The sequence below is a fragment of the Hypanus sabinus genome, chromosome 11 (genome assembly GCF_030144855.1).
Source record: "Hypanus sabinus isolate sHypSab1 chromosome 11, sHypSab1.hap1, whole genome shotgun sequence".
NCBI classification, from domain to species: domain Eukaryota; kingdom Metazoa; phylum Chordata; class Chondrichthyes; order Myliobatiformes; family Dasyatidae; genus Hypanus; species Hypanus sabinus.
Window position 1 is genome coordinate 6670583 of NC_082716.1, and position 72089 is coordinate 6742671.

The 72089-nt window shown below is 42.7% G+C and overlaps 2 protein-coding genes across 2 annotated transcripts in view; both read right to left on the reverse strand.

Annotated features, from left to right (window-relative positions):
• Nucleotides 1-7711: 7711 nt before the first annotated feature.
• On the reverse strand, nucleotides 7712-49070 carry rpf1 (ribosome production factor 1 homolog). The gene is made up of 9 exons (XM_059983743.1): nucleotides 48833-49070; nucleotides 31287-31343; nucleotides 26251-26331; nucleotides 24789-24884; nucleotides 18476-18629; nucleotides 15784-15866; nucleotides 13211-13392; nucleotides 10270-10396; nucleotides 7712-8075 (listed from the first exon to the last, which is right to left on the reverse strand). Exons 1-9 carry the CDS (start codon nucleotides 49013-49015, stop codon nucleotides 8034-8036), a joined length of 1005 nt encoding a protein of 334 aa, XP_059839726.1. The 5' UTR covers nucleotides 49016-49070; the 3' UTR covers nucleotides 7712-8033.
• Nucleotides 49071-61524: 12454 nt separating this feature from the next.
• Nucleotides 61525-72089, reverse strand: part of dnase2b (deoxyribonuclease II beta) — an 11928-nt gene continuing 1363 nt past the window's right edge. Inside the window, exons 2-6 of the mRNA XM_059985214.1 lie at nucleotides 71572-71749; nucleotides 70212-70290; nucleotides 64646-64807; nucleotides 63563-63760; nucleotides 61525-62911 (exon numbers count right to left, since the gene is read on the reverse strand). Of these exons, the coding sequence (XP_059841197.1) occupies nucleotides 62574-62911; nucleotides 63563-63760; nucleotides 64646-64807; nucleotides 70212-70290; nucleotides 71572-71749 (955 nt within the window). The 3' untranslated portion in view covers nucleotides 61525-62573. The remainder of the gene's footprint in view (nucleotides 62912-63562; nucleotides 63761-64645; nucleotides 64808-70211; nucleotides 70291-71571; nucleotides 71750-72089) is intronic.

Here is a 72089-nt window from a genome sequence, read left to right on the forward strand (position 1 = left end):
CCCTAACTCTCAAATTATGTCCTCTCGTTTGAGTCTCCCCTACTCTCAACGGAAACAGCCTATTTATGTCAACTCTATCTATCCCTCTCAAAATTTTAAATACCTCGATCAAATCCCCCCTCAACCTTCTACGCTCCAATGAATAGAGACCTAACTTGTTCAACCTTTCTCTGTAACTTAAGTGCTGAAACCCAGGTAACATCCTAGTAAATCGTCTCTGCACACTCTCTAATTTATTTATATCTTTCCTATAATTCGGTGACCAGAACTGTACACAATATTCCAAATTTGGCCTTACCAATGCCTTGTACAATTTTAACATTACATCCCAACTTCTGTACTCAGTGCTCTGATTTATAAAGGCCAGCGTTCCAAAAGCCTTCTTCACCACCCTATCTACATGAGACTCCACCTTCAGGGAACTATGCACTGTTATTCCTAGATCTCTTTGTACCACTGCATTCTTCAATGCCCTACCATTTACCCTATATGTATTATTTGGATTATTCCTGCCAAAATGTAGAAGCTCACACTTCTCAGCATTAAATTCCATCTAAGTTGGTTCTCTAGTAGGCATTTAACAAAACTCTGTTCATCATGGACGTGTTCCTGAAGCAACTAAGCAAAACATAAGAATATCATCCAAATAAAGACAAAGTGGTTAAGCATCTCCCAGAGTGTGGTATTAATGAAGTTCTGAAAGATTGCTGGAGCATTAACTAAACTAAATGTCATCACCAGGTACTCAAACAAAAAAAGGTTCAAAGGATAATTTATTATCAAACCATGTACAACTTTGAAGTTCATCTTCTCCAAATAGCCACAAAACAAAGAAAGAACATGAAAGTCATTCAGAGAGAAACATCAAACCCACCCCTCCTATACAAAAAAAGGCATCCCGATCATCAACCCCCAAACCCCCCTTCCCCTGCACATAATATAACAAGAACATTGACCCCAAAAACCCTTCCCCGCACAAAAATACTTACAGAACATCAAACCCCCAAACCCTCTCCCCTCACACAACAGAAAGGAAAAGGAACAGATGATAAAAGCCACAGAATATAAAAACCATAAGTCTAAAAAAGTCCAGTCCATAAATCTATAAACACAAAACCGTGATACCATCCTCCAATATCACTGACATTCATTAAAACAGAGGGACACCACATGAGCACAGAGGCCTACCTGCCTGCTACAGCAAGCCACGCAGCAATAGGCCACTCACAAACTCCTCAGCAGTGATCAAATGGCAGCCTGTTGGCACTGAACTCTCACCTTCTGCATTTGTCTTGATAATTCAATCTGCCTCAACGCTTTAATCAACGATTAATGGATGGTTTAATTAGTGAAATGGAGTTGACCATTGGCTCGTGCCCTGTTTTGCAGTTTCTTCACATCGAGGATGTCTGAGTATGCGTTAGCTTCCTAGAATCTTCTCTGAGACAGCAAAGCGCTGAATCACTCAAATGATCTGGCTCTAACATTCCCAGAAACATATTTTAAATGAAAAACAGACGTAAACGTAAAAAAAATAAAATAGAGATTCTGGAAGATGTCAACTGATGGAGTGTTGTATGCTGGAGCTATCTTGACCAGCAGATATGATTATACTCATAATGTCTGGTGGGAGTGTTGAAGGCCATCTTCAATTCATCTCCCTCCCAGATCCAGATCAGGTTGTAGGCATTCATTAGATCTAGTTTAGTGAAAACCATGGCTCCTTTCAATAATTCAACAGCCATGTTCATTAGAGGAAGTGGGTACTGGTTCCAAATAGTAACTCTATTTAGACCTCTGTAATTGATACATGGTCTCAGTCTGCTATCCTTCTTGAACATGATTAAGAACCCCATTACAGCAGTCAAAGTGGATGGCTGGATAAACCCAGATGTCAAAGCTTCTGTAATGTAATCCTCTATAGCTTGCCTCTCAGGGGTGGACAAGGCGTAAAGCCTTCCCCGGGAGGACATGTACCAGGTAGTAAATTGATGGAAAAGCAATTCACTCTGTCAGCCATTGGCTCATTGTTAAAGCCAATCAGAATCAGATTTATTATCACTGACATACATTGTGGAAGTTTGCTTTATGACAACAGTACGGGGCAAGACAAAAAATTACTAAGTTGCAAAAAGTAAATAGTGCAAAAGAATATTGAGGTAGTGTTCATGGCAGCTCAAAAATCTGATGTTAGAAGGGAAGAAGCTGTTTTCTAAAATAGTGTGTGTTCCTCCTCCCTGCTGGTAGCAATGAGAGGGTGGCATGCCTCTGGCTGCTGAGGGTCCTTGCTGATGGATGTCACCTTTTTGAGGCATTGCCCTTTTGAAGGTTTTTTTGGTGGTGGTAAGACTAATGCCCATATGGAACTGGCTGAGCTTACAACCCTCTGTAGCTTAACCGGAATGAGAAATGGGGAAAAAAGGGCTTGGGAGATAAATTACCATAAGTTAGAAAAGTCAATGTTCATGGCATCAGGCTGGTGGCTTACTTAAGCCCATCACTCCTACTGAGGCAATAGGCCATCAACAGGAGCTCGCCCTAGTCCTCTGTCCTGGGCCAGTCTTTCACATCATCTCCAGGCGTAGCCCAACACATTGATACATCCCTCCTCTCCCAGAAGCTCTTCAGAGCTTCTGTTGGCATTTCTGAGGTTGGAGGCTATCCAGATGGAACATGAGTTGTTGCTCCTCCAACCAGAGTGCGGCCTTGTCATGCCAGTTGAGGAGACCCATGAACAGTTAAATTCACGTACCACTAAAGAAATAGGCCACATTATCTGTACTTCTTTACAGATTGGGTTGAGCTTCATCATCTAACCATCATGAAAGAGTACTATAATGGGCATCAAAGTGTTAATTTCTATGGTAGTTTTAACTGTAATAAATATGCAGGCCCTGGGATTTAAGGGTTCCACACTAGTTCTATGGGTTCAGAGTATATTTATTATCAAAGTATGTATATGCCACAATATATTACCTTGAGATTCATTTTCTTGTAGACATTGTGTGGAACAAAGAAAAACAATTGAATCAAAAACTACAAAGACTGACAAAAAAACCACTGTGGAAAACAAACTGTAAATACACAAAAAAGTAAATGAATAATACCGAGAACATGAGTTGTAGAGTTCTTGAAATTGTGCCCATAGGGTGTGGAATCAGTTTAGTGTTGAGGTGAGTGAAGATATTCACATTTGTTCAAAGGCCTGATTGATGAGCCTGGTGGTGCTCATGAACCTCTTTCCTGATGGCAGCAGGGAGTGTCGTGGTTTCTCATGCCCCACAAACGACCAGGAGATGCAGAAGATTCTTCAAGAAGGGTTAAACTTTAATTTGCAAATCAAAGCTGAGACAGTCAGTGAGCTAATTGCCGATTGCCCACCGATCCTTGTACATATCATTTTTTATAGCAATCTCCTGGTTTAGTTGTATTAGCATATCCAATCGGTCTACAGTTGCGTATCACAAGTACACCCACCACTATTGTTTCTACCCATTGACTTAATCATGTTCTAATCTACATCTCTTAGCTAGCCTCTCATTAATACCCCATTATCTTCTACATTCTTAAGATTTCATATATTCTTAAGATACATGCATAGCAAATAGCAAACTCAAAGCTGACTACATAGTTTTGGTTACACAGCAAACAATGCAACTTTTATACTCCAATAGGAGAAGAGCCTAGATGGTGGGGGCCATCGATGATAGAGGATCCACTGTGGAAAGAAAAGCTGGGCTATATACTCAGTGGCTGCTTTATTAGTTACAATTGATCTAATCAGCAATCATGGGGCAACAACTAAATGCATAAAAGCATGCAGACATAACACAAGTCTAGACATAGGAGCAGAATTGGGCCATTTAGCCCATCAAGTCTTCCCCATCTTTTCACCAGCATCAAGAGGTTCATTTGTTGATCACAGTAGGGAAGAAATGTGATCTAAATGACTTTGATTGTGGAATGATTATTGATGCCAGATGGGTGGTTTGAGTATCTCAAACTGCTGATCTGGGATGTTCATGCTCCAGTCTCTAGAGTTTAGAGAATGGTGCAAGAAACAAAAAAAGCATCAAGTGAGTGGCAGTTCTGTGGGCAAAAACACCTTGTTAATGAGAGAGGTCAGAGGAGAACAACCAGACTGGTTCAAGTTGACAGGAAGGCGACTCAATTAACCACACGTTATAACAATGGTGTACAGAAGAGCATCTCAATGCACAACACATTGAATCTTGAAGTGGATGGGCTACAGCAGCATAAGATCATGAACATACACTCCGTGGCCATATTATTAATAGTGGTACACCAAGAGGAACCTAATAAAGTGGCCACTGAGTGTACCTTGCACCAAATTGTGCGATTCAGTGACACAAGTCCAAATGCTTGGTTCATTTTAACATTGAGTAATGCCTAATTCTGTAATCTGTACAGAAACATGGGACCAAAACAGATAATGTCGGAACTTCAACTGCTTTTGCCTCCAAAGCTACAGGTACTTCACTGCACAACGAACAGTAATGGTAATTTCTTGGGAACGTGGGGGGAGTCCTGGAGGTTACTTGGAGAATATGCAAAGTCCTTATAGACAGCAGCAGGAATTGAACCTGGGTCGCTGAGGCTGTAATAGTTATACGCTAACAGCGGCAGGAATTGAAGCCAGGTCACTGATACTGTAATCGTGTTACAATAACCGCTCCACTTGTTTGAAACAATAGGCATTGGGCAATGGGGCTAAACTTCCTTAAACAGTCATCACTGGTGAAAAGCCTCCTTTCCACTAGCCCCCACATCAAATCATACACTGGAAGATTGTGAAATCACTGCTAACCACAGAGAACCAAGTCTGGAAACAAAGTACCAGAAAATCTGTTGCACAACTTTCATGAGTCAAGTTCATATACAGATCATGGTTATGGAGCTCAACAACATGAAACAGGCTCTTCCACCCATCTAGTCCATGCTGAACATTACTCTGCCTAGACCCATCGACCTGCATCTGGACAATAGCCCATAGCCCCCTCCTCCATGTACTTACCCAAACTTCTCTTAAATGGTGAAATTGAACCCACATCCACCACTTGCACTGGCAGCTCATTCCACACTCTCACCACCCTGAGTGAAGTAGTTCCTGTTCCCCTTAAACATTTCACCTTTTACCATTAACTCACGACCTCTAGTTCTAGTCTCGCCCAACCTCAGTAGAAAAAGCCTGCTTGCATTTACCATATCTATAACCCTCATAATTTCGTATACCTTACTAAATCTCCCCAGAGCAACACACACAAACTGCTGGAGGAACTCAGGATTTATGGAAATGAATAAACAGTCAACGATTCAGGCCAAGACCTTTCTTCAGGACTGAATATTAAAAGGCATGATAGAGTGAATGTGGAGAGTACGTCTCCTACATTAGATGAGTCTAGGACCAGAGGGCACAACCTCAGAATAGAGGGCCGTTGGCAGGTTCTTGATTAGTCAGGGCATCAAAGATTATGGGGAGAAAGCAAGAGAATGGGGTTGAGAGGGATAATAAATCAGCCGTGATGGAATTTTAGAGAAGATTTGATGGGCGGAATGGTCTAATTCTGCAGCTATGTCTTATGGTCTATATCCCTTAACCCTTTTCTTGTTCAAGGACTTCCCTAAGTATCTTTTAAACATTTTAACAGAATCTGCCTCCACCCCAGACTCCATCAACACCACCTCACTTTTTGCTTTTTGTTTTTGCACTACTTATTTATTTTTATATATTTCTTATTGTAACTTTTTACGCTGCATCAGATGTGGAGTAACAATTATTTTCTTCTCCTTTACACTTGTATACTCAAGTGTAAACAATTCTGAATCTTACAGTAATTGTTCATGCCTTGCACAGTATTGTCGCCTACTAAATAGCAAATTTCACAACATACAGTACTGTGCATAAGTTTTATATATCTATCTAGAGTGTCTAACACTTTTGCACAGTACTGTATTTGTCAGCATGAAGAGGAGAGAAAGTTTGTAGATCTGGCGGGAGCAGAAAATGTTGGGAATGGGGAGGGTGGCAGGAGGTGGAGGAGTGCTGGGGTGGGGGCAGCACAGGAGCAGATACATCTAGCAGAACAAATATTGTACCACTCTGTGTGGTAAAACCTATCCCTCAGATATTCTCCCCACTCACCTTAAAGCTGTGTCATCTGGTTCTAGGTCACCTCTCAGTCTTCTAGGTTCCAATGAGAACCATCCCAGCCTCTCCAATAGTTCAAGGTTCCACTTAATATCAGAGGATATATACAGAATTTTCTTTTGTGTTCCATACTCTGCCAGAGCCTCAGCGACCACTTTTTTCCAAGTGGTTGTCTTGGAGGAAAGATTCTGTGAATGGTCCCCCACGTTCTTCTCACAGCGCAGTGTTATTTTTTACGAGGCCGAGTTGCCAGCTCAACACTCAATCTGACACAGATGGAAAGTGTGACTGGGAGCGGCCCGACTGGATTCGAACTCGGGAACCTTTGCTCCAGAGTCCAGCGCTGATGTCACTGCGCCACCAGCCAGCCGATATACAGAATACAACCTGAAATTTTTACACTTGGCAGACATGCACGAAACCGAATAAAACCCCCCAAGAATAGGTGACAGGAAAATATTAAAACCCCACTCTACACACAAGCAGTAAAGCATCTACCCTCCCTCCTACCCCTCCCCCATTTGTTCCAACAGGAATCATCATTCCCCCCCACCACACAAGCAATAGCTAAGCCACTTAAGAAACCATGATCTAGATAAACTCTCTAACACAGCAGTTTGACATCCCACAGGCTCTCTTTCACTAATGATGGAGAGAGATGTATCACTCCTACCAGAGAGGGGAGACCAACAGCTCACTGCTTCAATGTTACGTTCTGTGGGGGAGGGAGGGAAGAGGGAAAGAGGGAGAGAGGGGAGAGGCCTCTGACAGGCACCCGTTTTCTTGATGTTCCAATCTCCGGTGACATTTCAGTTGGTGACACTGATGAGTAATCAATTGCCCACAGAGTGTGTACCATGAAGACGCATGTTATAACCATAGCTCTCCACTCCAGCTCCCACCCTGGTGAATCTCATCTGTACACTCTCTATTGCTACACAACCTCCTGTAGTGTGGCGACAAGAACTGTATACAATGTTCTTTAAGTGCAGACTAACCAACGTTTCATACAACTGCAATGGTAGCATAGCGCTTTACAGCACCAGCAATTGTGTTTTAATTCCCACCACTGTCTGCAAAGAGTTTGTACGTTCTCCCCGTAACCATGTGGGTTTTCTCCAGGTGCCTTGGTTTCACCCTGTCTAGTAAAGACATATAGATTAGTAAGCTCTAGCGAGTTGTGGGCCTGTTACATTGGCACCAGAAGCAAGGCAACACTTGCAGACTGCCCCCAGCTCAGAGTCACAGAACACTACATCACAGAAACAGGCCCTTCAACCCATCCAGTTCATGCCAGACCATTAATCTGCCTCGTCCCATCAAACTGCACCCAGAAAGAAGGGGGAGAGGGGTAAGTCAGAGAAATCAATCTTGCAATCAATTCCACGTCCACCACTTCCACTGGCAGGTCACTCCACGCTCACACCACCCTCTGAATGAAGTTGTTCCCCCTTATTTTGACTTTCACCCATAACCCATGTTCAAGAACAAAGCTGTTTTAAAGTAAATTTGTATTTGCCCAACACACACCAACAATTCTGGTAGTGTATATTCAAATAAATGTTTTAATTGATGTAAACCTAAGGTCCTTCTACAAAACAGTAATTATAAGGTATACTTTATATTTGGAGAACAAGTATACCCCAGTCAGAAACTTCCAAATTTGGGAGTTTACTTCTCTTTAGCAGAAACTTTACAAGGAAGTCAGCATTCCGATTTGTCGTTCTTCCTCAAAGACTGTTATAGCCTCAGTTAATGTCAGTCTTGTGTGAAAATGATGAGACTGTATTGCTGGTCTTCAGATTATCCAAAATACTTAAGGTGTAGCAACAGTTGGTGTATCCAGTCCTGTTTGAGTCCTGCATTACAGGTGGAATTTCCTGCGGCTCGTGTCCATTTCGTGACGCTTAAGAGAAATAGAGAATAAAAGTCAAGAACTGTATTCAGTAAAAGAGCACACACACATTCAGTGATCTATCCATTAACCCCAATCAGCAGTAGAGACTCTGTTTCAGCGAGTGTCAAACGTACCCGCTCACTGAAAGCTGGTCCCCCATGGGAGGTGGGGATTGGCCCGTGTAAGGAGCATTGCATCCTTTCAAGTTCAAGTTTAATTGTCAAACATAAATAGCCATGAACACAGCCAAACAAAACAGCATTACTCTCAGGCCAAGATGCAAAACACAGAACCAACCATCACAGAACACTAGGTACATATAAGATAGCATTAAAAAAAAATCACATATTAGATAGCTGTTGATGTCACAGCATGCTGGAGCTTAAACCTAGTGTGCGGAGACCACATGGCTCCTTTTTGCTCTCTTGGTTGCCGTGAGCTGGGGGTTGACGCCGTGGAAACAGTAAACAGTGGGGGTGTGCTGCAGTAAAGAGCACCCAAGTGCACACTTCAGGTAAGTGTTTGTAATTGAGTGTAGCTTGAATGCTTTGTGTCTGTTTTATCCTGTAAATAAATAGTTAACCCATCTACCATTAACGATTGTCTGCTGTCCCACTCGCAGAATCCGCAAACCTAATTTCACAGAACACACTCATCCTTCCACATCTTTGCTAATAGAATGTTCAAGATCTACACTATTCTAGCCTCAAAGGATCACTGACACACACTGGAACACATAAGCAATGGACAGTATTTTCTTGATCAGTTTTAGACAGTGTGATCTTTACTGTAATGGACAGTCCCATCCACAGAGAGACCTTAGAGAGGACTCTGAGTGGCTGCATCACAGTCTGCTATGGAGGGGTCACAGCACAGTATCAGAAAAGCTGCAGAAATTGTCAACTCAGCCAACTGCATCATGGGTACTTGCTTATCCAATACCGAGAACACCTTCAAAAGGTGATGCCTCATAAAGGGGGGCACCCCCATCACCCATGCCATGTCATGCCCTTTCTCACTGCTATCATCAAGGAGGTTTTGCAGGAGCCTGAAGACAGACATTCAACACTTTAAGAACAGCCTTTTCCCTTCCATCATCAGATTTCTAAATGGACAGTGAACCCATGAATATTACTTACTTATTTTTATTTTTTGTGCCCTTTTGACACTACTCACTATAATATTTAAGTATTTATATTATTATGTATTGCATTGTACTGCTGCTGAAGCAAAACAACACATTTCACGACATATGCTGGTAATATTAAATCTAATTCTGAATTCAAACCTAAATAATGAATTCCTGCTGATAAAATAGAAAACATCAGTAATCCAAAAGAGAAATTGAAAATGCTGGAAATACTGAGCAGGTCAAACAGCATCTGTAGAGACCAGAAACTAAATTACTTGGTCATTTCTGATCAGAAAATGGTATAAATAATACAGCTCTTCTCAATCACTAAGTATGCTTCAATTCTAGGACCAGAGGGCACAGCCTCAGAATACAATGACATCCCTTTAGAACAGGGGTGAGGAGGAATTTCTTTAGCCAGAGGATGGTGAAACTGTGAAATTTACTGCCACATATGACTGTGGAGACCAGATCAATAGGTATTCTTAAAGCCGAAGTTGATAAGTACTTGATTAATCAGGGAATCAAAAGTTACAGGAGAATAGTGTTGAGGTGGAACATCGCCATGGACTGACACAAGCCTGGATTAAAAGGAGGGGCGTTGGGCATGAAGTGGCAACCCCATCCCGCAAAATCCAAAACAGAAGAAATGCCATCAGAAGTTCCTAAGACCTCATCCCTGGGAGAGAAATGATCTTCGATGGGCTACACCTGGGGACAATCTGAAAGACTGACCCAGAACAGAGGTCCCTGGCGAGCTGCTGTTGGCAGCCTATGTGTAAGACAGAATGATGGAGCAGATTCAATGCGCCAAATGGTCCAATTCTGCTCCATCTCTTACGGCATTATTATAAATATGCAATCAGACAATATTTGCCTGACAACAATAACCATTAACTATCATTCTGACAGCATCTGATATTTTGATTTGAAATGCTACATGGAAAATTAGAAGGTCCAATAGATTATAGAAATAGCTATAAAACCGAACAAACTTTTATTAAATTCTTTCAAATGAGTAAAAGTCTATTAATTGCAGGGTAAGACAACTGAAACGTTTTCATGACTGACCTTGTGAACCCATTCGTACTCTCCATACTTTGAATCAAATGTCCCTTTCTGCAAAGAGCGAAGTTTCAGGGTGAATCGTGGCCCAAGTTCCTGAAGACCAACCTTTTTCTCATTCCGAAATACATACCTTGAAGGAAAAAGCACTGTCAACGTCTCCCAATTAACTTGACAAATATCAAGATATTACTTTATTAATCAAAGGATCATGCAGGAATAATTCAAAGTTCAGCCAGAGACTCGTTCCACCAAGATGTAACACTAAGCGTCATAGGAAGTCATTCCTACCTGTGACCAACAAACCTTACAACTCCTCCCTCGGAGTGTCAGACACCCTGAGCCAATAGGCTGGTCCTGGACTTATTTCTACTTGGCATGATTAGCTTATTATTATTTAATTATTTATGGTTTTATATTGCTATATTTCTTCAATATTCTTGGTTGGTGCTGCTGTAACGAAACCCAATTTCCCTCAGGATCAATAAAGTCTGTCAAAGTACATTTATTAAAGCAAGTATACATTATACAACCTCGAGATTAGACTCCTAACAGGCAGCCACAAAACAAAGAAACCCAGAAGAACTCATAAAAGACTGTCAGTGAGAGTTAAACTATACCCAGCCCCGAATCCGAACCAGAATCAGAATTAGGTTTATTATCATAAACACAAGACATTCTGCAGATGCTGAAAATCTTAAGCAACTCGTACAAGATGCTGGAGGAATGCAGCAAGTCAAGCAGCATCTATGGAAGGGAATAAACAGTTGACACAAAATACACTGCAGATGCCGGGGTCAAATCAAAACGTACAACATGCTGGAGGAACTCAGCAGGTCAGGCAGCATCCGTGGAAATGAGCAGTCAATGTTTTGGGCCAGGACCCTTTGTCAGGCCTTAAGAGGGAGGGGGCAGGGGCCCTATAAAGAAGATGGGGGGAGGGTGGGAAGGTGCCAGGTTAAAAACCAATCAGAGGAAAAATCAAGGGGTGGGGGAGGGGAAGCAGGGAGGGGATAGGCAGGAAAGGTTAAGAAGGAATATAAGGGGAAAGCACTATGGGTAGTAGTAGAAGGCAGAATCATGAGAAAGGTGATAGGCAGCTGGAAGAGGAGGCAGAGTGAAAGTGTGATAGCGGAAGGGAGAGGGAGGGAATTACCGGAAGTTGGAGAATTCGATGCCAAGGGGCTGGAGACTACCCGGACGGTAGATGAGGTGTTGCTCCTCCAGCCTGAGTTTGGCCTCATCATGGCAGTAGAGGAGGCCATGTATGGACATATCCGAATGGGAATGTGAAGCAGAGTTGAAGTGGGTACACAGTTGACATTTCGGGCTGAGACCCTTCATCAGGACTAGAAAGTAAGTGGAAGAAGCCAGAATAAGAAGATGGGGGAGGGGAGAGGGGGGGTAAGATTCCAAGTTGGCAGGTCACAGGTAAGACCAGGTGAGGGGGAAAGTAGGTGGGTAAGGGAGGAGGAGATGAAATATGAATCTGGGAGGGGATAGGTGGAAGAGGTAAAGGGCTGAAGAAGAAGGAATCTGACAAGGGAGGAGAGTGGACCATGGAAGAAAGGGAACGAGGAGGAGCAACAAAGGAAGATATGAAATTTGTTTTCTGACAGCAGTACAGTGCAAAACATAAAATTACTGTAAGTTACAAAAAACAAATAAGAGTAAGAGAGGAATAACAAGGTAGTACTGTATTCATGGACCGTTCAGAAACCTAATGGCATCTACACATTATAGGCTGAGCACCCCTTATCCAAAATTCCAAAATCTAAAAGCTTCCAAAATCTGAATTTTTTTGAACGCTGACATGATGTCACGAACAGAAAATCCTACAAGGTCCTGGGAAGGATCCCAGGAGATGTGCAGGTCTCTGCATATCACAGAGAGTTCTGAGAAGTAACTTCACACATGTAATGAAGAGGTCAATGAAAAACAGGAAAACACTGCATGAGGCAAAAAATGAAGATCTCGATTGTGCATTGAAAGAGTGGATTTCCACTCTTTTCTATAAATGTATACCTCAGATAAATACTTTGTGGAGATTTGTGATTTATATGATATATATGTACAATGTCTGAAATACATCTTATGGAAATGTTTGTTTGATGATGAACTTCAATAAAAAAATAAATTACAAAAAAAAAGAAAAAGTGGATTCGTCAGCATTGGAATGAACATACACCGCTTAACAGTATGCAGATCATGAAACACACAGAGATCACAGCAAAGTGAAAACTGAAGGTAATTGCGAATATTCAGCAGGCTGGTTGCAGAAATTTAAGTAAAGTTATGGCATTAAATTTTTAAAGGTTTGTTTTGAAAAAGTGTCTGCTGATCATGAAACAGCAGAAGAATTCATTGATAATTTTGACAAGATCATCATTGATTAAAATCTATAACACTGAATGGCTGCATCAGTACATAGGTGTGATGAAAAAGTGTAAGACAATGACCAGTAGCACATAAATTCACTCAGGAATTAGGACAATCTCACACAGCTACTGACCGTCCACCTGGGCAGTCAAGGTCGTGATAGCTAACCTTTTAGATGGTTCAGTGTACACATTATTGTTTGTTTCATGCACAAGATTATTAAAAATATTATATAAACTACCTTCAGAATGTATAAGCTGTATAGGCAATATAAATGGGTTTCATGTTTAGACTTGGGTCCCAACTCCACAGTACTCCATTATATCAATGCAAATATTCTAAAGTCCAGAACACTTCCAGCCCCCACGCATTTTGGATAAGTGGTGCTCAACCTATACTAGAATAAAAAACAAATCAGGTCCTTCCTGATACAAATATAAAGGTATATACAGATAGATTCAGATGTTTGTCCTGTTTGCCAAGATAGCACAAGAAAAAAAAACGTGCACTCCAAGGGAAGCTGTAGAAATTGCAGCAGTTTAAATTAATGGATGGTATTAACATGTACCTGTGGAATCTGAAGAAGATGTAGTCACGTTGGTTATGAAAAGTCACCACCTGCCGCCCCAGGAACTGTGGATTGTAAGGGAACAGAGAGGCAAACATTCTCCCAATGCTGTGTCCCAGTCGGGTGGAAAAATTATTGAGGATCACCTCAGGGCAGTGTCCTGTTGGTTCCTTTCCTCGCCTCTACCACGAAGACCATAAAAGATATTTAATTTTATTTTAAACTGTGTAACACCTGCAGCCAAAGCTCATTCACCACAACTCCTTATTAATGAGGGGAAAATATACAGTATCACTCAAACTACTCCAGTCACTGGCTCAGGTGAGCTTCTTGCCATTAATTCATTTTGACCCAACAACAATTCATGAACACATGAGATTCTCCTGATGCTGGAAATCCAGAGCAATACACAAAATACTGGAGGAACACAGGTCATGCAGCATCTATGGAGGGGAATTTGCAGGCTGATACACTTCATTTGTATTTTTATTTAGAGATACAATGCGGAACAGACCCAATGCTGTGCTGCCCGGTAACCCACCGATTTACCTAGCCCAATTATGGGACAATTTACAATGACCAATTAGCTTACTAACCCGAATGTCTTTGGACTTGTGCGAGGAAAATGGAGTACCCAGAGGAAACCCAGGCAGTTCAATGGGGAGAACAAAAGAAAACTCCTTACAGATGGTGCCAGAATTGAACTGAGCTCTGGAAGCCCAGGATAGGACTTCATTCATGAAATTATCGGTGGGTTCAAAATCATGAATTGTTGATGGCATAATTAAAGTCAAAGTTGGGTTTACTATCATCTGTACGAGTCCACATGTCTGCACAGGTGTCATAAAAAACTTAGTGCAGCAACATCACGGGCACATTGCATCAGATAAACAGCATTCACAAAAACATAAACTAAGCATAAATTATACACAGAACAGAAATTTCACAAGATCACAATTAGAACGAAAAACCATAAAGTGAATTCTAGTGTAATGTAGTCATAATGTTACTAACCTGCAGTGATTAGGGTTTTGCCAGATGGTTCAAGAACTGAATTTAAGTTGAAAGGAAGTAACTGTTCTTGAACTTGCTAATGTGGGCTTCAGACTTCAATACCTTTTGCCCAATGGGAGCTGTAAGATGGCCGGTACTGGATGGTGGGGATTTTTAATGAGGGACGTTGCCATTTTGTACAATTCCAGTTGACCTCCACACAGCTTTCTCCTTTCAAAGGAAAACAGACCTGACCTCTCTAATCTATACTTGGAAATGTAGTCTCTCAGCTGAGAAAGATTCCTTTTCTGCATCCTCACCGATGCCTTCATAGTTTAACTGCATGAAGATACCACAGTCTGGATGGTGGGGGATCTTTGATGATGGATATTGCCTTCCTGAGGCAGTGCCTCCTGTTGACACTACCAATGGTGTGGAGGGATGTGCCCATGATGTATAGGGCTGAGCCTACTACTCTCTACACCTCTTTACTGGAGAGAGTGGAAATGGAGAGGATGTTACCATTAATAGGAGACTTCAGGATCTGAAGACAGCCTAAAAAAAAAGAGATGCTCCTTTATAACTAAGATTTTCTCAGCCAGAGTGTGGTGAATTTGTGACATTCATTGTCAGAGGACTATGGAGGTCTAGTTATTTAATATATTTAAGGTACAGACTGATTGTCACTTGCTTAATAAAGAGTTAACGGTTACGAGGAGATTGGAGCGTGGGGGGGGAAGACACTAGACACAGTTGCAGAATTGGGCCAGTCGGCCCATCGAGTCTGCTCCATCATTCCATCATGTGTGATTTATTTTCCCTTTCAACCCCATTCTTCTACCTTCTCTTAGTAACCTTTGATGCCCTTACTAACAAGAACCAATCAAGATTTGCTTTAAGTATACCCAATGACTTGGCCTCCACAGCCATCTGTGGCAATGAATTCCACAGATTCACCAAGCTCTGGCTAAAAAAAATTCCCCTTCAACTCTGTTCTAAATGGACATCCCTCTATTCTGAGCTTGTGCCCTCTGGTCCTAGACTCCCCCACTACAATAAACACACTCCCCGCATCTACACTTTTGAGCCCTTTCAATATTTGATAGATTTCAATGAGATCCCCACTCATTCTTCTAAACCCCAGTGAGTACAGGCCCAGAGTTACCATATGTTAACTCCTGGGATCATTCTCATGAACTTCATCTGGACTCTCTCCAATGTGAAAAATCTCCTTTCACTAGTAATCCAATGGTGGAGCAGACTCCATGGGACAAATCTGCTCCTCTATCTTATGGTTTAACATGGGCAATCAAGTAGCAAAGCCCCAACATCATCACTGGGATTGTGGGACATGATCTCTACTGTGAGAGGCCACCAATAGACTCCAGACCCAGAACAATGCTCCAGAAGTCAGTCCTGTTGGAGCGATACTGTTGAGAAGACGACACATAAAACAAATGCACACAAGATGTTATCTACAAACAATTTCTAACATTTATATTCTAGGCAGACTTTGCAATTAAAGCAATATCCACTGACGTTTTCCAGTGCACTCAACCACACTCCATTCCATCTCTCACCTTAAGTTCCTTGGCTAGGCGGGCATTGGACATCTTGAAATGAGCCGTAGGTCCATCTGGAAGGTGACTAATAATTAATCCATCTGACATACTTGGTTAAGAAAATTAGAGGCTCTGTTCAGCTGGGAGGGCAGCAAGGTAGCATGGTGGTTAGCACAACACTTTACAACTCCAGCAATCAGTGATCACAGGACCATAAGACATAGGAGCAGAATGAGGCATTCAGACCATCGGGCCTGCTCCACCATTCTATCATGACTGATTTATTATCCCTCTCCTGCCTCCTCTCAGTAACCTTTGATGCCCTGACTATTCAAGTACTTATCAACCTCTACCTTCAAAATACCCAATGGCTTGGCCTCCACAGCCGTCTGTAGTAATGAATTCTACAGATTCACCACCCTCTGGCTAACGAAATTTCTCCTCATCTTTGTTGTAAAGGGATGTTGCTCTATTCTGAAGCTGTGCCCTCTGGTTCTAGACTACAGGAAGCATCCTTTCAATATCCACTCTATCTAGGCCTTACAATATTCGATAGGTTTCAATGAGATCCCTCCTCATTCTTCTAAACTCCAGCAAATACAGGCCCAGAGCCATCAAACAATCCTGATACATCAACCCTTTCATTTCTGGGATCATTCTCATGAACCTGCTCTGGACCCTCTCCAATGCCAGCACATCCTTCCTTAGATAAGGGGCCCAAAGCTACTCACAATACTCCAATTGTGGTCTGAACTTCTCCAGCATGGAAGACATGATACCTCAGAAAGGGGGCATTCATCGTTAAGGACCCCTGTCACCCAGGACTTGCCCTCTTGTCATTGCTACCATCAAGGAGGAGTGACAGGATCCCAAAGATACAGAGTCAATACTTAAAAAACAGCCTCTTCCCTTCTGCCATCAGATTTCTAAATGGACAATGAACCTAGATACACTACATCAAATATTTTTGCTCTCATTTTGCATTACTCGTTTAATTCATTAAACATTTCTTATTGTAATTTATTTTTATTATTGTTCAATGTATTATTGCAATGTACTGCTGCTGAAAAACAAGAAATTTCATGACATTTCAAGATTTCATGCTGAATCTTGAAAAAGTATTCAGCCCCACAATTAATTTCACATTTTACTGTCTCATTTTCTAAATTTAAAATATATCAAAGTAGGATATTTTGAGCTAATCTACAAAACACTGTGCATTATGTCAAATCAAAAGGAATATTCCAAAACCTGCCAACACTTTAAAACCTAAATTGTGAGGCTGTAAAGTATTCATCTCCTTTATAACAATAACACTAACTTTCCTCAGGTACAATATTATATATTACCTTGCCAACTCACCCAATTTATTGATGTAAAAAATTGGAAGATCACCTGTTTGCAATGAATTCATAAGAAGAAATACCCCCTCTCTCTGTAAGGTCCAACAGTATGGTAGTTTTTCAACAGATCAAACCAAAAAAGACAATGAAACAGCATTCAAGACAAGCCAGGGAAATGGTAAAAGAGAAACACAAATCCGGGGAAGGGTACAAGACCACCTTGAAGGCACTGAACATACGCTGGAACTCAGTGCAGTCCACAGTGAAAAAGTGGGGGAAAAAATGAAACCACAGCCACACTGCCTAGGTCAGACCGCCACTCTAAACTTAGTAGTCACTGGAGAAGAATGGCACTTGTAAGAGAGACTTGTGTGATGCCAACAGAGTGAACTGCAGAAGTCAGTGACTGTAAGTGGAGATGAAGTTCATGGTTCCACAATCTCTAAGACCTTGCATAAAAAGTTTATTTATAGAAGAGTGGCAAGGAAGGCTAAAAAAAAGCATATCCTTGCCCGTAAAGACTCTGCAAAGCATCACTTCAAAAATACTGTAAAGATATGAAAAAAGGTCTTGTGGTCAGAGGAGACTACAGTGGAATTTATTGGCCTCAACTCTAAGCGGTACGTGTGGTGTAAATCTAATACTATGCATCAGCCAGGTAACACCATCCTTACTGTAAAGTACGGTGGAGGCAGCATCATGCTTAAAGGGATGTTTTTCAGCAGGAAATCTGGTCAGGATTGATGGGAAGATGAATGCTGACAAACACAGAGAGATCCTGGAGGAAAACCCACTAGCCTCTGCCAGAAAGCTTAAACTGGGGAGAATGTTCTCTCAGCAGGACAATGACCCAAAACACACAGCCAGAGCACCATGGAGTGGCTTCAAGTGAAGGAAACAGATGTCCTTGAGCGGCCCGGTCAGTCCTGATCTTAACCTGATTGAACATCACTGGCAACCACTGCTCCCCAACTAACCTGGCACAGCTTGAGCAATTTTGAAGGAGGAATGGGAAAATCTTGCTCCATCACATTGTGCAAAGCTAATAGAGACTAATCCAAAAAGATTACTGCTTGTAATAGCTGTGAGAGGTGGTTCAACTAAGTACTGAGCAAAGGAGATGAATACTTCTGAATTTTTAGCTTTTGAATTTTCAGTTTTTCATACTTTACAGTTTTCCCTGTTTCTGGGGTGCTATTGAGTTAAATTGATCAAAGTCCCTGGTTGTAATACTCATTATGAGAACAAAGTATTGGGGGCTGAATACTTTTACAAGGCATCACATGCCAGTGATATTAAACCCATTTCTGATTCTGATGGCCTGCAGGAAACTAGATACAGCTTCCAACAGAAACTATGAAGGATACTTGGTACTTTCCGATCTTCATTGATGACAAGCAGGTCAGTAAAACCTTTCTCAATGCACTGGGGTATAATTTTCTTCAGAGCCAGACCTCTTCTGTAGTAGACATGTGAGTTTGGAATCACCTTTGACAGCTGATCACAAAGCCGGACTGTTCTCTATGAAACAAACACACCAGAGAGTTAAAAAGCATGAAATATGGCTCTGAACCTGTACTCACTGGGTTTAGAAGAATAAGGAGTGATCACATTGAAACCTATCGAATGTTAAAACACCTAGATAGAGTGGATGTGGAGAGGATGTTTCTTATAGTAGTAAAATCTAGGATTGGAGGGCACAGCCTCAAAAGAGGATGTCCCTTTAGAATAGAGATAAGGTGTAATTTCTTTAACCAGAGGATGACAAATCTGTGTAATTTGTTGCCACAAAAGGCAGTGGAGGCTAAGTCATTGGGAATATTTAAAGTGAAGGTTGATCAGTTCTTGATTAAATAAAAGAGCAGAATTAGGCCATTTGGCCCATCAAGTCTGCTTCACCATTTCATCTTGGCTGATCCATTTCCCTCTCAGCCCTAATCTCCTGCCTTCTCCCCGTATCCATTCATTCCCTTCATTCCCTGACTAATCAAACTCTGCCTTAAATATACCCAATGACCTGGCCTCCACAGGTACCAGTGGTAATGGATTCACCACTCTCTAGCTAAAGAAATGCCTCCTTATTTCTGTTATAAATGGATAGCCTTCTGTTTAAAAAGGACACGCCCCCCTCTCTCCCCCCCCCCCCCTTCCCCGTTTTAAGGCTGTGCCCTCTGGTCTTAGACTCCACCACAACAGGAAACATGCTCTCTTTCGAGGCCTTTCAATGAGATCACCTCTCATTCTTCTGAATTCCAGTGAGCACAGGTCCAGAGCCATCAAACCATCCTCATAAAATAAGCCTTCAAACCCAGAATCATTTTCATAAACCACCACAAAGCCATCAATTCCGTCATGCAAATCATATTCATATAACATAAAGTGGTCCCAATTTTCTGTAATATCACAGGCTTCTATCATGTCAAGCAGTCTCATGTGTAGCACCTTGACAAAAGCCTTCTGAAAATCCAAGTACACTGATTCTCCTTTGTCTATCCTGCCTGTTAATTCTTCAAAGAATTTCAACAGATTTGTCAGGCAACATTTTCACTTATGGAAACCATGTCAACTTTGGCCTATTTTATTATGTGCCTCCTAAACCACATCCTTAACAATTGGCTCCAACATCTTCTCAACCACAGAGGTTAGGTTAACTGATCTATAACTTCCTTTCTTCTGTCTCCCTCCCTTCTTAAAGAGTGGAGCGATAATTGCAATTTTTCAGTCCTCTGGAACAATGCCAGAATCTAGTGATTCTTGAAAGATCATTACCAATGCCTTTTTCAAATTAGTCAGGGGTTGAGAGGGATAACATATCAGTCATGATGGAATGGCGGAGCAGACTCAATGGGCCAAATGGCTGAATCCTGCACTGATGTCTTATGATGTTATTTACTGGGTACACTGCTCCAGCCAGAGTTGGAGATAGGACAGAGTAGACGTTACACATCAAAAAAATCTAACGTGACGCAAATGAAGTCTATTTACTCAGGTAAGAATCCATAAAAAGAAGCAGAGGTACAGGGAGTAAAGCAAATGCTTCCAAGAAACACAGGAAAGAGCTTCCAAAAAAAAAAGACAGTGAGTGGAGGAACTTACCACTCATAACTCACAGTATATGATTAAAATCAACCACATCTTCACAAGAAAAATGAGAGAAGTAACAATGGAGACACAAGAGATACTGCAGATAATGGAAATTTGCACCTATATCTTATGGTCTTACTTATAGGCTTTTTATTACAATGTGTTGCAATGTAATGCTAACACAAAACAACACATTTCACAACATATGCCACAGATATTAAACCAGATTCTAATTCTGATTGAAGCAATTAATTAGAACATTCTGATTCTGTCCTGCTGAAATTTCATAGGGGAAAACAATCGATGACTGGTGCTGTTTATTAACATGTTGTTAAAGGTGTATTGCTGCCACTTAATGCACAGTTCATGACAGATCTATTTTGTCACTTAACCTTCTGGTCAGTTGTACATCAATAGATTCATCCTTCAGCACTGTAACAGGGGTACATTTTGGATGTATGCAGTTTGTCTCGACGGCTTTTAGAACAGACACCAATATTGAATATTCAAAGGGGTTCTGCTAAATAGGATGTGCTACCATTGTAAGTAATTCTGTTAATTTATCTGACTACATTCAAAAGGTTAAGGTAAGTGATTATACTATTGTTAATTGTTTATTGTTATAAGACCATAAGATATAGGAGCAGAATTAGGCCATTTGGCCCATTGAGTCTGCTCCACCATTTCATCATGCCTGATCCAATTTTCCTCTCAGCCCCAATCTCCTGCCTTCTCATTGTATCCCTTCTTGCCCTGACCCAACAAGAATCTATCAAACTCTGCCTTAAATATACATAAAGACTTGGCCTCCATAACTGTCTGTGGCGAAGAATTCTAGATTCCCCACCCTCTGGCTAAAGAAGTTCTTCCTAATACCAGGGTCCTGTCAATCAGCCACTGCTTATCCATGCTAGAATCTTTCCTGTAATACCATGGGCACATAGCTTGCTATGCAGCCTCATGTGTAGCACTTTGTCAAAGACCTGCTGGAAATCCAAGCACACAACATCAACTAATTCTCCTTTGTCTATCCTGTTTGACATTTTTTCAGAGAATTCCAACAAGTTTGTCAGGCAAGATTTTCCTTTAAGGAAACCATGCTGACTACTGTCTATTTCTTCATATGTTCCAAGTACCTCATTCTTAATAATTGACTCCAATATCTACACAGCCAGAGGTCAGACTAACTGGCCTATAGTTTCCTTTCTTCTGCCCCTCTCCCTTCTTGAAGAGTGGAATGACATTTGCAATTTTCCAATCATCCAGAACCATTCCAGAACCTAGTGATAACTAAAAGATCATCACTAATGCCTTCAAGATCTCTTCAACCACCCCTTTCAGAACCCAGGGGTGAACACCATCTGGTCCAGGTGATTTATCTACCCTCAGACATTTTAGTTTCCCAAGAACCTTCTCTCTCGTTACAGTAACTTCACACATTCCATAACCCCCGACTCCTGGAACTTCCACCATACTGCCAACGCCTTCCACAGTAAAGACTGCTTATTCAGTTCCTCTGCCATTACCTTGGCCCCCATTACTACCTCTCCAGCATAATTTTCCAGCAGTCTGATATCCACACTCGACCCTCTTTTACACTTTAAATATCTGAAGAAACTTTTGGTATCCTTTTTAAAATTATTGGCTGGCTTGTAATCATCTTTAACTTTGTAAATAACACTACTCTTTGCATTTCTGGTTAGGGGCTAACTGCATTTCATTAGCCTTGTATCTGTACTCAGCACAATAACAATAAAGTTGAATCTAATCTAATCTAATCTTAATGATGTTTTAGTTGCCTTCTGTTGGTTTTTAAAAGCTTCCCAATCCTCTAACTTCCCACTAATTTTTTCTCAATTATACGCCCTCTCTTTGGCTTTGACTTCTCTTTTAGCCACGGACGTGTCATCTTTCTTTTAGAATACTTCTTCTTCTTTGGGACATATATATTCTGTGCCCTCTGAACTGCTTCCAGAAAGTGCAGCATTGCTGCTCTGATGTCATCCCTGCCAGTGTTATTTTCTAATCAATTCTGTCCAATTCCTCCCTCATGCCTCTGTAATTCCTTTTACTCCACTGCAATACTGATACACCTGACTTCAGCTTCTCCTCAAATTTCAGAGTGAATTCGATCATATTATGATCAGTTGCCCCTACAGGTTCTTCTGCCTTGAGCTCTCAAATCAATTCTGTTTCACTCCACAACACCCAATCTAGAATAGCTGATTCCTAGTGTGCTTAACCACGAGCTGGTCTAAAAAGCCATCTCGTTGGCACTCTAGAAATTCGCTCTCTTGGTATCCAGCACCAACCTGATTTTCCCAATCTACCTGCATATTGAATCCCCCATGACTATTGTAACATTGTCTTTAGGCATGCATTTTTTATCTCCCTTTATCATTTGTAGGCCACGTCCTTACTACTATTTGGGGGTCTGTACGCAACTCCCATCGGGGTCTTTTAACCTTTGCAGTTCCTTAGCTCTATCCACATGATTCAACACCTTCTGACCCTATGTCACCTCTCCCTAATGATCTGATTTCATTTTTTACCAACAGAGCATTGCCGCCCTCTCTGCCTTCCTGCCTGTCCTTTCAATACAATGTGTATGCTTGGACATTAAGCTCCCACTTGTAGCCTTCTTTCAGCCATGATCCAGTGATTCCTACATTACACCTGCCAATCTGCAACTGTGTAACAAGTTCACCTGCCTTATTCCGTAAACTGTGCACATTCAAGTGCAACACCTTCAGTCCTGTATTCACCCTTTTCAATTTTGCCACCTTTTACATTGCAACTCATCCTGTTGACTGCTCTATCCACAGCCTCTCCTCACTACGCACTGCCCATCTGTAAACCAGCTACCTCATCCACAGCACTATTATCTGCCTTTCCTATGATACAAAACATCATGTAAGGAGAATGAGATTCACTTGGGTTCTCCTGAACACCCTCTTGCCCAGAGGTGTGCCGTATGAATAAAGACTCTTACATTTTCCGCTTGGCTCTGTAAAACAACACTTGGGCGGGGTGAGACTGGGTGCCACGGTAGTGTAGCAGCTAGCAAGATTCTTTCAGAGTTCAGGGCATTCCGAAGTTCCAAGTAAAATTCCCATGCCATCTGTAAGGAGTTTGTATGTTCTCCCCATGACCATGTGGGTTTCCTCCGGGTCCTCCCACCGAAGAACCGATTAGTAGTCATTGTCATTAGTAGTAGATTGGTCATTGTAAAATGTCCTGTGTTCAGGTTAGGGCAAACAGGTGGATTGCTGGACAACACAGCTCGTTGAGCCACAAAGGCTTGTATCTTTAATTAAATAAGTAATCATGTCAGGAGAATGAGATTCACTTGGGTTCTTCTGGACTCTCTCTGTTCTGGGAATAAAGACTTTTATATTTCCCAGTTACAGCTTCTGCGTGGCCCAGTTTTAGTCAGTCACAACACTGGAAGCGCACATTTCACCCGTGCACCCATGGGAAACCCAAAATGGCCACAGGAAGTACATGCAGACTCCACACAGTCAGCATCAGAGGTCACTATTGAACAATCGATTGTGAGGCAGTGGCTCTATTTTCCTTTCAGTTTCAATCAGGAAAGGACACTCAGTCACCGCAATGGAAGTGAGACTGAAAGCTATTATAAATATTTAGGGTCTTGGCAAGATTTAAGATTAAAGACTGTTTATTTCCATTACACCACTGTAAAGAACAAAATAACTGTTATTCTGCATCTGACGCAACACCGAAAAGCACAATAATATAAAAACACATAATAAATAATAAACACCTGAGATAACTTATACATAGTTTGATTGTACATCCATAAAGTGACGCTAGGCTCAGGAGTGTCTGTACATAAGGTGACTGGCAGGAAATGATGAAGTAGTGATGGCTGTGGATATGGAGGGTGGGTTAGTGGATGGAGGTGTGGATCAGCCTGTTTGGGGAAAGTAACTTTTTGAGTCTGGTGTTCCTGGCATAGAGGCTATGTAGCCTCCTCCCTGATGTGAGTGAGACAAACAGTCCATGAGAAGGGAGGATGATGTTACTGGCCAATGAAAAGATTTGTGGATGCATTCTTGAGTGAAGCCAAGAGTACGTGGGGTATGTGCTCATTATTGTACCAAGATACAGTGAAAAGCTTTAATTTTGTGTGTCATTCGGACAGATCATAAAAGAACCCACATTCTTCCCCAAACCATCTCTTTTCTCCCATTCTGGATCCCCACTCACTCCTTCGCTTCTCCTCACTTGCCCTGTTCCTTCCCTTTCTCTCACGGTCCACTCTCCACTCCCATCAGATTCCTTAATCTTCAAAGCTTTTCCTCTTCCACCTATCACCTCCCAGCTTCTTACTTCCTTCCCCTTCACCTGGTTTCACCTATCATCTTCAAGACTGTGCTCCTTCCTCTCATCCCACCTTATTCTAGCATCATCCCAGCTTCCTTTTCAGGGTCTTGGCCTGAAGCGCCAACTGTTTATTCCTCTCTATGGATGCTGTCTGACCTGCTGAATTCATAGATAATTTTGTGTGTGTTGCTCTGGATTTCCAGCATCTACAGAATCTGGCCTTATCCTGCTGGTGTCATGACATACCCCTCGAGGACGATCTGACGTCGTGATGAGGACCATAGGGGTCACCTCCCGATTGAAGTAGGACGAAAATTCATCTGTTGCCTCATCAAAAGCCACCTGTGGAGGATTCAATTTTATTTTAAACACACATTCTATTTACTTGTACCATAATAACCACCTGAAGGTGAAGAATATATTTTATACACTTCGAAGACCCACAGATTTTTACAGATATACTGTGGGGAGCACTCTAACTGGCTGTATCATCATCTGATATGGACGGGCCACTGCTCTGGATCAGAAAAAGCTGCAGAAAGTTGTAAATTCAGCCAGCAGCATCGTGGGCACTAGCCTCCCCAGCAGAGAAACACAGAAAACCGACAGCACAATACAGGCCCTTCGGCCCACAATGCTGTGCCGAACATGTCCTTACTTTAGAAATTACCTTGGGTTACCCATAGACCTCTAAAGCTCCATGTACCTATCCAGGAGTCTCTTAAAAGACCCTATTGTATCCGCCTCCACCACCGTTCCCAGCAGCCCATTCCACACACTCACCACTCTCTGCATAACAAACTTACCCCTGACATCTCCTCTGTACCTACTTCCAAGCACCTGTGTCCTCTCGTGTTAGCCATTTCGGCCCTGGGAAAAAGCTTCTGACTATCCACACGATCAATGCCTCTCATCATCTTGTACAGCTCTATCAGGTCACCTCTCATCCTCCATCGCTCCAAGGAGAATGGGCTAAGTTCACTCAACCTATTCTCATAAGACATGCTCACCAATTCAGGCAACATCCTTGTAAATCTCCCCTGCACCCTTTCTATAGTTTCTTCACCTTCAGCATTGAGGAGATCTTCAAAAGGCGATGCCCCAAAAAGTGGCATCAAGTCTTAAGGACCCCATCCCTCAGGACACGCCATCTTTTCATTGCTACCACCAAGGAGGTGGTACAGGAGCCTGAAAACACAAACTCAATGATTCAGGAACAACTTCTTCTCCTCTGCTATCAGATTTCTGAATGGACAATGCACCCATGAACACCACCTCACCAGTTGTTTTGTTCTCTTTCTGCACTAATATGCATTTCTTATTGTAATTTATAGCTTTTTTATTATTTTGTATTGTAATTTACTGCTGCCGCAAAACAAAAAAAAATTCACAACCTGCAGTAATAGTAAACATGACCGATACTGAAGTATCTGGCTTGAATTCAAAACGCTTAACAACAAGTGATCTATGAGGCTGAAGTGAGAAAATCAGTGGTTGTGAAAATCAGGGCACCTGACTTTCACAATCACTCTGCACAAAGGAAATGTGTGGTCCCCATCCTCCGTCACAGAAAATTTCAATTCTTTCATCAGAAAAAGACAATGGGCATGGAACTCCACAGTAGAAACATATACTCTGAGTAAAAATGCAGACATGGGCAGCCTTTCACTAAAGTTTACAAGACTTTGGACAATGCTTAGAAAATTACCTCCTCGTCGTTCGGGTCCACAACTGTTTCATCGTACACCCGCTGGTTTTCAATCGTCTTTGGAACTGGTTTTGGTGGAGCCTTAAACCAGAAGTCAGAATTTAAGAGCAAAGTTAGTTACTTCAAAACATCTGAGTGGCAATTTTCTCATTAACATTAAAAATAAATCCACATCCTCAATGGCTACATTCAATGCTATTCTCCCTTCCTCTTTTCCCAACCATGATTCCCCTTCCCACTCTCGGTCCACAATAGGAACCCATATCAGAATCAGGTTTATCATCAAATATGTCACAAAATTTGTTTTTTTTCTTGCGGTAGTAGTACAGTGTAATACATAAAATTGCTACAGAACTGTACAAAAATTTTAGGAACTTATATGTGCTTGAAATGTTTACACACTACTGTATTACACTGCACTGCTGCCACAAAAACACAAATTTTAAGCGTCTGTCAGTGATAATAAACCAAATGCTGAGTAGAGAAGGGGCAATATTGAGCTTTATTAGATTTATTTACAAAGGTATAATATGTTTTCGCGATCTTTTTTCTGAAGGTAGTTTGATGTCTTTTGATCAACTTTCTAACAAATTTAAATTATCTAAATCTAATTTTTTTAGATACTTACAAATTAGAAACTTTTTGTATAAAGTTTTACCATCCTTTCCTAATTCAACTTTGATAGATTTTTCAGATATGATTTTTACTTTAAATCCCTGTCAGAAGAGATTAGTGGCTCTTATTTATAATATGATTATGAAGATACAACCAGAGATATCAGGTAGAATTAAACAGGAATGGGAAAAAGAACTTCAATACAATATTTCAACAGAAAAATGGGAAAAAATTTTACAAATGGTTAATTCTTCTTCTATATGTGCTAAACATGCTTTAATACAATTTAAGGTTGTACATAGAGCTCATATGTCTAAAGATAAGCTTGCTCGGTTTTATTCTCATGTTAATCCTCAATGTGACAGATGTCATTTAGATGTGGCTTCATTGACCCACATGTTTTGGTCATGTCCTACTTTACATAATTACTGGAAGGACATATTTGCTACCATTTCCTCAATTTGGAATATTGATTTACAACCTCATTTTATCACTGCAATTTTTGGTATACCAAATGAAGATGATAGTCGATTCTCCCCTTCAATTAGACGAATGATTGCCTTTGTAACATTAATGGCCAGGAGATCTATATTACAAAATTGGAAAGAAGTAAATCCTCCTACCACATTTCAGTGGTTCTCTCAAACTATTTCTTGTTTAAGTTTAGAAAAAACTAGAAGTACTATTTTTGATTCATCAATTAAATTTGAAGAAACTTGGGGACCATTCATTCGACACTTTCATATGAATTAATTTGACTTCTTCCAGACCTTTACTCTTATTATTCTTGTTCTGGTATGGAGTTCCGGAGTTTTTTGACACTATCATATACTTATAAACTATTATTATTGCCCATGTTAGTTTAGGTTTATTTTTTTTATTATTTCTTTAAATATACGTTTTTTTCTTATATTTTACATTTTTTTTTTGATGATTATTTTTAATCTTTTCATGTATAATCAATATAGATTAGATATTGTATGATCCTTTTTCGCTGATAAGATATTGTTATCTTGTTACCAACTCAATTTCAAATCTATTGCATTCATAACATATGTAATATAATATTATGTTATGTGTTTTTTTTAAATCTAATAAAAAGATTGAAAAAGAAAGAAAGATTTATTTAGCACATTTGCATCAAAAAAGAATGAAGTGTGTTGTTTGAGGATTCAGGACGTGAACCTGAATCCTGGAATCAAAGTGTCATACTATATGGAAACAGACCCTTCGGTCCAACTGGTCATGTCAACGAAGATGTCCATCCAACATCTACATTAGATACAGTTTGTGAACCCTTTCAAATTTTCTCTATTTCTGCATAAATATGACCTAAAATGTAATCAGATCTTTGCACAAGTTCTAAAACTAGGTAAAGAGAACCCAGTTAAATAAGTATTTTTTTTTATTTATTGAGAAAAATGATCCAATATTACATGTATTTGTAGAAAACAGTATGTGAACCTCCAGGATTATCAGTTCATTTACAGGGGAAACTGGAGTCAGGTGTTCCAATCAATGGGATCACAATCAGTTGTGAGTGTTGGAGGCCCTGCCTTTTTAAAGAGCATAAACTTGGGTTTTCACAACCAAAGTCTGATCTTCACCACACAGGTTTCTGGAAGCATGTCATGTCTCAATCAAAGGAGATTTCTGAAGACTTCAGAAAAAATGTTATTGATGCTCACCAGGCTGGGAAAGGATACAAAACCATTTCTAAAGAGTTTTGGGCTCCAGCAATCCACAGTCAGGCAAATGGTGTACAAATGGATGAACCTATGAAACATGGTGGTGGCAGTGTCATGGTTTGGGCCTGCTTTGCTGCCTTGGGACCAGTAAGGCTTGCCATCATTGATGGAACTATGAAACCCAGGAATGTTGAGCTGCCAGCCCTGTCCCTCCAACAACAGAATAATGTTGAAATAAACTCATTTCAGCCCATCAGTCCCAGCATGTTTATTAGCCTGACATTGGCTCTCGTTCTTTTCAGACTGTCTTGTCATGCATACATTCTCCCACTTACTACTCCAGTTCAAACTCTGCCAAGTGACACCATCAAACCTCCTGGTGAGGATGTTGTTTCCCGTCCAGTTCAGATGCAAATGGCCTTGTTTGTCCCGGTCTCCCACCTGCCTGGAAGGGAGCCCATTGATCCATGAATCTGAAGCCCTCACTCCTGCATCAGATCATCATCAACATATTAAAGTGCACGCAATATCGAATTCTCACCACACCAGCACTTGGTTTGGGGGCATAATTCCAAGACTGCAATCCTGGAAGTCCTGCTTTTTACCGAGTTCCCGAAAATCACTTTGTAGGACCTCATACCTGCTCATTTAACCCCTTCTGTGTAGCAGGAAGAAAGCTCCCCTCCTCAGTGTACCCATTCCACTTTCCCTTTGAGAGGCCTTGTCTTAGCCACCACTTTACCTGGGGTTTAAAAGGCACCAGAAGCGCAGTCTATATATCCTTATATCTGCCTATGTATCCTGTTCCTTTATGTGACCAGACTTTCATTTCCCTCGCGACCCAGAGGAACAATTGTTCTAATGAATTAATCCTCTCATCACTGGAAGTGACTGCACCCTCGCCCACCAACTGCTGTGTGTGAGGGCGCTCGCACTGGTCATGGGGCCAGGGAGGGACAGACCGAGGTCCTCACGTATTTGCGGAGTGAAAAAGCACTTCCTATAATTTAAAGTAGGAGAACCAGCAAAAAAAATTCTGAATTGTACCAGCAAATTCTACAGGAAAATGTCAGAGTATTCGTCCATGAACTGAAGCTCAAGAGAAAGTGGGTTGTGCAGTAAGACAATGACCCTAAACACACAAGTCAGTCTACCAAAGAATGGATAAAGCAGAAAAATTTCACGTTTTGGAATAGTCAAGTCAAAATCCTGCACTTAATCCTATAGAAATGTTGTGGAAGGACCTGAAGCAAGCCCATCAATATCCCCAGGATTGAAGAAGTTTTGTAAGCAGGACTGACCTAAATGACCTAAAATTCCTCCAAGTCAATGTGCAGGACTGATCATCAACTACCAGAAATATCTGGCTTAAGTTATTGCTATACAAGTGGATCACACCAGTTACTGAAAATAAAGGTTCACATACTTTTTCCAATACATATAATATTGGATCATTTTTCTCAATAAATACATGAACAAGTATAATTTTTTGTGTTATTTATTTAATTGGATTCTGTTTAACTAGTTTTAGAACTAGTCATATTTATGCAGAAACAGAGAAAATTCGAAAGGGTTCACAAACTAACTTCTTATAACAATTTTTTTCAATGTCCTACCATACTTTTCATGCAAACTTCTGTTATTTCTTGACTTGCATCCTGTGCTGTCAGGAGATCTAAAGGCAACTCCTACCACAACTACTTTCCTTCATTATTTCACACCCCCACCCAAATGTTCCTATATCGTAATGTTTCACGGCAAGCTCACAACAAGATGAGCTATACTGATCATATCCTTTATTATGAGCTACCCCACCTTTTCCTTCCTGACTCTTGCAAATTTCTATAGAAATGCTGTGGAGAGCATTCTAGCTGGTATGGGGTGGGGAGACACTGTAAAGAACTGCAGAAAGTTGTAAACTCAGCCACCTCTGTTGTGACCACTAGCTTCCGCAGCACGGAGAAGACTTTCAAAAGGTGATACCCCAAAAAGGCTCATCCGTCATTAAGGACCCCCACACCCCCACCACCCAATGACATACCCTCTTCTCATTGCTACCATCAAGGAGGTGGCACAGGAGCCTGAAGACACACACTCAATGATTCAGAACCAGCTTCTTCTCTTCCACCATCAGATTTCTGAATGGGCAATGAACCCATAAACACATCCTCACTATATATTTTTTGCTATCTTTTTGCATTACTTACTAAATTTATTTATATACATATTATTTATTGTCATTTATATGTTTTATTATTTAGTACTGTAAGGTACTACTGCTGTAAACAACAAATCTCATGACATATGCTGATGATATCAAAGCTGATTCTGTGATGTCGTACCCTAGCCTCAGTTACCTCATTGTATGTCTGATAGCCAGATCAGGGCCACGTGATAGTGTAACAGTTAGCATAGTTTCAATTCTGACCACCAAGGAGTCTGTACGTTCTCCCCGTGTCCATATTGGTTTCCTCCAGGTGCTCCAGTTTCCTCCCACATTCCAAATTAGGGTTAGTAAGTTGTGGGCATGCTGTGTTGGTCATTGATGTAAATGATGCTTTTCTCTGTATGTTTCAAGGTAAATGTGACAAATAAAAGTTAACCTTCATTCTTCTGAACTCCTACCTCCCCGTGACACAGCACAAAGTGATGATGAAGACCCTCCCTGAAAATTTTAAATATACATTAAGTGTACATTCTCCCTGTGACCAATGTTAATGAATAAATAGCTACCTTATCTCCAAGTGCCTCTCTCTCCTTCTTCCGTTTCTTTCTGGCCTCCAGTTGTTCCTGAAGAATGGGAAAAGATAAAATACAATCAATGTTAAAAGAGGCACAAGCGCTGTTCCTTCACAGAAACCCACCCACGATTCACTGCACCCAATATCAGGCCAGAATGACATTAGTTACTTCTCAAAAGAAGTGCTACAGCATGTTGATAAGCTTGCAGTAAGGGTCAGCATGAAAGCTATACCACAGAGAAAATCAACCACACAGTTGGTGGAGTAAACAAGGCAATGTTGCAGCTCTAAAACGCGCTGGTCAGATAACATTTGAAAAACTGTGTTCAGTTCTATTAGTTAGTTAAGCCCATCACCCCTACAGAGAAATAGGCCGCTGACAACAACTCGCCAGAAGTCCTCCGTCTGGGCCAGCCTGGTGGTGGTCCTGAATAATCGGCTATGCACTTGTAGTTTTCACCACACGGTGAAGATGCAAGTCTTCTGTGTGAAAATCCTTCCTCTCCCAGGGATGAGGACTTTGGAGTTTCTGTTAGCATTTCTGTAGCTGTAGTTTTCACTGTCAGTGGTGGTTGAGACGGGCAGATTAGCAAGATTTAACAGTCATTTAGATAAGAATGTGGACAGGATGGGTTTAGAGGGCTACAAGCAGATGGGATGAGCTTGCAGGGCAACAGTGAGAATGGAGCAGATGGGCCAAAGGTCATGTTTCCATGACATAAGACTCTATGGCCTCCACGGCCCAGGAATAAAGTGGGAGAGCCTCAGAATAGAGGAAGATCCATTTAGAATGGAGATAAGGAGGAATTTCTTTAGCCAGAGGGTGGTGAATCTGTGAAATTCATCGCCACAGGCAACTGTGGAGGCCAAGTCATTGGGTATATTTAAGGCAGAGGCTGATAGATTCTTGATTAGTCAGGACACAAAGGATACGGGGAGAAGGCAGGAGATTGGCGCTTAGAGGGAAATGGATCAGAAATGGCACAGCAGACTCAATGAGCCAAATGGTTTAATTCTGCTCCTACATCTTATGGCCTTATGGAGTTTGATAGGCTCTTAATAAGGATGTCAAAATTTATAGGAAGAAAGCAGGAGAATGAGTTTGAAAAAAAAAAATTAGCCATGATTAAATGGTGAGTAGATTCAATGGGCCAAATGGCCTAATTCTGCTGCTAGGTCCTACAGTCTCATGGATTCCAAAAGCTATAAAGTATGCATGAAGGTAGATTCCACAATGGGAACATGATGGTCTTAATTCTGCTCCTATGGCTTAAGGTGTACATGACAGTTCTTCAAGTGCCTGTGTAGTCTTAGTGGTATTGCCAGGGGCCTTAACAACATCCTCGTTTTTATTATCCACTGGAAATTTGTGTCTCTATCACATGTGAGCAGGAAGGTCATGGTGTATATTGTAAATCAGACAAGCTCCATTCAATTGTTGGCAGGAAGAGGAGATTTCTAAAAACAAATATTACAAATTACCATTACAACTCTTCCAGAACACATGCTCAGATGCTTTCCCTGACCTCTTCCCATGTGAAGACCATTACTCACCGATTCAAACACTGTCAGCCAGACCACATTTTTTAATGTAGATAATGGAACATTTAATAAACATGAGAGTTTTCAACTCTTGTATGGCTGCAGAGATTTCACAATGTCAGTTTGTTGTATTGACAAAGAAAGATAAATCCCTTTTCGAAAATTCCTCACTGTTTCCTCAGAATCCTTATTTCCAAGGTGGAGACACAATTATGTGGGTGAAATTTTTAATTTATATTTTTATTTAGAGATACAGCACAGAACAGGACCTTCGAGCTGTGCCTCCCAGCAACCCACCGGTTTAACCCCGGCCTAAATGCAGCACAATTTACACTGACCAATTCACCCCCTAACTGGTACATCTTTGTACTGTGGGAGCAAACCATGGGAAGAAACGCACAAACCTGCTTACAGATGACGTTTGAATTGAACTCCGACGACCTGAGCTGTAATAGTGTTGCACTAACTGCTACGCTACCGTGGCGTTACCAAAGTAAATGCAGAGTTACAGTTAGCAATGGTCCTCAAAGCCTAAAGGAGAGGAATATCTCATTATTGATCCCCTTCTGGCTTTGATCCTTTGATTGCGTAGCTTCAGCGCTTTACAGCGCCAGCTGTAAGACAGGGTTTTGATACGTGTCACTATTTGTAAGGAGATTGCATCCTCCCCCATGACTCAACCGGGTGCTCCAGTCTCCTTTCACATTCCAAAGAAGTACAGGTTAGTGTTAGTGGGCATGTTATTGTACAATGTACTGTGTATGTAATCAAAATGGCTTCTTTGGTTTGCTAGAGTAGGAATGCTTTTACGTCTAATAAGTGTTTTCTCTCACAGTTGTTTAGCTTTGGACTTGCTGATATGGGATTCTATTCATTTGTTAACCAATGGGGAATGTTATTTTGTCTTGCAAGGCTGGGAGCTTGGGGGGTTTCGCGGTATTTTGAGGGGAGGCGGGAAGGAGTCGCCGAGGAAGGTGGACGTGCGCTGCACTGCTCAGTTGACCACCGGGGGTGGTCCCAAGTGCGAGGACGTGGAGGTCGGAGGCAAGCGAGGAGGGGTCGAATGGTTCGATGGTTGAGCTCCAACGATGTGCACTAAACTGACTGAACTTTTATAAGTTGGCGCCTTTTGCTTTATTTTCTTTTCCTTCATATATACTGTATTGCATAGTACTCTTTTAGTTTTAGTAAAATCTTTAAAGTGTATTCCTTAACAGTATCTGGTGTGAGTCTGATATTGAGTGGTACGTGCAGCATAAACTTGATTCTCACAGCACCTGCGTGTACAGGAGGTGGGGTTGGTGAGTGGCTGGATCTCCTTTTCCCCTAGACATATACCAGCCTTTTGGGTAGTGTTACACTATGTTGCTGTTGGAAGCATGGTGACATCTGAGGGCTTCCCCCCGTATGATCCTATCCTCGCTGCTTTGATTTGACCCAAACGACACATTTCACTGTCGTCTCGATACTAATGACAAATAAGGCTAATTTTAACATCTTTCTTTATTATACACACACACAGAATGCTGGAGGAACTCAGCAGGTCAGGCAGCATTACGGAGAGGAATAATCAGTCAACACTTCAGGCTGAGACATTTTTTCAGGACTCCACCCCGTCCTGATGAAGGGTCTCAGCACAAAACTTCAACAGCTTCTTCATTTCCTCCAGTATTTTGGGTACATTCAACATCGCTCTGGATTTCCAGCATCTGCAGAATCCGTAGTACCCTCCCATCCATTCTGCTCTCCAATGTCCGCTTGCTGAAGGAATCAGGCCTGCAGTCCTCTGAGTCCTCTCATGCCAGTGGCCGGAGGTGGGGACAGCGTAAGCAGCGTGCGAGGAAGCGGAAGTGAGGCGGGTAGGCTGGAGTCCGTGCCAGGAAAAAAAGCAAGCCCTAGCCGGCTGCTCTCCTGTCCATTCTGCTCTCAAATGGACATTAAATTGGCCATATCTCTGGCAACGAAATACTCGGTGGAGTACAGAAATGGACGGAATCCCAGACGCTGCCATTCAGCTGATTATTTATGTAACAGATTCCCCCCCCCCCCCCAAGCCATCGGACTACCGACCTACTGCCCTCTGCTGTGCCTATTGTCTTGTTTATTATTGATTGTAACGCCTGCACTGTTCTGTGTACTTTATGCAGTCCTGGGTAGGTCTGTAGTCTAGTGTAGTTTTTGTGTTGGTTTACGTAGTTCAGTGTAGTTTTTGTACTGTTCATGTAAGCACCATGGTCCAGAAAAACATTGTCTCATTTTTACTGTGTACTGCACAAGCAGATATGGTCAAAAGGACAATAAAAAGCAACTTGAACTTGAACTTGACTTATACTGTCTCATTAAGTATTAGAAGTTGGTAATAAGCCTAGAAAATCCTGCAAATACTCAGCTGGCCAGGCAGCAGCTGTGGAGAGAGAGAAATGGTCAACGTTCCAGCTCAATAACTTACCCCCAGGAACCAGAACCTTTCATTCACTGTTTCCATCTCCAGACACTGCCTGATCTGCTGAATTTCCTCTGCAATTTCACTTTCTCAGCATCTGCAGAATCGTGCCTCTGTATACAAGACCATGTTGGTGGATGGCAAAGGCTGCCCAGGATTCAATATATTTTCACATCCACCACGCATTTGTCACATCTAGGAACAAGGTACCATTGTAGTGTCGCACTCTCTCAGCAACATACATAAAATGCTGGATGAACTCAATAGGAGAGGCTGCATTTGTGAAGAGGAATAAACTGTTGATGTTTCAGGAGGCCCTTCATTAGGTGTGGAAAGGAAGAGTGAAGAAGACAGAATAAGAAAGTGGAGGGAGGTGAGAAGGTGATAGGTGAGACCAGGTGAGTGGATGAGGGAATAGGTAGGACTGAAGAAGTAGGAATCTGATTGGAACAGAGTGGACCATAACAGAACAGGAAGGAGGAAGGGAACCAGAGAGAAGATGGGCAGGAGAGGGGTGAAGGGAACCAGAATGGAGGACGGAGAAATAGAGAAGAGGGGAGGGGAAGTAATTACTGGAAGTTGGGGAAAACAACATTCCTGCCAACAAGTTGGAGGCTATCCAGATGGCATACAAGGAAATGCAGCATGTCCCGATAACCCTCATCAATTTTTGTCGATGCTCAAAACAAAGCATCCTATCCAGATGCATCACAGTTCGGTATAACTGCTCTGCCTGAGACAGTAAGATATCTCAGAAAGTTGCAAAGGCCGTCCAGCCTATCATGGAAACCAGCTTGTGAGAAGCTAGCCATCAGGAGCTTACACCACAGACGACAGGTTGCTGCAGCTACTGTGCTGTACAAAATGCACACCAGCCACAGCCCTCAGACCTTCGTGCCATGCTGCCTTCATCTTATGAGAGACAGCGCGCCACACGATCAAGTTTATCTATGCCTGCTCTTGCTGTTTCTATGCCTGATACAAGAAACAACACACTTCCCTCACTGTGCTACCAGAAATTGGAACAGCCTTCCAGATGCTGTGGTCGGAAACATCTGTGACGATGGGGTCCAAGCCTTCAAGAGTCGAGTGTACAAACACCGATCATCTCTAGGAGGGAAGTCACATCCTTCTTCATAAGCTATCATGAAGGGGACCAGGATGGCAATGCTCGGTTGTTGGCAGGTAGGGTTAATACCTGACTTTCAAGACCACTCGTGAGTTTGTTCTGGCTGGACTTAGTCGTTAAACTGCTGGAGAACAGTGCAGAAAGAACCGGTGCCGTTTTCTCCCAGTAGGGATTAGTTTTTAGTTCCAAGTGCTCCTGTCCTGTTTTGTCACCCTGTAACCTTATCCTTCAAACTCTCTGAATTATGGAGGACAACATGTGTATGTTTCCAGCAGACTTTATCATGACTCCAGTATTTCTACTATTTTTTAATGCTTCTTAATTGTACATATGATTTTTTAAATGTTCTATCGCTGAGCAGTAGTGAACCATCTGATTGGCCTATCAGAATTCTGTTTGGGAACGAGTTGACTTGATCAGCATTTATGATTGGGCTATTGTTCACGATGAGAGCTGGATTAACCTAGCAGCAAAGGTAGCAGATGCTACGGGCCCTGCATTTGAGGGGGGGTGGGGTGGGGTGGGGTGGGGTGGGGTGTGTGTGTGTGTGTGTGTGTGTGTGTGTGTGTGTGTGTGTGTGTGTGTGTGTGTGTGTGTGTGTGTGTGTGTGTGTGTGTGTGTGCGCCCTTGTTGCAGTGAGCCTGCGATAAGGGATGCCCGACCCAGTTCATGATTCCTCTTTTTTCCCCCCGATTTTAGGTAGTCTGAACCAGCTCAGGAACATACAAGATTGGATTAGACCATGAGTTTCAACCTGTATTTCCCAATTGAAATGAGTTTCAATAAGCAACTAAACAGATAATTCTCAGAACACTGTTCCTAGTTGGTTACTGAGTGCATGTGGTCCACACAAACTCATAGCCACAACAGACACATAAATACGTTATTGTTCACTAGTCTTTGTTGATACCACTACTTAGCTTTTGTAACATAAACTATGTGTTTTTAAATGCATACTTCATTAATCTTTTTTCATGGTAGTGATAAAACGGTTGGCTCTTCTCATAATGGAAATTACTTGGGGCTGTTAGATTTACTGGCCAGGTTTGACCCTTTTCTGGCAGAGCATATAAATGCTCATGCAAACAAAGGAAGGGGACAGGAATCATACCTGTCTAAAACAACATGTGAGGAATTCATCAGTCTGATTGGATCCAGCATACCAGATCACATTATCGGTGAAGTGAAGAAATATAAGTATTATTCTATTTCATTGGATTCTGCTCCAGATGTATCTAATGTGGACCAGCTGGCTTTGACTGTGCGCTGTGTTTTGCCATCTGGACCAGTTGAAAGATTTGTGAAGATTTCGGATATGGAAGGTCATAGAGCTGAACAGCTCGCTCAAAGTTTACTTGACTTTTTAAAAGGAAAATGACATTGATATAAAAGACTGCCGTGGTCAAAGTTACGACAATGCCAGCAACATGAGTGGCAAGTATAGTGGCTTACAAACACAAACTAAAGAGCTGAATGAGTTTGCGGATTACATTCCATGTATTGCAGAGTCACTAAATTTGGTTGGAAAATGTGCTGCTGAATGTTGTCAAGAAGCATTAATTTTCTTTCAATTTGTAGACAGCCTGCACACATTTTTTTCTGCTTCTACTTATCAGTGGGATCTCCTTTCTGCTGCATTATCTGATGGTGGTGCTCATTTGCCCATTGTGAAAAGAATGTCAGGTACCAGGTGGTCAGCTCGTGAAGATGCAACAAAAGCACTTTTACACAGCTTTTCTGCAATAAAACAAGTCTTGGATGACATTTCAAATAACAATGATCAGAAGGCACAATATTGATAACAGGCTTGTGGACTACTTTCAACCATGAGGAAGTTGGAAAAAGGAATAATGGTCATATTGTGGGATTAAGTATTACAGCATTTTCAAATGACCAGTGCTTCTTTGCAATCTTCTGGCCAAGACCTGAACACAGCTTGTGCACTCTATGAATCCTTGCATGGATATATTCAAGCTATGCGGTCTCCTTTTTCAGACATTGAGCAAAAAGCCAACAATCTGACTAAGTGTGAAGATTATCAACAGCAAACTCAAAGAAAACACAAGCAAAATCACGCGTATGATAATTTCAGTGGTTCCAGCACTCTTGATCTACTTGTTGAATCTCAAACCCTTTCTCAGAAGTTTAAAAGCCAAACATTTCTTGCCATTATTGACAGCTTGGTTTCTGCCCTGTCAAAAAGGCAGAAAGCTTATCTAAAGGTGAATGGTGTTTTTGGATTCCTTCATCAGTTACAGTCATTTACACCTGAAGAGATCGTAAAGAGGTTATCAAACCTTATTAAATCATATCCGGAAGATCTGGAAGAAAGTCTTGATGAAGAATTTGTGTAGTTTATTGACTGTTGAAAACTGATCTTGCTTCTCATATTGGCGCCAAACAAGACTTTGTGGAGTTACAGTTGTACCGTTTGATAACTGACAATTCTTTGGAGTCATGTTTTCCAAATGTAGAAAATGCCTTGCGCATCTATTTGTCACTCATGGTTACCAACTGCAGTGGAGGACGCTCATTTTCAAAACTGAAAAGGATTAAAAATGAACTAAGGAGCACCATGAGTCAAAATAGATTGAACAAACTCACGCTAATGAGCATTGAACATGAACTTCTGCGTGAAATAGACATTTCCAGTATCAACAAATTTGCTCATGCTAAATCTAGAAAATGTAACTTTTAATTTGTACTTTTGTTACTTCTGACACCTGAAATTGATACCTACATGTAAGTAATACTATTACTGAAGTGTCGGACATTTGTTGTATTATCTGTCTGTGTAGCAAATGAAAAAATTGAATTACTTTACTATGCAAGTAAATAATTTATGTTTTAATACTTATGTGCATTTTTAAATTTAGGGCCCCTTTATAACATATGCTACAGGCCCTGCACTAGCTTAATCTGGCCCAGTTCACGTTTGCACTTACTTAAAAAAAAGCCTCCTTCTTCACTGACTCCATCTACACTTCCCACTACCTTGAAAGGGTCCTGACCCAAAACAGCAACAGTTTATTCCCCTTAACTCAGCCTGACCTGCTGAGCTCCTCCACCATTTTCTGTGTGTTGTTCTGTATTTCCAGCATCTACAGATTGCTTGTTTATGACTGAACAATCTAATCAGGTAACCTAATCTAAATAAGGGGCTTTCCAGTTGTTTTTCCTGTATAGAGAGGACGTGGAGATGTTTCTAGTTAAAGTTTTCTTTTCCTTCCCTTCTTTACATCTCCATAGCTAGGACAGTAGAGATGCCAGGCAGGATAGATGAATGCGGGATGTTCGAAGGCAGGGAGACCTCCAGTGTCCTTAATGACCTCAACTGCGAGGTGCATCAGGCTGCAGTTTCTAACAATCCGCATTAAGGAGTTGGAGCTGGAACTGGATGAACTCTAGATCATTCAGGAGGCTGATAGATAGGACATATAGAGAGGCAGTTACACCCAAGGTGCAGGACACAGGAAACTAGTTTAGTCAGGAAGGGGAAAGGGTTTAGGGAACCAAATGCAGAGTACCCCTGTGACATCCTCCTCAACAACAGGTATATCATTTTGGATACTGAGGGGGTGAAGTCATGAAGTTGCTCCATCAAATAATGAGGAGAATCCTAATGAATTCTATAGATATGTTAAGATTAAAAGGATTGCAAGGGACAAAATTGGTCCTCTGGAAGACCAGAATGATAATCTGTGTGTGTAGTCAAAATAGATGGGGGAGATCTTAAATGAATTATTTACTCAGGAGATGGACAGAGTCCACAGAAGTAAGGCAAAGAATCATCAACTTCACGGATCTGTACACATTACAGAGGAGGAGGTGTTTGCTACCCTGAGGCAAATCAGGGTGGATAAATCCCCAGGGCCTGACAAAGTATTCTCTCAAACTCTATAGGAGGCAAGTGCAGAAATTGTTGGGGCCCTAGCAGAGATATTTAAACCATCCTTAGCGATGGGAGGTACCAGAGGATTAGAGGATAGCCAATGTTTTTCCGCTATTTAAAAAAGGATCGAAGCAGAAACCAGTAAATTATAGGCTGGTGAGTCTGACATCAGTCGTAGGAAAGTTATTGAAAAGTATTCTATGAGACTGGAAATATAAGTATTTGGCTAGACAGCAATGGTAGGTCATGTCTAACCAATCTTATATAGTTTTTCGAGGAAGTTACCAGGAAAGTGGATAAAGGCAGTGGATGTTGTCTACATGGATATGACAAGGTCCCGCATGGAAAGCCGGTCAAGAAATTTCAGTCGCTTGGCATTCAGGATAAGGTAGTAAATTGGATTAGACAGTGGCTTTGTGGAGAAGCCAGTGACTGGCGGTACAGGGTTGCCTCTCTGACTGGAGGCTTGTAACTAGTGCAGTGCCTCAGGGATCAGTACTGGGTTCTTTTTTGTTTGGCATCTATATCTCTATGAACTGGATGATAATGTGATTAACTGGATCAGCAAATTTGCAAATGACACCAAGATTGTGCGTACAGTTACCAGTGAGAAAGGCTATCATGGCTTGCAGAAGGATCTGCATCAGCTGGAAAAATGGAAGAGGGAATTTAATGCAAACAAGTATGAGGTTTTGCACATTGGTAGGACCGGCCAGGGTAGGTATTACACAGTGAATGGTCAGGCAACTGAGAAGTGTGGTAGAACAAGGAGACCTGGGAATACAGCACCATAATTCATTGAAAGGTATCACAGGTAAATAGAGTTGTAATGAAAGCTTTTGGAACATTGACCTTCATAAATCAAAGTATCGTATACAGGAGATGGGATGTTATGTTGAAGTTGTGTAAGACATTGGTGAGGCCTAATTTGGAGTATTGTGTGCAGTTTTGGTCACCTACCTGCAGGAAAGATGTAAATAAGGTTGAACGAGTACAGAGAAAATTCACAAGAATATTGCTAGGACTGGAAGACCTGAGTTATAAAGAAAGATTGAATAGGTTAGGACTGTATTATTTAGAATGTAGAAGATTTGAGAGAAGGTTTGATAGAGGTATACAGAATTATGAGGGGTATAGAGAGAGTAAATGGACATCGGCTTTTTCCACTGAGGTTGTTTGGACTACAACTGGACGTCATGGATTAAGGGTGAAAGGTTAAAAGTTTAAGGGGAACAGGAGGGAAAACTTCTTCACTCAGTGTATCGTGAAAGGGTGAAATGAGCTGCCAGTACAAGTGGTCTGTGAGAACTTGATTTCAACATTTGGATAGTAAGGATATGGAGGGCTAAGGTCCCGGTGTAGTCAAGGGGAGTAGGCAGTTTAAATGGTTTTGGCATGAACTAGATGGGCCAAAGGATCTGCTTTGGTGTAGTACTATTCTATGACTCTAAATTTGGTCATCTTGGACCAGCTGGCACAGCCTCAGAGTAGAAGTACACCCCTTTAGAACAGAAATGAGGACGAATTTCTTTATCCAGAAGATGGTGAATCTGTAGAATTTGTTGCCATAGACAGATATGGAGGCCAAGGCACTGGGTATATTTAAAGCAGAGGCTGATAGGTTCTTGATTAGTAAGGGTGTCAAAGGTTACGAGGAGAAGGCAGAAGAATGGGGTTTAGAGGGAAAATATATAAGTCATGATGGAATGGTAGAGCAGACTTGATGGGCTGAATGGTTTTATGGTGCTTCAATGTCTATGGGTATTTGCCCCCCTCCTTTCAGATGCAACCCACCCCCAAAAGGATCTCAATGGTCCAAATGCCAAAGAATTACTTTGTTTATCGAAATATGTCACACTGAACTTCCTATGATCCGGATACTAAAGAAAACCTTCTCCTTTTCATAGAAACCTTGAATTTATTCCAATACACAAGAGACAGGAAAGATTCCCAGTTGTTTTATTAAGATGCTTTGAAAAAGACCAGAACCTGCGACCAAAAATAACTAAAATAAATACTTGAAGTGACAGCAAACTTTCCCTCTCACTCCAAAATGGAGGTTTATGAAGAAAATATTGTGCTCACCCTCACAAACATTGATCGGTACAGCACAGAAACAAGCCCTTCAGCCCATCCTTGCCCATACTAAACTACCGATTCTGTCCAGTCGCATCCGACTACATACCCCTACCATCCATGTACCTGTCCACATTTTTCTTAAATGTTGAAATCAAGCTCGCATGCATTACTTATGCCAGCAACTCGTTCCACACTCTCATCACCCAGTGAGTGAAGAAGTTTCCCCTCATGTTCACCTTAAACTTTTCACCTTTCACCCTTAATCCATGACCACTGATTATAGTCCCACCCAACTTCAGTGGAAAAAGCATGCTTGTATTTACCCTATACCCTCATAATTTTGTACATCTCTTTCAAATCTCCTTTCGATCTTCTATGTTCTGAGCAGTGCAGTCCTAACCTATTCAATCTTTCCCTATAACTCAGGTCCTCCAGACCCGGCAATGTCATTGTAAATCTTCTCTGAACTCTTCCAACCTTATTTACACCTTATCTGTAGTTAGGTGACCAAAACTGCACACAATACTCCAAATTAGGCCTCACCATTGTCTTATACAACTTCAACATAATCTCCTGTACACAATACTTTGATTTATGAAGGCCAATGTGCCAAAAGCTTTAAAACACTATCTACCACTTTCAATGAATGATGAACCTGTATTACCAGACTTTTTTGTTCTACTGCACTCCTCAGTGCCCTACTGTGTAAGACTTACCCTGGTCGGTCCTACTGAAGTACAATACTTCGAATTTATCTGGATTAAATTTTATCTGCCATTTCTCAAGTGCCTGTCCAGGGACGGGTAGCACCTCTGGTGTCGTGTCCACTCTGGGGCAGCTCACTCACCTTTGGTCCCCACTGGACACTCAGCTCTCACCTGTGGTTCCAAGTTGTTGTTTCCATGAGACAGCAGCCACACCCCAATACACCGCTTCAACAGTCTTGAGGAGGGTAGCCGATGGGCCTCAAACCTCGGTGAGATAGGGGCATACTCATGCTAGCATAGGAAATCAGCTCCGGTGGACTGGGCAGATGAGATCCAATGGCCAGGAAGATGGCTCAGCAACGCTCCATGGAGAGTGACATGGCACAGAAAAAGTCATGGTCGTCCATATCTGCTCGTACCACTAGACAAAGACTTCCGAGATCAAAGGAGTAGGATGGCTTTTCCACAAAAACATTCCCACACAGGTTTGCTGCACTCATCGGATACAACAGACAACCAATCTTCTGTCAGTACGTGATCCATACCGCCCGGCAGCCTTTCAACCTGCCCCAACCTGCCTTACAACCTGCCCCACGCAACCTTTCCCTCTCTCACCTTAACTGCATGTGCTCTGGTACTTGCCATTTCTACCCCGAGGAAGAGATTCTGACTAACTACCCTAAGTAGACTTAACTTAATCTTATAAACACTCTTCCTCGCTCCCCCCCCCACCCACACCAACCACTTCACAGAAAGATCCTCTCCACTCCAAGAGGATATGCATAAGACCATATGTACACTGTACACAACCTTGAGATTCAGCTTGCATGCAGCCACAAGAGAAACACAAAAGAACCCCACACAACAAAGACAGTCAAACAACCAGTTCAGTGACGAAGCAAGTAAACCTCATGGACTAGTGATCTGAACACAGTTTCCAATTGCGCAAGTAATAGAAAAAGAAAGTAAACAAAACACATGGAACATGAATGGCAGAATCCCGAACTTGAGTCCACAGCTATGAACCCAGTTCAACACAGAGGTGAGTGAAGTGAACGGCAGAGTCCCCAAACATGAGCCCACAGCTATTCAGCGCTAAGGTGAGAGAATAGCAGCATCCTCGAACGTGAATCCACTGCTCAGCGCTGACATGGGTGAAGCCTTCCAGGAGCCCAATGGCTGCAGGGCACCAATTGCTCTTGAACCTAGCAGCATTAGGCCCAAGGCTCCTGTACCCCACTCCATTAGCCTTGTTGGGTTTCTGCAAATTTTCTGATCCTTATGGATTTTTTGGGGAACGGCTGAGGAGTTTTATTGTTAATGATTGTTTATTTCAAAGTTTAACCAAATACTAAACAAAGTGAAAAGCCAAGTAACAAAGTAGAGATTCAATGAAAAGCAAAAGATGGAGAAAGCAAAAAGAAAGAAAAGATGGTGCCTCTGAAAAATCCAACGCCTTTATACTCGAGACTACAGAAAATGCATTGGACAATAAGAGAAATGATGGGTGCAGAATTACGTCTCATGGGTAATGTGTGAACGCTTAGCCAATGAAAAATGTGAATGGTGATAAACCATTATGAAGATGCTATACCATTTTCTGCTTGTAAATGCAGACAAACCACCACTTACTGTGTGGAGAGGAATCTGAAAACACACTCAACGATTCAGGAACAGCTTCTTCCCATCGCTATCAGACTTCTGAATGGACAAAGAACTCCTGAACACTACCTCACTATTTTTTCTCTTTTTGCATTACAGTCTTTTGCTCATTGGTGTTGCTCATTCTTTTTTTTGGGAATAGATTATTTTTTGTCAATTCTATTGTATTTCTTTTTTTTTTGTGAATGCCTGCGAGAAAATGATTCTCAAGATAGTATATGGTAACGTGTGTACTTTACAGACTTTGAACTTTGAGTGGGGCTTGGGGGTGCTGGATGATGCATGCCCTGGACCCGGAGGAGAATTCCCTGTAGATGCAGCAGAGTCAGATGGTGAGCTGTCGATGGACGGGGGAGGAAGAGAAGATTCTTGAGGATGAAGAACAGGGGAGGTGAGGGGACTGTCTACAGGAGGAAGTGATGGGGAGATGGACTGCATGTGGGTAGTGGGTAGAGAGGTAGCTGCCTCTGAGTGACATGAAAGGTGAGGGAGCAGGCTGCAGGGTTCAACGTTCAAAATAAATTTATTATCGTTTGTTCAAAAATTACAGATTATGACTAAACTACAACTTTAGTCTTACATTAATTCACCTAATATCTTATAGAAAGAATTTTAAAAAGCAGTGGTTTCCAACAGGCACATTCAGGATGCAATAGTTCTAAGTCAAGGGAAGGGAGGTAATGTGCAAGCACTGATAGTTGGAAGATTGTCCTAAAGCCACCTCCATGACTGAGGTGAGCCCTGACACACACTGAACTAAACCTGGTGACCAAAAGGGCAACCTCCATTCGTCTTGGGTTTCAAGAATCATGTCAAAAACAACAGCTGCCACCAAAAGATGGAAAAAAAAGGTCTTGCTGCTTAATTGCAATTTTATCCAAACAGCTTCCTTGCTAATTCATTAGAAACAACACGAGAATCCGGGGAAGGAAATGGCAAGCAGATGGTAGGGTTCAGTAGTACAATAAAAATAAACAGGAGAGATGTCAATGAAAAATTCTGAATGTATTATTCAAACACATCTTCGGTTATCAGCACACCAACGCAACTAACAGGTTTACAAACCTGTTGCTTGAGCATCTGTTCACTGACAATAAACCCAACTGTCCTCCCTACGTGGAAGGCATGACAGTGGCTTTTTTTCATTACGAGTCCAAGGAGATTTGGTGTGTCACCAAAACCACTAAATTTCTACAGATGTACCATGGAGAACATTCTGACTGGTAGCATCACCGTCTGGTACGGAGGGGCCACTGACCAGGATCGGGAAAAGATGCAGAGGGTTGCAAACTCAGTCAGCTGCATCATGGGCACTGGCCTCCCCAGCATCAAGGACATCTTCAAAAGGTGATGCCTCAAGAAGGTGGCATCACTCACTCAGGACAGGCCCTCTTGTCATCACAATCATCAGGGAGAAGGTACAGGTCTGAAGACACTCAATACTTTTAGGAACAGCTCCTCCCCTCCGCCATCAGATTTCTGAACAGACAATGAACACCACCTCACTATTTTGCTCTCTTTACTGCACTGGTTGTTTTGTTTACATGTACTTACTGTGATTTATAGTGATTTTAATGTGTTCTTGCTGAAAAATAACACATTTCACAAAAATGGTTGTGATAAAAAATACTGATTCTGAAGAAGGGCCCAAAATGTCAACCATTTAATCATTTCCATCAACGCTGCCTGACCTGCTGAGTTCCTCCAGAATTTTGCACATGTTGCTCTGGATTTCCAGCATCTGTAGAATCTCGTGTTTAAACTTCAAAAGTTTGAAGTACATTTATTATCAAAGTGCATACTTTATACAACTTTGAGATTTGTCTCCTTACAGGCAACCATGAAACAAAGAAACACAAGAGAACCCATTTAGAACAAATGAAGACTGCCAAACGCCCAATGTTTAGAAAAAAAACACATTAGGGGCAAAGTTAAAAATGGCACCGGAGGGCAACATCTCCCAGCTCATCAGTGAAACAGTTCACTTCTTCCTCTTCCAATGACTGGGGTCCTGTCAGGTCTTTGATCCACAGTGGTTCTGCATGGCAGCCTTCCCGTTCTTAAGCTCACCTATCAGACACGTCTTTGTTATGTTCAGGTTCGGCCTGAAGTCGGGTGCCTTTGGGGTGCAGCCTTGCATGGCCCTTTGATCACAAATTCTTGCTGGTGTTGCAAACTGAAGTGTACCAGGAGCAGGAACATCGAAGACAGCGAGAGTGGCTGTCACAGGCCTCTGTACTTGATGAGCAATTGCTTTCTCTTTCTCTCTCACACTGTTGAATGAGAGTTTGGTGCCGATTCTCAAGTTGGGGAACTTCAAATAAAAAAATGAAGCTTCAGATTGACTGTAACATCGAAACCTGATTGCCTGTGGAAGGAGTAACATCCGTCTCGTGAGAGCGGGGAGAGGCTGTTGAAATATTGGAGTGAACATTATTTTTCTGTCATTCATTCTTTAGATTCTTCCCTCTGTTTCAAGGATGGCTGAAGAGAGTAAGAATTTCGGGTTGTATATTGTAGATATTAAATGGAACAATTGAAAATAACAAAGCAATAAAGGTAAAAGCAAATAACATTCAGAATTGAAGTTTACAATGCCAGACATCTCTGCAACCAATTCAGAAGTCCACATAAACTGATTAAGAAGGCCTTGGTCCAGCAGAGAGTCAAGCAAACTCTGCAAGCAGCGAGTCAAACCGGCCCATCTTTCACCTCTGACCGCGACACCCCCACCATTTCAATCTGGTCTGGCATTTAAATCAGGTCTTTCCTCATCCTCGGGCTCTGATGCCTCAACAAGGCCAATACCTGACCTTACCAATCTGGCTCAGCTCTCAGATCAATCAAACCTCGGATTGCTCCTCGCCTTGGCTCTGCCACATCGAATTGCCTCCAAGTCTGCTCCAACAACTTGGTTATGATTCTACAGCCTACAGACTCACTTTCAATGACTCTTTACAACTCATGTTCTCAGTATTGTTTCCTAATTTGCAGTTTGTCTTCTTTTGCACATTGGCTGTTTGTCAGACTTTGTCTATGTATATAGTTTTTGCAAATACTATTCCTGAAAGAAAACGAACCTCAAGGCAGATGATGGTAATATACATGTACTTTGAACATTGAACTGTGCCCTGCAGCCTGCTCCCTCACCTTTCATGTCACTCAGAGGCAGCTACCTCTCTACCCACTACCCACATGCAGTCCATCTCCCCATCACTTCCTCCTGCAGATGGTCCCCTCACCTCCCCTGTTCTTCACCCTCAAGAATCTTCTCTTCCTCCCCCGTCCATCGACAGCTCGCCATCTGACTCTGCTGCATCCACAGGGAATTCTCCTCCGGGTCCAGGGCATGCATCATCCAGCACCCCCGAGCCCCACTCAAAGTTCAAAGTCTGTAAAGTACACACGTTACCATATACTATCTTGAGAATCATTTTCTTGCAGGCATTCACAAGAAAAAAAGAAATACAATAGAATTTACAAAAAATAATCTATTCCAAAATAAAAGAATGAACAACACCAATGTGCACAAGACTGTAATGCAAAAAGAGAGCGGAATAGTGAGGTAATGTTCATGAGTTCTTTGTCCCTTCAGAAGCCTGATGGTGGAGGGGAAGGAGCTGCTCCTGAATCATCAGATTCCTTCCTGACAGTAGCAATGAGAAGAGGGCACATTCTGGATGATGGGAGTCCTTAATGATGGATGTTGCCTTTTTGAGAGCTGCTGCTAACAAATTTCACGTCACATGCCAGCGATAATAAACCTGATTCTGATTCACCAAAGCTCTACCGACCGTCACTTAGGCATGACCTCATTGATCCCCGACCCCAGATCACTTTGACCCCTGACACGTCCCTGGGCCAGGATCTTGATGTCACTGAACCCCTGATCCTTTTGAACACTTTACTCCATTATGCTTGTCCGTGACCTCTGATCCTAATGACCATTATCCCTTTGACCAATGACCCCTGACCCATTTGACCCCGTTACTCCCCCCTATTATGCTGAATCCCTACCGTAATGACCGTCTGATCCATAACCCCGAATGACCTAGATCCCCTGGACCCCTGACCACCACCTCACCTTGCGCTGGGCCCGCCGCCACCTCTGGTACATCAGCTGGCGCCGCTGCTTGTTCTTGATCTCGGACACGCTGAAGCGGGCGGGGAACTGCGGCTCGGCCGAGGCCGGAGCCGGGGCAGGGGGCGCGGCCGAGGCCGGGGCCTCCACCCGCCGCCGTTTCTCCCCTCGCTCTTTCGGCCCCATCGTCCCGCCGCGCCGGCTCGTGGCCACTCTCCGTGCGCACCCGCTTCCGCTTCCGCTTCCGTGGGCGGGCGAGTGACGTCACGCGCCGCTCTGCCGCGCCACCTGGCGGCGCGCCGGCTGGGCCTAGAGCGCAGGCGCAGAACTCCTCCGCAACTACACGTGCACTTACAAATAAGTTTGTATATAGTCACACTTTGGTATGCACGCACACACACCAAAAAGACTTTGTACCTCAAAGACTGAATCTAATCCCTGTCGACCTCTGACTAACAGGTTTTTGATTGGAAGGGAGTTCGTGTTACCATGCGAAAGGTGTAAAGAAAAAATGTCAGTCCCGAACGAAAGGCAAAGAGTTGATGGGCTGAACGGCCTGACTCTGCTCCTGTATCTGATGGAATCGTGGAACAGGTTCTGTCATCACAGAGGTACAGCATGGTACCAAGTCACTGACTCTGAGCACTCATTGCAGGGAGGTGGCACCACCCCCCCCAACCCCATATCCCCCCCCACGTCGACCTCCAAGGGTGTATGTATACAGGACATTTGATTATGAAAGAACACAACAATTTATTCGATCACATGTTGGAACTATTTGCACACACATTGTCTTATGCAGAAAATGTGACATTAAAATATGTTCTATTGTATTATCATGGAGTTGTTTTTTTATTCTATTACAACTTTAAGCAAGTCTACAGGGAGTTTGGCCTCATCACGTAGGACATCAATGGAGTAGCTCCTTAGCAGCTAGCCAGCTAGTTTAAATAATGTTAGGGATGTTAAAGAAAGAATGACACCTGTTAAATTCACCTCAACATGTCTTTTACAGTAACAACACCACAGGCAGTAGAAAAGTGACTGTTACAAACAGTGCAGTGAGCAACACTGTCATTATTTTTGACCCCTATTAGGCAGGGGTACTCTTTAGTGTAGTCTGGGGTGAAGTACGTTTTATATTTCTTTTTTTGGAACACTCTGCCATGGCGCTGCAGGACAGTAAACTGAACTGATGGACAATGAAAGAGAGAGAGAGGTCGACTGTAAAGCCCGCCCACAGAGAAAACTGATAGGTCTACTTAGCACAAAGGGAGACCAATCAGGATTTACTCTCATTCTCATTCTCTCTCACTCCCTCTCTGTCCCTCTTCCTCTTCCTCTCCTCCTCCCTCTCTCTCCCTCTCACTCGCTCTCAAAAAAATACATTTCCAGGATATTGTATATAATTTGCAGATGTCAGGGAGCCGCTATCAATATGCGGGAGACTCCCAGAACTTTTGGGAGAGGTGGGATGTCTGCTAATCCCACCCAGACTTGATGGGCTGAATGGCCTAATTCTATTTCTATATCTTATGCATTGCAGGTGCTTGGAAATTTGGAGCAATACACAAAAAACCCTGGAGGAACTAAGATGGCCAGACTTTATTTATTTATTTAGAAATACAGGCCCTTCCGGCCCAACAAGCCACACCACCCAGCAGCCCACCTAGCCTAATCAGAGGACAATTTAAAATGACCGATTAACCGACTCCCCCACATGTCTTTGGACAGCGGGGCACCCAGAGGAAACATACATCCTCTTTACAAGCGGAGCAGGAATTGAACTCTGAACTCTGGAACATCACGAGCTGCAATAGTGTCACACTAACCACTATGCTACCATGGCAACCAACATCTGTGGAGGGAAGTGAACTGTCTATATTTTCTGCAGAGGTAGCCCTGATGAAGGGTCTCAGCCCGAAATGTCAACTGTTCATTTCCCTCCATAGGTGCTACCTGACCCACTGAGTTCCTCCGGAAAAGTACAGCACAGAAACAGGTCCTTCAGCCCATCTAGTCCATGCTGAAACTGCCTACTCCAATTGACCTATACCTGGACCTTAGCCCTCCATATCCCTCCCTATCATCCATGTACCTATCCAAACTCGGTTTAAATGTTGAAAGGAGGCTCACATTGCACCGCTTGCATTTGTTCCACTCTCTCACGACCCTTTGAGTGAAGAAGTTTCCCCTCATGTTCCCTTTAAACTTTTCACCTTTCACTCTTAACCCATGAGTTCTAATTATTGATTCCACCTGACCTCAGGAACACTCTTCAATGAGGGTGACAAAGCTGACTGTGGAAATTATAGAGACATCTCCCTCCTTATGAGAGGCACTGATAGGGTGGATAGCCAGTACCTGTTTCCCAGGGCACCAATAGCAAACACCAGAGGGCATATGTACAAAGTTAAGGGAGGGAAGTTTAGGGGAGACATCAGGGGTAAGTTTTTTTACACAGAGGGTTGTGGGTGCCTAGAATGACTTGCCAGGGATGGTGGTGGAGGCTAAAACATTAGGGGGATTTAAGAGCCTCTTGGACAGGCACATAGAGGGATAAGGGGTAGTGTGGGTAGTACTTTTTTTAAGGAATATATGAGTTAACACAACATGGAGGGCCAAAGGGCCTGTACTGTGCTGTACTGTCGTGTCTCTCTACAACAGGAAAGGTACGCACCTGAATTTTATAGACCTCCTGTCTAAGTCTCGGTGTGGTTTCAGTCCAGCCAGAGGAACATCTGACGTGATTTTTACAGCAGGTCAATTGCAGGAGACAGCTCAGAAATAAGATCTCCCACTTTATATGACCTTCCGAGACATTAGAAGAACTTTTGGCTCTGTAAATCATCCTGTCCTTTGGCAAATACAGTCCAAAATCAGGTGTCTGTAGAAATACCTCAAGATCCTGCAGCTCTTACCAAATGATATACATGCAACAGTCATCAGTAAAAGCAGCTCTGAAACAGCACCTTATAAGTTTGAGACCAGGGTCAAACGGGTGCATCATTGCCCCAACTCATTGCAACCATTCATTACATCACAGACGAAGATGTCCCACAAGAAGTCCAGCTTCTCTATCGGACAGATAGGATGCTCTTTAACTTTAACAGGTTTAAGGCAAAGAGCAGGGTGTCAACTACTTCCATCGTGGAGCTCCAATACGCAGATGACAACGCCATCCTAGCTCACTCTGAGGACGATCTGCAGTGCATAATGGATGCTTTTGCCAGAGCATATAATCTCCTGGGGCTTGATCTAAACATCAGGAAAACCCAAAAACGGCACCAACCTGCTCCAGATCAAGCTCCTAAACCTAACCCTAATCCTCCAACCATCCCGCTGAAGAACACTGATCATTTCCCATATCCTGGCAGCCTTCTTTCTTCAAAAGCCAACATTGACCTTGAAGTAAATTGCAGAATAGGTTGTGTGAGTGAAGCTTTTGCCAGGCTGAGAAAGAGAGTTTTTGAAGATTGGGATATCAGTATCAATACTGAGCTTCTGGCCTATAAAGCTATAGTCCTCCCCTCCTTGCTATATGGAGCAGAGTCTTGGACAATATACAGCAGGCATATAAAATCCTAAAAATTTACTTCAAAGCTGCCTCCGGTGTACTAACTCCAGCATCCTGGAGGAAGCTAACAGTAAAACCACAGCCACAATTGTGACTCAACACCAATTGCGATGGGTCAGCCATGTTGTCGATATGCCTGACTCCCACCTCCCTAAACATCTCATCTTTGGCCAACCCAAGGATGCAAAGCACACCCCTGGAGGGCAGAGAAAGCGGTTCAAGGAGACTGTCAAGGCCCACCTGAGAAAGTGCCACATCGGATTGGAGAAATTAATACAGGGTAGGGAAAGCTGGGGAAGGACTGTCGATGAGGGGACTGCACAGCTCGAAGAATACTCCACCGTCCCACTGAGAGTAAGCAGCTTCAACATAAGGAGAGACGGGGAAAGGCCCAACCAGCCACATCCACCACCACCTCAATGACCAACACTGCAACAGGACTCATGGATCACGGATCAGCCTCATCAGTCAATCGAATTCAAGTTCTTAATTAGAACGAGACCTTCATCTTTGTTAAAATTCTTTTCCTCTAGTTTTATTTCAATGGCTTCCTTTAGCAGGCGGTCCCAAAAGACATTGGCGCAGCACTGTAGTTTTGTGCAGTCGAAGTCAATCCTATGGCCATTGCAGATGCAATGTTTTGCTACCGTCAATTTCTCTGAGTGACCCAAACGGGTATACCTCCTGTGCTTGTTGATGCGGGTTTTACAGCGCGTCCCACCTGGCCGATATACGCCGCTCCACGTTCACAGGGAATCCTGTAAATGCCAGCTGTCCTGAGTCCCGGGTCATCTTACGGTATTTTCTCAGGATCCTGGCGATCCTTCCAGAAGCTGTGGAAATATAGAGAAGACAGGCCATAGCTATGAGTTCCTCCTCTTTGTTAGGTTTCCTGCTTCCTTCTACTTCGGAAGAACTGAGCAAAAACTATTTCAGACCCAGAGAGTGTCTACAAGGAAATAAGACAATCACACACAACATTCCTAGAGAGTGGCTACAAGGTGAAGGAAGTCATCTGGGCCCAGGCATATTTCTACAGATGTGCCACGGAGCCCATTCTGTTGAGTTGCATCACTTTCTGGTACGGAGGGGCCACTACACAGGATCGGAAAAAGCTGCAGGAAGTTGTAAACTCAGCCAGCTCCATCATGGACACTGGCCTCCACAACAACGAAGATATCTCAAAGACCACATCTATCACTAAAGATTCTCAACACCAATGACATGCCCTGTTCTCATTGCTACCATCAAGGTGGAGGTACAGGAGTCTGAAGCCCCACACTCAACAATTCAGGAACAGTCGCTTCCCCTCTACCATCAGATTTCTGAATGGTCCATGAATCCATGAACACTACCTCACTAATGTCGATTGTTCATTCCTCTGCATTCATGAGTCTGACCTGCTGGGTTCCCAAAGCACTTTGTGTGCGTTGCTCTGGATTTCCAGCATCTGCAGAATCTCTCCTGTTTATGACCGTCTAGTCTTCTTTTGTATTATTTATTTATTTATTGTAACTTACAGTATTTTTATGTATTGCAATGCCACAAAACAACAGATTTCACTACATACGTCAGTGATAATAAACCTGATTCATCAATCTCATCCTGGTGAAGCCACAACACAAAACCACACCCATGGCAAACAACCAATGCAGCTTGCAAAACATATGCCCCTGCTATACCCCACCTCAACCATCAGGTTCTTGAACCAGAGGGGATAACTTCACTCACGCCAACACCGAACTGTTCACACAACCTATGCACTCACTTTCAAGAACTCTTTAGACCATAAGATCATAAGAGATAGGAACAGAATTGGGTTATTTTGCCATCGAGTCTGCTTCACCATTCCATCATGGCTGATTTATCATCCCTCTCAACCCCATTCCCCTGCTTTCTCTCCGTAACCTTTGAGACCCTGACTAATCAAGAACCTATCAATCTCTGCTTTAAATATACCCAATGATTTGGCCTTCACAGCCCTCTGTGGCAATGAACTCCACAGATTCACCACCCTTTGGCTTAAAGAAATTCCCCCTCATCTCTGTTCTAAAGGGATGTTCTTCTATTCTGAGCCTGTGTCCTCTGATCCTAGACTCCCGCACTACATAAAACACCCTCGCTACTTCCATTTTATCTAAACTTTTCAATATTCGATAGGTTTCAATGAGTTCCACCCTCATTCTTGTAAATTTAAAATAATTAAGTGGCTAATGCAAGGAGGAGGTATAAACCTCCACAGATGTAATCCAGAAAGTATCCTGACAAGTTATATCTCAGCCTGGAATGGTAACTGCTCTACTCTGGGCCGACGAAACCTGCAGAGGACAAAAACAGAGGTTTATGAGCCATGTTCCCTCTAATGTGTAAAGACCAGTGTCCATAAAAATCTTATGCTGTGCAATTTCTTTGCCCAGTGCCAACAACACCGTCTGCATCAGAAACTGGAAAAGGAAATGTGATTGTGTACATTTCTGAAATATACTTAGCATGCCAACGAGGCACACAATCTTTCGTGTGCAGTTTGAATTCCTTTGTGCAGTAGCAGCAAAGGATGTGTGTGTGCACACATGTGCACAGCTTAGAGGGAACATTGTTTATGAGCTGGGGATCAGCAACTTTAAACTCCTTGGTGTTATCAATTCAGGGAGCTGTCCTGAGTCCAGCATGTAAGTGAAATTTGGAACGAAGCACCTACTTTTGTAGAAGTTTTACGAAGATTTAGCATGTCATCAAAAACTCTGACAAACTTCTATTGATGCAGGGTGGAAAGCACAACTGACTGGTTGCATCACGCCCTAGTATGGGAACAGCAATGTCCTTGGTGCAGGAGCCTTACGTCCCACACCACCAGGTTCAGAAACAGTTATTACCCCTCAACTATCAAGCTCTTGAAATGGAGCGGATAACTTCACTCACCCCATCGGTGAACTGTTCCCACAATCTATGGACTCACTCTTCAGGATTCTTTATTTCATGTTCTTGATATTTATTGCTAATTTATTTATTAATTATTATTATTTTGTATTTAAACTCTGTGTTGTCTTTTGTACATTGGTTGTTTGTCTGTCTTGTGTGTGGTCTTTCTTTGATTCTGTTGTGTTTCATTGTATTAACAGATTGGCCACAAGAAATAAATCTCAGGGTTGTACATGGTGACATGTACTTTGATAAGAAATCAACTTTGATCGTTGGAATCCTGCTGTCACCTCTCACATCCCCCTCCCTGTGGGGCTGCCATCTCCTCAGACTCCGAATTTTACTTCTCTTGTTATTGTTAGCAATTCTTTCTGTACTGCTGCACATTGTGTATCTTTGCACCATTTTGTGCTTTTGCAATAATGGCTGAATTTAATGTTAACTCAAGGGGTTCTGCAGATGCTGGTAACCCAGAGCAACACACTCAAAATTCTGGAGGAACTGAGCAGGTCACACAATGGAGGGCAATAAACAGATGGAGTTTTGGGTTGAGATCCATCATCAGGTCTGGAGAGGAAGGGGGAAGAAGGCAGAATGAGATGGGTGAGGCACAGCCTCAGGATACAAGAAAGTCCCTTTAGAACAGAGATGAGGAGGAATTTTTTTAGCCAGCAGGTGGTGAATCTGTGGAATTAATTTCCACAGATGGCTGTGGAAGTTGGTCATTGGGTGTATTTGAGGTGGACGTTGATAGGTTGGGGGGCAGTCAAAGGATACAGGGAGGAAGCAGGAGAATGGCGTAGGCGACCTAAGTTCTTGCCACTGTTTGTATGTTTGCCCCGTATATGCGGACTTCCTCTGGGTGCTCTGGTTTCCTCCCACATTCCAAAGATGTATGAGGTATTAGGTTAATTGCACATGGGTGTAACTGGGCGACGTGCGCTTGTGAGGTGCAGAAGGGCCTGTAACCATGCTGTATCTCTGAACTAAATGGGTTTGACACAAAATGCTAGAGCATTAACGCTGAGTTCGGAACCATGCTGCAGAATGAAAAACAAATCACCGGGGACCTGAGGAGAGCTTCAAACTGCATTTTGACTTGAGCTAAATTTTGATGGATTTTGCTCGGAGTATTGTGAGCAGTTTTGTGCCCCTTATTTTAGAAAAGATGTGCTGACATTGGAGAGGGTTCAGAGGAGGTTCACGAGAACGATTCCAGGAATGAAAAGGGTAACATATGAGGAGCATTTGATGGCTTTGGGCCTGTACTTGCTGGAGTTTAGAAGAAATAGGGGGCATCTCATTGAAACCTAATACGTGTAAGACATTAGTGAGGCTGAATTTGGAGTATTGTGTGCAGTTTTGGTCACCGAATTACAGGAAGGATATTAATAAGGTTGAAAGAGCACGGAGAAGGTTTACAAGGATGTTGCCGGGACTTGAGAAACTGTGTTACAGAGGAAGGTTGACCAGGTTAGGACTTTATTCCCTGGAGCGTAGAAGAATGAGGGGAGATTTGATAGAGGTATATAAAATTATGATGGGTATAGATAGAGTGAATGCATGCAGGCTTTTTCCATTGAGGCTAGGGGAGAAAAACCAAAGGTCATGGGTTAAAGGTGAAGGGGAAAAGTTTAAAGGGAACATTGGGGGGGGCTTCTTCACACAGAGAGTGGTGGGAGTGTGGAATGAGCTGCCAGATGAAGTGGTAAATGTGGGCTCACTTTTAATATTTAAGAAAAACTTGGACAAGTAGTTGGATGAGAGGTGTATGGAGGGATATGGGCCAGGTGCAGGTCAGTGGGACGAGGCAGGAAAATGGTTCAGCACAACAAAGAAGGGCCAAAGGGTCTGCTTCTGCGCTGTAATGTTCTATGGTTCTATATATTGAAAGGCCCATACAGAGTGAACGTGGACACGATGTTTCCTATAATGAGGTAGTCTAGGACCAGAGGGCAAAGCCTCAGAATATTAGAACATCCCTTTAGAACAGAGATGAGGTGGGATTTCTTTAGCTAGATGGTGGCGAATTTGTGGACTTCATTACCACAAACAGCGGTGGGTGCCTAGTCACTGGTTGATAGGCTTGTGATTTGTCAGGGCGAAAAGATTACATGAAGCAGGGAGGAGAATGGGGTTGAGAGCGATAATATATCAGCCATGATGGAATGGCGGAGCAGACTTGATGGGCCAAATCGCCCAACTCTGCTCCTATGTCTTATAGTCTTATAGATTGGTAGATTACAAACCTGGAGGATGAATCTAAATGGGGTTGCACAACCATTGTCAGGTTGCACAACCCTAAATATATAAGGGTTCAAGAGCCTCAGGGCCCAAACCACCAAGCTCAGGAACAGTTAGTTACCTCCAAACCGTGAGACCCCTGAACCGGGGTCAATAACATCATGCACTACAACACTGAACTCATTCCACAACCTATGGACTCTACGTCAAGGACCCAGCGACTTATAGTTTCAGTGTTATTTAATTACTTTTTACCCAATTGCATGATTTGTCGTCTTTTGCACATTTGTTGTTTGTCAGTCTTTGTTATTTATAGTCTTTTTGTAAGTTCTATTGTATTTCTGTATTTTCCTGTGAATGCCTGCAAGAAAATTAATCTCAGGGTTGTATATGGTGACATATACACTATATGATAATAAATTTACTTTGAACTTTTAAGCTCCTACAGCATTTTGTATGTGTTGTATTTAATTCAAGATTCAGGATTGTTTAATGCCATGTACAATACACAAGTGTAAAGGAGAATGAAATAATTGTTACTCTGGATCCATTGTAGCACAAAATAACACAATGAAGACAATAAATATAAATATATAAGATAGCTTATATACGTAAATTGATTGTATGTCCATAAAGTAACGCTAGGCACAGGAGTGACTGTACATAAGGCGACTGACAGGAAATGATGAAGTAGTGGTGTTTGGGGGTGTGGAGGGGTGGGTTAGTGTTGATCAGCCTCACTGCTTGGGGAAAGTAACTATTTTTGAGTCTGGTGGTCCTGGTGTGGATGCTACGTAGCCTCCTCGCTGATGGGAGTGGGACAAACAGTCCATGAGCAGGGTGGGTGGGATCCTTCAGGATGTTACTGGCCAAAACTCCTCAGAAGAGAAACAAAAATCTTCATTTTGTGTGTTGGGTGTTTGATGTTTTTGTTGAATGAGGTCCATGGTGTTTCTTTGTTTCATGGCTGTCTGCGGGAAAACACATCTCAGGGTTGTAAGCTGCATACATACTTTGATAATAAGTATACTTTGAATCTTTGCAATGCTGGTAGGACCCAGCTAGAGGCAACGCTGAGATTTGCTGCATTGTCATAGCCTTGACAGCTGGTTAAACTGGTAAGTGTGACTGGGTCTATTCCCCAGCTTTTCTGCAGATGTCCCTTGCTCAGGCTCCCTGTCCCTCTAACCCCAGCTCACCACGGTTCATGTTTATGTAGGTGATAACCCTGTTGCTGCTTTGACAAACTTCTATCGATGCGCAGTGGAGAGTATACTAACTAGTTGCATCACAGCCTGGTATGGAAACACCAATGCCCTGGAATGGAAAATCCTACACAAAGCAGTGGATGCAGCCCAGTCCATCATGGGTAAAGCCCTCCCCACCACTGAGCACATCTACGTGGAGCGCTGTTGCAGGAAAGCAGCATCCATCATCAAGGACCCCCACTACCCAGGCTTTGCTCTCTTCTTGCTGCTGCCTTCAGGTAGAAGGTACAAGAGCCACGGGACTCACAGCACCAGGTTCAGGAATAGTTATTACCCCTCTGCCATCATGCTCTTGAAGCAGAGGAAATAACTTCCCTCAACTTCACTCACCCCATCACTTAACAATTCCCACAACCTATGGACTCATTTTCAAGGACTCTTCATCTCATATTCTTAATATTTATTGTTTACTTAGTTGTTAATATTATTTATTACATTTTTATTTTTTCTCAGCTAAAGTTGGTAAAGCCTGAGGTACAGGCATAGCCAAGCACACTCGTTTCTCAAGTGCTGGGAGCTTTCGGACCACTCTTGTGGAGTTTGGTATTGTGGCTTTCTGGAGATTTACATAGATATTACTGTGTAGGCCTAATTGTTGATGCTGTTGTGTCGTGACTTTGGGATGATACCAGTTGTAGGTATTAGTATTGGAACAATGGATACCCTGTTCACGTTCCATTGTCTTTCAATTTCCTCTTTTAATTCTGCATATTTATGGTGTTTTTCACCTATTGACATCTGCATCCTTGCCTTTAACTGGGCCTGCAATTGCTGCAGGTGGGGTATTCTTAGATTAAATTGTCTATCCTTTCTGGATTTGCAGAGTTTGTCGTCTTTTGCACATTGGTTGTTTGTCCGTCATTGACTCTATTCTGTCTCTTGTATGGACTGCGATTGATTGAGGCCCTTGTTGGTCGGGGTGACCATGGATATTGCGTCCTAGCTGTCTAGATACGTGAGCCAGGGCGGTATGAGTGAGCTGTTACCCAGGTAGCAAGCTCCCCCTCTCCATGCATCTGATGAAACCAAAGGAATGGCAGAGACCATTGCAGTTTGGCACCAGCAGTGCCCAGGAGTTCTGCAGAAGCCTTCCCTAAGAGTGGGTAAGCTGCAAAGCACCGGGGGTTTGAAATCAGAGTTTTCCTTCCCCTAGGTACCAATCACAACTGATGAGCACCATCTGCCCAACGCAACTGGTTTTAGGGTGCCAGTAATCTGCCTTTGCTCCTTCTCCTGTCAGTAGAAACAGTTCCACTGGGTTTAGTAGCTGAGCCACTCGAGAAGACTAGGAGCTGTGTTTGGTTGTTGACGTTATTTGAGGTGCATGCCATGTGAGAATTTAATAGGTACTGGGAGCTTGTCTCCATTACCACCCCCAGCTATAACAATCTTTACTGTGAATGCCTGCAAGAAAATTAATCTCATTGTTTGTCAATGATTTAGATAATAGATTTGATGGCTTTGTGGTGAAGTTTGCAGATGATACCAACATTGGTGGAGGGGTAGGTAGTGCTGAGGAAGCAATGTGATTGCAGAAGGACTTAGACAAATTGGAAGAATGGGCAAAAAAAGTGGCAGATGGAATACAGTGTTGGGAAATGGTATGATAATGCGCTTTGGTAAAAGGAACAAAAGTGCAGATGACTATCTAAATGGGGAGAAAATTCAATCATCAGAGGTGCAAAAGGGATTTAGGAGCCCTTGTGCAAGACTTCTAGGTTAATTTACGGGTTGAGTCTGTGGTAAAATTCAATGTTAGCATTTATTTCAAGGAGAATAGAATATAAAAGCGAGGAGCTAATACTGAGGCTTTATAAGACACTAGTCAGGCCATACTTGGAGTATTGTCAACAGTTTTGGGCCCCATATCTCAGAAAGGATGTGTTGTCATTGGAGAGAGTCTAGACGAGGTTCACAAGGATGATTCCAGGAATGAGGGGGTTAACATATGAGGAGCGCTTGGGCCTGTACTCACTGGAATTTAGAAGAATGTGGGGGTATCTCACTGAAACCTACTGAATGTAGGAAAGACTAGATATGGAGGACGTGGAGAGGATGTTCCTTATGGTGTGGGTGTCCAGAATGAGGTGACCCTTGAGAACAAAAGTACAGAGGAATTAGCCAGAGGGTAGTAATTTGTAGAATGCTCTGCCACAGACTGCAGTGGAGGTCAAAACTGTCTATATATTAAAAACAGAAATTTCTTGATTGGTCAGGCCATCAAAGGTTATGACAAAAAGGCAGATGTATGGGATTCAGGATTGGCCATGATGGAGTGGCAGATGAGATTTGATGGGCTGAATGGCTTAATTCTGCTCCAATGTCTTATGGTACCATATGGTGACGTATATGTACTTCAGTAATAAATCTGCTTTGAACTTTGAACTCAGAGCCTCTCTGTCCAGGATCAGATTGGGAAGGGAACACAGGTGAAGATGACATGGTTCATTCAGTTGTGGTGTACGATTCAGAGTCATAGAGCTCTGTCCATGTGTGAACGGTCGCAGGATGAGCTTTTCACTGTATCTTTGTACATGTGACAATACTAAGCAAACACCATTTTCAATGCCCTGATTTATAAAAGTCAACCTGCTAAGAGATCCCTTTACAACCCTATCTACCTGTGATGGTGTTAATGGAGAATTTGAGAAGTTCTCTGCTGTCACTCAATTCTGTTCCGTTATCAGTTTGCAAACTCAAAGCAACTTTATTTTTATTTTTGAAGATCAAGGGAACAATTCGACTTAACACAACGCAACAACTTTTTCCCGAACCGAGTACCATAAAGGGAACACAGTTCATCGCCACTCGGGATGACGCTCACAAAGCTGCCATCCCACTTCCGCCCACAGAACAGCAGGGACATGGAGTTCAATCTGGAAAAGTGTGAAGTGATTCACTTTGGAAGGTCAAACTTGAAGGCGGAATACAAGGTTAATCACAGGATTCTTCGCAAAGTGGAGAAACAGAGGGTTCTTGGGGTTTACGCTCATAGATCCCTCAAAGTTACCGCGCAAGCTGGTGCAGTGGTTAAGAATGCATACAGTGTGTTGGCCTTCATTAGCTGGGGGATTGAGTTCAAGAGTCATGAGGTAATGTTGCAGCTCTATAAAACCCTGGTTAGACCACACTTGGAGAACTGTGTTCAGATCTGGTTAAATAGAAGGAGAGAGAGAGAGAGAGCAGAGGAGATTTACCAGGAAGCTGCCTGGATTAGAATGTGTGTTTTATCAGGAAAGATTAAGTGAACTGGGACTTTTCTCTTTGGCACATAAGAGAATGAGATATGATTTGATAGAGGTGTATAAGATGCATGGACAGAGTAGACAGCCAGAGACGTTGTCCTAGAATGGAAATGGCCAATATGAGGGGAAACCACTTTAAAGTGATTGGACGAAAGCGTAGTGGGGCATGTCAGAGGTAGGTTTTTTACACAGAAAGTAGTGGGTGTGTAGAACGCACTGCCAGGGATGGCGGTAGAGGAAGATACATTATGGACATTGAAGGGAGTTTTAGATAGGCTCCTGCACCAAGGACATTGCTGTTCCCAAACTAGGCTGTGATGTTAGAAAATGGTGGGTTATATAGAAGGGAAGGGTTAGATTCTTCTTGGAATAGGTTAAAAGGTCGGCTAAACATGGTGGGCTGATGGGCCTGTGCTGTGCTGTAATGTTCCAGGTTCTGAAGTAGCTGTTAAACCTCAACTTCAAAATTCTCCCCGTTACATCACAGAGCGTCACGAGCAATTCCTGTACAGGGACACAGATTGTCTGAAGGCTTTGTACAGCAAGGGATTCTGCGTGCAGAGAAGCCCGCCACTCCTCCACATCTGGCCCTCAGCGCGATTGAGATCTCCGACACAAGCCCACCCATCGGAGGGTTGCAGGGACACACACCACTTGGAATGGTCATGGGTCGAAGGGAAGGAAGCGGGCCCCGGCAATTGGACCTTCACGACATTGTAGACGTATCTGTGGAGGGAACAGTTGGATGGCAGCTGATACTTCCCAATGTTCCAGGTTTCAGCCAATAAATCCGTATCCAGTAACTGAGCCGCCCATGCCGTGTATATATCTGAAAGAGAACTTGTGACAATGAACGTGGTGTTTGCATGAAAGTATCTTAGAACACTACAGCAAAGAAACAGGACCTTTGGCCCATCTAGTTCTTGCCAAACTATTATTCCCCCTAGTCCCATCAGCCCACACCTGGACCCTACTCTTCCATACCCAATCAAACCCACATCCACCACTTCCACTGGCAGCTCATTCCACACTCTCACCTGGTGAAGGGTCTTGGCCCGAAATGCTGATTGTTTACTCTTTTCCATAGATGCTGCCAGTGTTCTGTCTCCAGTATTTGGTCTGTATTGCTCTGGATTTCCAGCATTTGCAGATTTTGTCATGTTTGTGATACTCCAAATTAGGTCACCTACATCTTATACATAACATCCCACCTCCTGTATAAAGGCCAATGTGCCAAAAGCTCTGTTTATGTCCTTAATTTCCTGAGATGCTAACTGTGCGTTTCTGCACTAAAATTACTAATGTACTAATTGCATTCTTGTAAATCTTGTTTATAACTTAGTTTATGTTCTTTTTTTGTGAATGCTGTTTATCTGATGCTCTGGTTCCGCGACACTGCTGCAGGGAAGATTTTCATTGCACCTGTACAGACATGGACTTGTGCATCTGCCAGTAAACTTGACTTTTACTTTGGTCTTACCGTCCCCGAAGAGCTTGTACTTTGCAAAGCTCTGGAACTGGACTCCCCCCAGGGATGTGAGTTTGGTGTGCCGTTTCCACGGAGACTTGGCTGTGCTGCCACCTTTCGACACAATCTGCAGTTTGGACAGCTCGGGCAGGAAGCGGTGAGGAAGAGTCCAACTGTAGACATGAGGGTTCGAGTATAAAAACTGGTCTCCTGCAAGGGCAGAGGGTCATGTCCGTTAGGAGGGTGACCTCCGAGAAAGTTTTTACATCTGATTACCCCCAAAACATAGAACACAGAACATTATAGCATAGGCCCTTTGGCCTACAATGTGGCAACCTTTTGACCTACTCCAAAATCATTCTAACCTTCTCTCCCACATATTCCTTCAGTGTTCTTTCCACGTGTTTATCTAAGAGTCTCTTAAATGTCCCTAATATATCTGCCGCTACCTCCCCCCCGCCCCTGGCAGCACGTTCCACTCTGCATAATAAAACATTTCCCTTTGACATCCGTCCTGTGCTTTCTTTCAATCACCTTAAAATTATGCTCCTTCATACTAGTTATTTCACCATGGGGAAAAAAGTCTCTGAGAAATGTCTCTTTTTCGGTCGTGGGAAAAAAGTCACTTGATCTATCATCTATAAACTTCTATATCAACTCACCTCACGTTCTCCTTCACTCCAAAAAGAAAAGCCCTAGTTCACTCAACCTTTCCTCATTGGACATGTTCTCTAATCCCGTTAGTATCGTCTGCACCCTCTCTGCGTCCTTTCTATAATGAGGCGACCAGAACATGTTACAAAAGACTCATGTTGGCAAGGAACAGTATAATTCCTTGCCAGAGTACCATGCACAAAATGCTGGAGGATCTCAGCAGGTCAGGCAGCATCTATGGAGAGGAATAAACAGTTGATGCTTTGGGCTCAGGACTCTTCATCAGGACTGGAAAGGAAGGGGGCAGAGGCTAGCAGAATGATGAAGAGTCTCAGCCTGAACGTCGACTGTTTATTCCTCTTTATAGATGCAGAGTACCTTCAGCATTTAGTGTGTGAATTTGCAGCTTCTGCAGAATCCCTTGTGCTAGTAATTTCTTACCGATTTTTGTCACCTGATCGTACTTGATTGTAACACACAGAAGAGTCTGTCCGTTTCGCCGTCCAGACGACGGCCAAGCGTACCCATCTGTGACATTGGGAGGGAAGTGTGGCACACTGTGCGTCAGCCAGAATCCCTGGATTTTGTCAAACATCAGGACCCCTGTAATGAGAAGACAGTGGAGCACTAATCACCATAAATGTCAGTCTCCAAAAGACCATAAGACTTAGGAGTAGAATTAGGCTATTCTTGATATCCCAATGCTGAGAAAATGACATACTTTCTATCTGTTGTGTATTTATTATTTCAGTAATATTTGAGAAATCTTATATGTATAGTTTGATTAAGCATTTTTGTTCATTTAGATAATTCATTACAGGTTACTTGTGAATTACATACATCATCACATTACCATGTGATACGTGCATGCCTCACTTAAAGTAAAACACAAAGTTAGACCAGCATTTCAGACTCCCATGTCTTCCTTTGAGTCAGTTGAATGTTTTGAAGTTACAAAACATAACACTATGATTTCATACACCTCTTGGAGAAGATTGATCATCCTTCAATCTTCTATGTCCATAATAGAATCAATGAAAGACCGCACTAGCTTGGGTGTTCAATGTGCAAAAGACAACAAGCTGCAAATACAAAAAGAAAGAAACAATAATAATAAAAAATAATCAACAAACACCGAGAACATGAGATGAAGAGTCCTTGAAAGTGAGTCCATAGGTTGTGGAAACACAAGGAAATCTGCAGATGCTGGAAATTCAAGCAACACACACAAAATGCTGGTGGAACGCAGCAGGCCGGGCAGCACCTATAATGAGAAGCACTGTTGACGTTTCGGGCCGAGACCCTTTGTCAGGTTGTGGGAACATTTCAGTGAAGCTGAGTGTAGTTATCCCTTTTGGATCAGGAGCCTGATGGCTGAGGGGATAATAACTGTTTCTGAAGCTGGTGGTGAGAACCCTGCGACTCTTCGACAGCACGGTGCCCAAAACTGAGCGCAATATTTCAAATCCAGCCTTATCAGCAACTTCTGCAATCAAAATCAGAATCAGGTTTAATATCACCAGCATATGTTGTGAAATGATGTATTTCACTGATTGCTTCAATGTGCATTTGGATAAATAAACTTGAATCTTGAATTTAGCTGTGCTGTTCCTAGGTTTAAATATTGCAGGAAAGCAGCACCCATCATCAAGGATCCCCATGGTTCAGGACATGCTCTCTTTTAGCTACTGCCATCAGGAAGGAGGTACAGAAGCCTCAGGACCCCCCACCACCATTTTCAGCAACAGTTATTACCCTTCATCCATCAGGTTTTTGAACTAGAGGGGATAACTTCACTCAATTTCACTTGCCCCATTACTGAACTGTTCCCAAAACCTATGGAATTACTTCAGGGCTTTTCATAAGACAATAAGACCTTAAGATGTAGGAGCAGAAATAAACCATTTGGCCCATCAAGTCTGCTCTGTTACTTCATCAAGGCTGATCCAATTTTCGTCAGCCCCAATCTCCTGCCCTCTCCCCATATCTCTTCATGTCCTGACCAATCAAGAATCTATCAACCTTTGCCTTAAATATACATAAAGCTGCCTGTGGCAAAGAATTCCACAGATTCACCACACTCAGACTAAAGAAATACTTCCTCATCTCCGTTCTAAAATGATGCTCCTCTACTCTGAGGATGTGTCCTCTGGCCTTAGACACTCCCACCATAGGAAACATCCTCTCCACATCTACTTTTATCAAGGCTACATTCTTAATATTTATTGCTATTAATAATTCTTTTTATTTCTTTCTTTTTGTATGAGAGGTGACCTGATAGAGGTGTATAAGATGATGCGAGGCATCGATTGTGTGGATAGTCAGAGGCTTTTTCCAAGGGTTGAAATGGTTGCCACAAGAGGACACAGGTTTAAGGTGCTGGGGAGTAGGTACAGAGGAGATGTCAGGGGTAAGTTTTTTACTCAGAGAGTGGTGAGTGCATGGAACGGGCTGCCGGCAATGGTGATGGAGGAGGATACGATAGGGTCTTTTAAGAGACTTTTGGATAGGTACATGAATAGGTACATAGCCCTAAAATAGAGGGCTATGGGGAAGTCTAGTAATTTCTAAGGTAGGGACATATTCGGGACAACTTTGTGGGCCGAAGGGCCTGTATTGTGCTGTAGGTTTTCTATTTTTCTATTTACATATTTTGTTGAATTTTGCACACCGGTTGTTTGTCCATCCCGTTGGGTGTGGTCTTTTACTGATTCTATTGTGTTTTTTGTATTTATCATGAATGTTTACAAAAAAATGAATCTCAGGTTTATATCTGGTGACAGATATACTTTGATAATAAATTTACTTTCAACTTTGAGCTTTGAACTTTAATTATTTGGCAAACAGTGGTCTTGACTCACAAGCTCACTGACATGAGATCTGAGAGCTCGCCACAAATGGTGAATTCACAAAACGATTGAATCAAACTTGAAGAGGAAACTACAAAAGTGAAGTTTAAAAGTGACAAATTCATCCCGTAACATTAGCTTGTTGGGAGAAAACAGTGTGTGTTTACTTCTTGTCACCCTGGTGTATATCTGTGGTAGGGCCATGAGGTTGGCTGGTCAATGGTCAACAACAGTAAGTTAATAAGTAATGTCCTTTCACAATTGTTTAGATTATTCAAATACATGTTCAAGTTCTTTCTGAGCTGGAGTATGCATACCAATACTCACCTTCTACACGTGCACCCTAACGTACTGCATCACTGCATGGGGCAGCTCGGTAGCGCAGTGCTTGTAGTGCCAGCGACCCGGGTTCAATTCCCACCACTGTCTGTATGGAGTTTGTACGTTCTCCCCGTGACTGTGTGGGTTTCCTCCCACACTTCAAAGACATGCTGGTTGGTAGGCTAGGGTATATCGGGGGTTGCTGGGCAGTGTGGCTCGAAGGGCCAGCACAACCTGATCCATGCCGTATCTCAATAATTAATTAGCACTACAGGAAGGCTTTACAACGGCTAGTCAAACTGCCCAGTACATCAGTTTACCCACCTGGACAGAAGAAGGTATAGGAACCTCAAGTTCAGTAACAGTTATTACCCCTCAACCGTCAGGACCCTGAACCAGAGGGGATAACTTCACTCACCTCAGCACTCAACTGTTCCCACAACCTATGAATTCACAACTCAGGGACTCTACAATTCATGTTCTTGAAATTTATTACTTATTTAAATGTTTTTTTCCCTTCCTGCATTTGCACATTAGTTTTTTCTCTGACTCTGTGTGCAGTTTTACACTGATTCTTTTGTATTTGTTTTAAACTACTGTAAACGTCCACAGGGCAGTTTATGGTGACATACACTCATTGGCCACTTTAATAGGTACACCCATACACCGCTCATTATTGCAAATATCTAATCAGCCAATCATGTGGCAGCAACTCAATGCATAAAAGCATGCAGACATGGTCAAGAAGTTCAGTTGTTATTCAGACCAAACATCAGAATGGGGAAGGAATGACTCTGACCGTGAGATCTGCAGTGGAAAGAGTGAGCAATTTCAAGTTTCTGGGTGACAGCATCTCTGAAGATCTAACCTGGACCCAACAGATCGATGCGGTTACAAAGAAGGCACAACAATGGCTACACTTCATTAGGAGTCGGAGGAGATTCGGCACGTCAACAAAGTTACTCGCAAGTTTCTCCACGCGTACTGCGGAAAGCATTCTGACTGTTTGGTATGGGGGGGCCAAGGGATCCAAATAATGTGCAAAAATTTGTGAAGTCGGTCAGATCTATCATGGGCACTAGCCTCCCCAGCATTAAGGACATCTTCAAGGAGCAATGCCTCAAAAGGGCAGCATTTCCTTAAGGACCCCCATCACCAGAACATGCCCTATTCTCATTGCTACCAACAAAGAGGAGGTACAGGGGCCTGAAGGCACGCACTCAGTGATTCAGGAACAGCTTCTTCCCCTCCGCCATCAGATTTCTGAATGGACATTGAACCCATGAACACTACCTCACCTCTTTATTTTTCTCCTTTTGCACTATTTATCTATATAACCATATAACAATCACAGCACGGAAACAGGCCATCTTGGCCCTCCTAGTCCGTGCCGAACCCTTAATCTCACCTAGTCCCACCTACCCGCACTCAGCCCATAACCCTCCACTCCTTTCCTGTCCATATATCTATCCAATTTTACCTTAAATGACACAACTGAACTGGCCTCTACTACTTCTACAGGAAGCTCATTCCATACAGCTATCACTCTTTGAGTAAAGAAATACCCCCTCGTGTTTTCCTTAAACTTCTGCCCCCTAACTCTCAAATCATGTCCTCTAGTTTGAATCTCCCCTACACTCAATGGAAACAGCCTGTTCACGTCAACTCTATCTATCCCTCTCAAAATTTTAAATACCTCGATCAAATCCCCCCTCAACCTTCTACGCTCCAATCTAACTTAATGTTTTAATATATATATATATATATACTTACTGTAGTTCACTGTTTATTATTATTATTATTATGTATCGCAGTGCGCTGCTGCCACATAACAACACATTTCACAGTGATTCTGGTTCTGAAATGATTGTTGGTACCAGATCAGTGTTTGAGTATCTCAGAAATTGCTGAACTCCTGGGATTTTCTCATACAATTGTCTAGAATTTACTGAGAACAGTGCAGAAAAACAAAGAAGAAAAATGGCAGTGAGCAGCAGTTCTGTGGGTGAAAATGTCTTGTAAATGAGAGAGGTCGGAGGAAAATGGCCAAATAGGTTCAAACTGACAGGAAGGTGACAGTAACTCAAATAACCGTACATTACAGTGGTGTGCAGAAGAGCATCTCTGAATGCACGACACGTCGAACCTTGAAGTGGATGGGCTACAGCAGCAGGAGATCACAATCATGCACTCAGTTTTCACTGTATCTGGTACCTAATTAAGTGGCTGCTGAATGTGTATGTACTTTGATAATAACTTTACTTGGAACTTTGAACTTACCACTTTCTCAGTTAATAAACCTACCTCTGTCTTCTCCCTTAAACTCCTCTCTAGTCATTTTAAAACAATGTCCTGTGGTATTGGTCATTGTCAGCATGGGAAATGTCTCTGGCTAACCAGTCTTCATGTCTTATCATCCGATACACATCTACCAAATCACTTCTCATCCTCCATCGCTCCCAACAGAAAAACCCTAACTCACTCAACGATCTTCATAAGACATGCTCTCTAATCCAATAAAGGGGCTGCACAGTAGCAGAGCAGTTAGCGTTATGCTTTACAACACCAGCAATCACCAGTCAGGGTTCGATCCCTGCCACTGTCTGTCAGGAGTCTGTACGTTCTTCCCGTAACATGTGGGTTTCCTCCAGGTGCTCCAGTTTCCTCCCATACTCCAAAGATGTACGGGTTAGGGTTAGTAAGTTGGCAACTCTTGTGGGCTGCCCCCAGCACAATCCTCTGACTGTGCCTGTCATTGATGCAAACAACTCATTTCACTGCATGTCTCGACGTGGATGTGACAAGCAGAGCTAATCTTTAATCTTTAATTTAGTTACCTTTTGTGTGTCCATGGAACATGTCGTAAGGCATCGATGGCGGAGCATCATTGTAGATAAAATAAGCATGGTCGTTGACCTGTTTCCAAGGAGAAAATGATGACAGACACTGAACCAAGCAAAGCGTTCCTTAAAACTGCACGAGCATAACTGGACAATTGTTGTGTGAAATCAGGATTGGACACCCTTGGGTAAGTAACCCATTTATTTATAGGACAAGAAAAACACTAAGCATTCAGTAAACCATTCAAGTTACACTCAGTTACAAAGACTTTTCTAAAATGTGCGCCTGGGCCCGTCTTGCTGCAGCACACTTCCACTGTTTCCATGGCAACCATCCACAACCTGGTCCACAGTGCCCAGAGAGCAAAACATAGCCAGGTGCTTTCAGTGCACTAGATTTATATTCTTCCTGCGTCATGATGTCATCAGCTGGCATCAGCCTGTGGGAGGCTCTTAAACGGGCTAATCCCTAGCAGGGGGAAGTGGCTTTTGATGAGCAGGTAAGATAGAGACCTACTGACACAGCAAGGCAACAAATTGGGTGTGTAAGTGGCAAGTGAAATTCATTGTTGCCAAGGATGAGGAGCACATGTTGCAGGGAGAAATTAAAGACTCCAGATCCCCCTGGGGTTGAAGCCCTCCGTTGATCGGGGTCGACCATGGATGTTGCGTCCTAGCTGCATTCAGTGAAACCCCAAGACAGGGCAGTACAATATGGAGAGAAAACTGTTGCCCCTGCACCTAGCTCCCCCCTCTCCACACAGCTGGTGAATTTGAAGGAATGGCAGAGACCGACACAGTCTGGTACCAGCAGCATTGCAGGAGTTGCCAGTCAGTGTTGAACTCAGTGTAGGGCAGCCCTAGGGACTCCAGCTCTGGATTTCTCCTTGGTGTTTACTCCCGAAGCCTCCCCCATGAGTGGGTCTAGCCACAAGGCAGCGGAGGTTTGAGATCAGAGTTTTCCTTCTCCTAGGTGAGCTGCCCACCACGGCTGCTGAACCCCATCTGCCGGGATGCCTTTCTGTAATTACTTTGGACAGTTACATGGATGTTTCAATGTACATGTGACAAAGCTAATCTAATCTAATCTCTGAAGACCAGATGCATTTTTCAACCATTCAGTGGTATCTATTAGGAAGGTTTGATTTTTAAAAAATTCCAGATGTATTTAATTACATAAATTTAGTTCCTTCATGGGATTTGACCTCAAATTCTGGATTTAATTTTTAACCACTATGCCATCACACCCATGGAATGCTCTGGAGGATAAAGGATAAGGAGATGTACATGTACTTTGACAGTACAGTAAACGTGTTTTGAACTTTGAGTTTGATCACGTTACACTGTTAACACTCACCTTTGACTGATTGTTGGCATAGAGCTGCTGCAAGGTTCTCCCCACCGCACTCTCCGTTGTGTTGACAAGGTATTTACCTTGCTGCCAGTCTGCAGTCCATGGATCCAGGTACATATATCTCAGTCCCAGCCCAGCAGATTGATGTTCCATGACCCTGGGCAGCTTGTACATGGCAAACCTAGGAGGATATTCATAAGGAATTCATTTATAGTAAACAGCACAGGAACGGCTTCCCGTTCTCCAACTGTCCACTCTGCTCTCCTATCAGATTCCTTCTTCAGCAGTTCACCTTTTCCATCTGTCACTTCCCAGCTTCTCACTTCATACCCCTTTTCTCCCACCCACCCACCCACCCACTTGATCATCACCAAGAGGGCAGCAATCTCCTCCTCTTCTTCCTGGAGTAACCTGGGGTATATCCCATGCAGCCCCGGGGACTTATCGACCCTAATTTTTTTCCAGCACATGCTCTTCGTTAACGTCAACATGTTCTAGCATATTAGCCTGTTTTACATTGT

Bases quoted from the DNA above. Each gene is read 5' to 3' on its own strand.
- rpf1 (XM_059983743.1), bottom strand. From the start codon at position 49,015: ATGGGGCCGAAAGAGCGAGGGGAGAAACGGCGGCGGGTGGAGGCCCCG. The intron at 31,344-48,832 runs GTGAGGTGGTGG...CCCATTCTTCAG, and splicing joins GGCGGCGGGCCCAGCGCAAG to GAACAACTGGAGGCCAGAAA. The intron at 13,393-15,783 runs GTGAGAGATGGA...TCTTCGTGGTAG, and splicing joins GCCTAGCCAAGGAACTTAAG to AGGCGAGGAAAGGAACCAAC.